Source organism: Vanessa atalanta, chromosome 11 (assembly GCF_905147765.1).
Source record: "Vanessa atalanta chromosome 11, ilVanAtal1.2, whole genome shotgun sequence".
NCBI classification, from domain to species: Eukaryota; Metazoa; Arthropoda; class Insecta; order Lepidoptera; family Nymphalidae; genus Vanessa; species Vanessa atalanta.
In genome coordinates this window covers 12,519,166-12,591,254 of record NC_061881.1, presented here as the reverse complement: position 1 = coordinate 12,591,254, position 72,089 = coordinate 12,519,166, and the positions used below count along the sequence as shown (strand labels likewise).

At 31.3% G+C, this 72,089-nt stretch overlaps 1 protein-coding gene across 1 annotated transcript; it reads left to right on the top strand.

The window, feature by feature from the left end:
* Positions 1 to 25,512: 25,512 nt before the first annotated feature.
* On the top strand, positions 25,513 to 69,854 carry LOC125067348 (cadherin-89D). Its single transcript, XM_047675896.1, has 22 exons — positions 25,513 to 25,646; positions 33,672 to 33,822; positions 49,655 to 49,754; positions 56,060 to 56,246; positions 60,749 to 60,857; positions 61,178 to 61,380; positions 61,656 to 61,784; positions 61,998 to 62,190; positions 62,392 to 62,550; positions 62,692 to 62,825; positions 62,942 to 63,545; positions 63,662 to 63,820; positions 63,895 to 64,075; positions 64,146 to 64,306; positions 64,390 to 66,539; positions 66,611 to 66,820; positions 66,909 to 67,078; positions 67,443 to 67,511; positions 67,599 to 67,802; positions 68,347 to 68,658; positions 68,945 to 69,061; positions 69,297 to 69,854. Exons 2-22 carry the CDS (start codon positions 33,765 to 33,767, stop codon positions 69,793 to 69,795), a joined length of 6,108 nt encoding a protein of 2,035 aa, XP_047531852.1. The 5' UTR covers positions 25,513 to 25,646; positions 33,672 to 33,764; the 3' UTR covers positions 69,796 to 69,854.
* The last annotated feature ends 2,235 nt before the right edge of the window (positions 69,855 to 72,089 follow it).

Genomic DNA, 72,089 nt, shown 5'->3' with positions numbered 1-72,089 from the left:
AATCGGTTCGAATTGGACACAGATCCTTCATAATATTAATTGTATCTACAGTAAAATAGACGGCTACATTTTTTTATTTATAAATCCTGGATACTGTAGTTTTATATTAAATCAATTTTATTGGTTCTATAATAATTTGACATGCTTAATTATTGCTTTGAATACATACCGAAAGTATATTTTTTCGCTGATGTTGATCCAGTGGTCAGAATACGTGATCTTGTCCGAAGATTTCAGATTCAAAGCAGGACAAACTCTACTTCTCGTTGGTGGTGTTGGCAAACAGCGTAAGTCAACCTGTGCCCAGCAGTGGGACATTTAATGACTGCTACTTTACAATTAGAATAAATAAATGTATATTTTACAAATAAACGAAAAGTCAAATGACTTTCCCAATAAATCCGCCATATTATCATATATAAAGCATATAAAAAGAGAACGTTGAAACGAAAAATAAATACGATGGAATTAATTTGGAATTTGAATTTTATGAACCATTTTATCCGCAGACGACTGCTGATCCGAAAGCTTCCGTCTCTAAATAATAAAGCCGGCTAACGATTGAAAAATACGATTCCACGGCTAATACGAATATTCGGAATAATAATAACTAGGTAAGAAATTTTAATTTAAATATTTTCCAATTATACTAACGATATATTATATGCTTATATAGATAATGTTTCAGCCATTACCTATGTATGTATAAAAAAATTACTTACTTAATAGAATTTTAAAATGACTGACAGGCTGACGTACAACGCAGAGTCTAGGCCGGTGATTCTAACCGGATGTAATTTTGCACAGTTTTGTATAGATTCTAGGAGAGCAAAGATAAGAAAGGTATTTTCTAATTAGGGTCCAATGAGATGAAAATTTATAAGAGCATGTATTAAATTGCGCCTGATTTAAAAATATAGCAATAACTGTCTAACAAATTTTTGCGTCTCTTTTTGTAGTAGGCATGAAACTTTTTTAGTTTAAAACGATAAACTTGAACGTTTAAAGTACACAATCCTTTACGAAAATACCTCAACTAGATAACTGACAAGTTCCGAGTACCGCACTAAGTGGGTGAACGGAATGCGGCGTTGCAAAAAGCACAAAAAGGCAGACATGGCAAACTGCATTTTTCGGTCTGCTACACACGTATCACACTGCATGCGTTGTACTGCAGCTGCATCTCTTCCACAAACTAACCGAAATTTTGCCTTTACCACTTAATAAGTCTAAAGATTAAATTCAAAAGTCATTCAGAGTATTCAATAAAAAATATAAGAGTATTCAGTCTGTTTCTAGTCGATTCTCTGCGATAGAACCAACATTCCGAACTAGTGGTTTCTTAAATTTAAACTTAAACACATAAATATATCAATACATAGCAATATACAACTTATTTCATACAATATCTAACTAGTGGGTGATGCGCATACATTTTATGGCAAAAATAAATGTCACGGCTACACAATACAATACAAGACAAATATTCTGTATTTATTTTAAATCTATAATTGCAATGTAGAACAAATACAACTCATCGGATTAATTTATTGGATCGTTATAGTCGTACTCAGTGAACTATTGCTACGGCGGAAATGAAAGAAAATCTTAAGTTTACACATCGACTGAACCAATAACTTCTGCGATATGCCATCGAGTGTTACGCTCCGAGCGATTTCATAAAGGAACAATCTAATATCGTTACATGGAGGATTTACTTAAAACCTCGGAATCTCATTATCCAGTTTGGAATTATCGTTTCCATACACAACTCATAATATCGAGTGGTTCTGAATTAGAAAGACAGAATGTGGTCTTTTAAAAAAAATATTAGAACAGAACAGTTTTTTGCTCAAACTTTTCATCAATAGGTATAATCTGAATGTACAAATCAGATCAACAGTCAGGATTTTTTTTACTGCTGGGCTAAGGCCTCGTCTCTTTTTAAAGAGAAATCTTATCACATCTACGATTATTTTTTTTAAATTGTCCGGACAGACATATGACTCCACTACACCTGATGGTAAGCGGAAGTGGAGGTCAAACGCGAAGACGACTAGTACTGCAGTCAGCTAGAATAAGCAAGCATTGTCCAATCCCGTCTGGGTAGATATCCCCCACTCATCAGATATTTTACCGCCAAGTATTACTGATACTCAGTATTGCTGTGTTCCGGTTTCAAGAGTGAGTAAGCCAGTGTAACTATACACTGGACATAACATCTTAGTTCCCAATGTTGGTGGCGCATTGAAGATGAAAGGAATGGTTTATATTTCTTACAACGCCCTTGTATTTAGGCGGTGGTGACTACCTGTATTATAATAAAAGTTATTGAGTTTACTGGAGTTTAATTTATGACGTAAAAAAAATCGTAAACAAAACGCTTACTCCTGTCGCTGGGTCCTTGGTACTTTTCGATCTTTTGTCTGAGGTTTATTGCGTTCGGTATTGTCTATAGACTCACTATTTAATGAAAACAGTATTTTTATTTATTAAGCCTCACTGATCAAGGATTTACTGAAAAGCACTTTAATTAAACTCAAAGCATATCGAGATCGTTTGGTTTTAAATTACATATAAACTGAGATAATCTAGGGCATTATAGAATAAGTAAATCTTATCTGAGAGGTGATAGCTTAACAATAGGGCAAGAACCATTTAATTTTTATGTGCCTGTAATTTATCTCTTTTAGCGAAGGTACCAAGTTCGAAAGGAAGCAATTGGGAGCAATAAGCTTATAAAAGTGGCGGTTAAAGTTTAGAAAATGGATTCTAAAGAATAAATATTATAAATGCAAAAGAGTGTTTTTTAATGATATAAGTAGGTAGGCGGACGAACAACTGGGTCACCTGATGGTAAGTAGTCACCACCGTATATAGACATTGACGCTTTAAGAAATAGAAACCCAAATATAAACGGAGCTACCTAACTAAGTTGGAGCTAAGATTTAGAGTTATGAAACTCCTCGACGTACCTGACGCTACATTGACTCACTCATGCTTCAATCCGGAACACAACAATACTAAGGATTACTTACTAGTAGAATATCTGATGAGTGGATGGTACCTACTCAGACGGACTTGCACAAAGCCCTACCACCAAGTAAATGTCTGTGATATTTTAATGCAAATAAAGGGTAAGCGATATGATAATAATATTTTTTATACAGGTAAGTTATGGACCAGACACTAAGCCCCCATAACATAGTATATATATTTTAACGCATGGAAACGAAGGTTTCGTCAAAAACTAATTTATAAACGCACTACTTTCATAAATAATTAAATCATAGCGAAATTGCGGTGTAAAGTTTTGTAACATAAATGCACAATAAATTTGCAAAATATAAGTGTTCTAAATTGTCTCAGGCCATTAAAAATGGTACAGTTTCACAAAATTTGGAATTATTCCAAAAAAGTTCCGGCAATTATAAGTTTATTTTGGCGACCATCGTTTTTGTTTATTTCATGTAGGTTACAAATTTATTTACACTACCAACTTTAGAAGTTGGAAAAATACAATAAAACTTCTTCAAAATACACTGTCTTTAATTTGTGATCATATAAACAGTATAAGATATTATTATTAGTAAAAAAGTTTTATGCTAATAAGAATTAAAATAGCATAACCAAAAATTAAAAAAAATATATATTTGAAAAAGAAAAAATCTTACTAAAATATACAGATCAAACCGTTCATAGTATGTAGTAAATGAACTAGCATACTTATTGTCGAAACAATATAAAGTTGTGCTTATTTAAAAAAATACAATACAAAAGAAATACCCTTATTTAAGTAAAAATATGTAAAACAAGCAGATGTCATTTAAACCGCAGCCCGTCTAGTTAACGGTTCGGAACCAACGAATGGTAAACAAAAGGATTTTTAAAAGTTTTATTTTTACGACAAACAGCGAGGAATACAATAGCTGCTTTTCACTGCGGGTCGTGAAACTGTCGCGTATAGCCTTAATTTAGTCTGGGTTCCAAGAGTACGTGCGTACTAAGCATTTATATGAATTTATTTGAATGTTGATTTCTTTTCATCTTTGCGTTTTAAGCCCTTGTGCAAATAATCTGCGTATTTGTTATGTATGCTTTCCTTAAAAGGTCATCATTCACTTGCCCTGAGATTATTTATCTGGGATCGATGTTGTGTGTTTTATACCACTCTTTGAAAAACGATTTCGGTCAAGTTTTCGAGCGGTTTTACGTCGGCCTTACGTCAACCCTCTTAAGAAATGCTTATTCCGTTGTGTTGTCAGCTCGCTATCATATTTTGAGGCACTGAACTCGCTGAAATGTGGTATATTTTCCTATTATCTCAGAAAGCTCACTCTAAAAATTTTGTTTAATTTAAAATATGGTCTATGCATTTATATAGCTTGAAGAGCTTTAAAGTCAATGTGATGAATCTGTATCTGAAAATATTTTATAAGACCCATAGGGATTATTATTATGAATATTGTTAGAAGCTAAATATCCATAAAGATTTTCGTAGCTTCTTTGAAATCCATACTGTCTTGGCAAATAATGTCCATAGTTAGAAAGAAAAACGGCCAGCAAAGGATCAATAGGGAGATGATTCGGGCTATTGTACTTAAACGGAATTTTTATAGGAACATGCATATATACGAACTCGTTATTTGAATTTCGACTGTTTTGTCTTAAAGATAAGGCATAATTTGGCAATTTATCATCGGTTCGAATATTGTAATTCGCAAGAATATTAAAAAGGTTAGATGTTAAATTTTTTTTATGTTTCGCTTCAAGCTTTGGTCTTTCATATCTGTATCCATTGCTAACGCTTGATTTGAAATTATTTTCGTTTGTTATTATATTATCTTGCTCTAGACTTTCATGGACGTCATATGTGCCGTTACGTAAAGACGAAATTTTCCTCTTCTTTGTTTTATTTCTTTCCTCAGCATTATGTTGGATCGGATTGCTTGATACATTTTCTGTTATTAAAATGACATCTGATTCTGCAATATTTTTAGCTTTTCGCGCTAATTTAGATTCTTCGTAATAAGTCTTCTGTGTCATGTTTGTGGTTGGTGATTTAGTTGAACCTAAATAAAAAATAAGGTTATGCACATTTAAAAAAAAAAATATTTTTTTTTTTCCTGAATATTTTTTGCATGGTGTCTTTTTTATTGAAAACTTGTTAACTTAATTTTTTATACATTTAGCGTATTTGACTATTTGTGGCAGTATATTGTGAATATATTATAAAATTATGCAACCCTTCGTATTGAAAGTACCTTCAAAAGCTCTCTCGTTCCTTTCAATTTCTTTTCGTAAAGAAAAAATGGCTTCTTGCTCTTTGATTGATTCCTTATTCAGATGAACAACACTTGGTTTTACTATTTTTATGGCGTTCCTTTGAAATACATTATCCACCGAATTTCCGGGTAAATTGCGTATTTGTATCGGAGTTTTAATGAAATTTCTTTGTAATGCAAATACTTTTTCATTTGACATGGGTCTCCAGCCATTGTCCGAATAAATGTTTTCATCTGAATCAGCCTTTACAAAGAAACAGGTCACCTAGAAGAATAGAAATTAATTATTATATAATGTGTTTAATTGTTCGTGTCTTGGGGACAATTTAATACATTGTATTGTTATTTTTGAATGTAAACTTTTAACAAAAATAATTATAGTAAAATACATTTTAAAACAATTATTCGCAGATATTTTTTGTCTCTTAGTAAATTACTGAGATGGCCCACTATAATATGTGTTCGATGTTGAAGCGAACCATCGTGAGGTATCCTACATGTCTGATGAAAATTGACTACCAACCCTTACTGGAGCAGCGTGGTAGAATAAACTCAAAGCCTAGCTGAAGGACATTCACATCATTGTTTGTAATTAACTTTACACAAAATACATGATTTGCAAAAAACTGATGAAGGTATTAAGTTTTAAGACTGAAATAAACGCAAAATAAACAAATCACATAATATGAAAATAGAAGCTCGTAGAGGCACTAATAACGAAAGACGACTTACAGTAAGTAAGATCAAAGCACTTGTGGGCATGTTGAAAGCACTTAGGTCTAGTGTCCACTGTGGAGTCGTACGATGAAATGAGGCGATGTAAGTGTCGCTATGGGTCACTGGACAGACCATTTAGTTGTAAGGCTTAGAATATATTGGACAAAATTCCTCCTTCCTGCTTTATTTACTTTCATTTAAACAAAATTAACCGTAGAGATTTAAAATCTCATAAAAAATAGTCCTTTACTTTTCAGAATAATAAAAAATGAGTTGTAAAATAATTAAACAACTTAGTAGAGCGTCACAACATATACATATATCTAACGTATATGTAGATTTACAACCTTTTTTTCTTAAGGTACCAATGACCTTAAATTTTCATCAATATTAGAATATTAAGTAATATCACACTGAGGGAACCTTCGGCTTATTATTGCAGAATTTCTTTTTATTATTTTTTAGCGATATTTTTGCGTGATCAATAAACGAAAATCGTGATGCGACCCCTCTATCTCCGAATAAGTTAGTTCAGAATGAACCTGTAATATTTTTCTTCGAATTAAAGGGCACAGACGCACGAGGCTACATTTATGAGCGGTACATTAGTGGTACACCTCTTTATAATCAATTATGGAAATAATTTCGATTTTTCAAATGTTCTTATTTATTTGTTCCTCTCTTTTAAAACAGCTAGTTTATTTTGATTGTATTGTCTTATTGTCTTTCTAATTAGGGATATTGAAACAAACTCAAATATTAATTACCATAGTGAGTTATTTAGTAGTAGCATAAGTTTTATTTTTTAATTCGAATCAAACAGCAGAAAGTGCTTTAAGAAAAGTAATGAAAGAATTTATATATTTTCTGCCAATATGGGCACCGCCGTCTGTATGTCTTAATTGCTTTTCTCTTCACACTCCGAGACACGGGATTGCTTTTAGTTACAACGACCGCTCTAAACTGACTCCGTTTTAAACCTAACACTTACATTTTTATTATTAAGATTTCATTTAAGTTTTAAATAGATAACATTGTGTAGAGTAAGAATGAGACTTTAAATTTCTGCAAATTTTAACATTTAGGAAAAGCGCGTGTCCTAAAGGAAATATACTTGACTATTCAGGAAAATATTACGTATATGTTGTTACTCCCTGTCCCTCCTCTTAGAAAGACCTCCGGTCCTTTTGGACAAGGATTGGATTTTATTCCGCAATGCAGCTTCAGTGCTAGTTTATGTAATATATGTACACACTGACAGGATTTCATCATCATGTTAAGATGTGTGTATTTTTGGATAAATAATTACAACGATGATAAAATACCTTGACATAATATTCGTTGATTTTGATGGATGATATACGTTTATTGTCAATTGTTAAATTATGTTCATTTTCAGGAGCAATTTAAGAGAATATTCTTCCATTTTTTGACTTTTATTTTCGTTACCATATATATTCCAAACGGGAGATCTAATACTGTAAAATTTTAACAAACTGCTTGTAAGAGCCTATTTGTATAAAGTTTAATCTGATATTAAGTCTTATGTGACTAAAACCTGTTTCAGGTGTTTAAACACGAATGCTTTCGCTTACGGATATTAAAATCGTTTAATTTAAATTTACAATTATTTATTGAAACAATGGTATCTGTCATCTTCAAACATTAATTCGTAGTTTTCTGAAAATAAGCAAGAAAGTTCAGTTGTTGTAACCTCTGTATTATGCTTAATAGACAGTTTTACAGTAAGCAAAACGAATTGTTTCGTGGAAACAGTAGTTGAATTGGTTTTTATTACATTTGGTAAGAGACCGAGCTTGATTCAAAAAAGTCTTATCAAATTGCGTCGACATTATATTCACAAATAATAAATGCTATTCTTCTTTGAACCTCTGTCTTGGTATAATTAAGAGTACATTAGAGTTAATAGTGACGTAGTTAACAGCAGGAAAATATGCGATATGGAATATGTTTTACAAGTGAATGTTGGAATTTCTAAATTAAACCAATTTTTCCTTGGTGTTAAGGCTTCTTCTGCCACTAAGCAGAAATTCTCAGGATGGTGGTGTTCCATTTTGATCGGGGAGTATCTTAGTGTCATTACTGGCACAAGGAAGAGTTTAGTTTTTAACTTTGTTGGGAAATGGTGATAAATATTGAGTGATTAATATTCCTTACAACGCCTATGGCTGGATCGTGACCAGTTACCATCAAGTGGCCCAAAATGCTAGTCCGACTAAATATGATATTATAAGTAAACAAAAGAAACATTTTATTTTTTTAATTGGAATCGTCACTTAAGTCTATAACTAATTGTTGTTTATCTTTGATTTTCTTTAGCGTTTGGAACGTTTTTCCTTCAACTGTATTTGTTTCAGAATTATTCGTTTCAACTTGTTCAATTTGTTTCTTAGCTTTTTTTTGGACATCATGTTCCCTTATTATGGCGATGCATTTTCTGTAAGAAAAATATAGGTAATGTGTATTCGAATGACGTATGTACCTACTTGATTAAAATATTGTTTATATATTATAATATCTGTTCTATGTAAAAATAATATTTCTACAAATACAACAACATAATGCAATAACATTAAATTATTTTTATGCAGTAATTTTTTTTTTTGTTCAATTATCTAAATATTTATTATTTATTTATCTATATATTTTACCTTCCGGAGTTTCTATCGATAAGAGTGCCTAAATCAGTTAAATGTTGCCTTGAAGACATGTAAATTTTATATCGTATGTAAGACTAAAACGAAATAAAATTATATTTTAGGGATATTGTATGTATGTGCTTCCTAATGCTTCGCTTAGTTCATGATAAAGTAATATGTTAGTATATCTAACGATAGCGCGATTTAAATTAAATTAGCGCCATCTGTTATCATATTCAATAACTAAAAGGTAAACTGTGAGAGAACGCCATCTAGTGAGTTAACCAACAATTAGGAAATGCGTTAATATAATAATCCTGTTGTCTAGAAAAGCCGCTAGATGGCATTTTCATTCAACAAGGTAAATGTCAACTGTAATAAAAACGAAAGGTAATTAATGTTTAACAAAGGTATAATTTATACAATTATAAAAAATAGGCAAATAAGGGTCTATAATCATTATACAAATTTTAGAATGAAAAAATTTAAATATTCTTTTTTCTTCGACTTGGAAAGTTGATTCGAACCTCCTCTTAAAGTAGGTACTCTGTTTATTAATAAACCGCATTAAAATCCGTTGCATAGTACAAAAGATGAAAGTGTACAGACGGCCGTTAGTGACTTTGTTTTATGCGATGTAGAGTTAAAGTGCTTTAATCAAAATTGGTTCACAGTTGGAATCAAGTCGATTCTTTAATTCTGCCGTACGCCGTAGATAATGGTTAGTAGACCCATCAGCTCTTTCCTTAAACGCCAATGCAAATCTTCGTCTGAAAAAGCTACTTCAGCTCTATAATGTAGACGAGTTACTTCTGGTACTTTAAACTAAAATATAGTTAGAGATACTTTAAACTGTTAGATAGTTCTGAGTATTTTTTAAAAGGGACTGCATGGAGTCCTGCCTTTATTCCGATTCAAAAATTTACGCTGAATAAAAAGTTTAATGAAATTGAAATTGCGCAAATAAACGAATTCATAAATGGCAATATTCGTTGCACTCAAAGCAATGAGTGAAAGTGAAAACCTCAACGCACTCTTGAATGGGAGACCGACTGACTTAATAACCGGTCCCATTAAACGATTAATTCCTTGTCGTTCTACATGTCTGAAGACTTATCTTTAGCACTTTTTGCAGTCTCAACATGCTTGTATTTGTTGACAGGTGAATCTGTAACATCAATTATAATATTAATGTAATAAAAGGTTATTATATCATTACTTTGTTTCAGCTTTAAAGTGATTTTATTTGCAAGGGACAACAACAGTTATGTATACGGTATAAAGAAGGGTATACAATACGAAAGGTATAAGTTGAGCGGTCAGAAATTAGTCACGAGTTGCGAATATACAGAAATTTAAAAACAAAAATATCGAATGTGATCTTCGTAACTTAGATGTCAGGGATGCGTTAATTCTATAAGCTTCTACCGCGATTATTATTACGTATAGAATGATTTTATTATATAAACAATACCTTTATCGCAAATTTGACCGCCATATTCTAATCTGGTCGAATTATTCAGAAATTAGTCAACATATTTTTAGTATAGAATTAGGTGTAGGAAAAATATATTTTTTGTAGTTATAAATTATATAAATTCTCAGTGTCAGTATAACACGTCCATGTGTCGTAACCAGTCGTCATGCGCTTGAATTGCGATTGACATGCGATTCAGCAAAAACCACGTTAGGATTAGAAACAGCTTCCATATCTGTTTTCATATCACGTTGGAGAGCCATCCTATCAGGCAGTGGCGGATCTAGGACTGTCGTGACGCTTGTCCCAGTTGAGGGTAGGTTCTACCAAAGTAAACACACAACACGCATCTTATTTTGCTTTAGATAGCTTGCTAACATTTTTGTTTAGAATAATAAATATCAAGGGTACTTTAAGATCTCTCAGAAGAACTCATATATTTTTAGGGAGGGGGTGACTTAAATCAAATACTATTATCGGGCTATGACGTTATTTATTATTCACTTGCGCATACAATATCTCCATTACTTATTTTAGAAACTCATCCTCTAATATTTAATTCAACAATAATGTTATGATTATAATATATCGAAGAACATTGAATTTGACTGACCCTAAAACTCGTGGCAAAGTACGCTGCCAACCGTGAAAACTTAGAAGCTGCGTCTAAAATTACCACCGGGTACTCAACCGTTGTAATGGTATCATATGGTTGAAGATTATGGAACCTTTCTCTTATAATTAAATAGCAAGAATGCAATAAATATGAATATATTTCAAAGGATTTATCATATTATGACATATTGTTTTCGATGTATGGAACACATTGAATTGGAAGTGACTTGGAATATCCGTTTTGTAGAGACATTATAACTAACAGGGGATTTATCGAAACTATCTTCATATGATTAATTATTGTTTCTTTTTTTAAATTTGGTATATTTTAATTAAGTATCTTCTTATTATGAAAGCGATAGTTGATAAAGAAAAATAACACAGAAATTTAAATTTTAAAGAATCCAGAGTTACCTTTAGATGGCCCATAAAAAAATTCAAAACATCGTTGATTTTTAAACGAACATTGCTTGTTGATTTATACTGTACATGAATATTATTCAATCAAATATTTTCCCATCGAGTTACATTTTCTAAATAAGTAAGCAAACGATTCCAACCATGACAAATTTCACACTAACTCATTATAAAATCCATGCCTAAAGGAAGTTACGGTCAAAGCATCGCCATGTTGTGAAACCAAAATGGCAGCCTTTCCGGGAAACGTTGATAACGCGAGTTGAAAGTTATGATTGAAATAAGATTAACCCTCGATATAAAATTTTAATTGAAGTTCATATCCTAGATATCTAATAAATAAGTGGTAAATTACAAACTTAACTAAAAGCGTTCAAAAATATTTGTTGAAGCGATTTATTTAAGGTGCGTTCGTACGAGTCGATTTTAATCGGTCAACTGCTAAATGAAAAGTAATTGAATCGCATGAATAGACTTTAACTTTATACAAAATATAGCATAAACTTTTTAATAAAAGTTTGAGATCTTTAAAATATTGTTGAATTTTTACAGAAGGTTTACACTATGTTTTATATCTGTGGTTACCTTAGGTCATTAATCTATCTAAAAGATTATTAAGAAAAAGTATTTATTGAATACAAAAAAACGTTAAGCAGTAATCGGGAACGCGATAGTGGAAATGATAAATGATGTAGGCACATAATATACTACCAAATGAAAAATTAGTTTTTTATACTATAGTGTAAAATAATGTTTATTGTGTTACATACAAGAGCTTAATCTATAATAATATGTAATATTTAATTTTAGATATTCTTAATAAATACATGTGTTTGTTAAACGCAACTGACGTGTGCATTTTTTCTTTTAATTAAAATAATGTATTTCGATATACATAAAAAATATTAGCTTTTTCCATTCCTACTCTACTTCAGCTATGCTAGATTTCAAACTCATCATCATTTTCGTAAAAAAGTTTACAAAGTTTTAGCTTCACGGGACAAAATAGATATTAAACACTTAGTAATAGTTTCCCCCTTAAACAAAACGTTATTATAAGAACATCGACTAAAACTTATTTTGACGTAACATTTTCGTCAAAAAATTGGATGTAAATTAAGCTGATGGTAGCGAGATTACTGTTGCCGCTTCATTACCACATGTATTAGGTGGTGTATTAAAAACGAAAGCCTCGCAAATCGATGTCGAACCTCATTTAGTGGGTGTCTATCACACTGACTCATATTGATTTAACGTTACTTATGTAACAGCGAAGTTTTGATTTTTCGATCGTTTGAAATTATACAATCTTCTAAATTACATAAAATAGTAATTTAAGCGATTCGTGGTGAGATTCTAATCTTGAGCAAATTATAAAAGACATAATATATAATTTGTCTTTTTTTTATTTGATATAGATCGGAAAATTGGCTAATGGTGCATTTTACATCGCCAATAAACCAATCTTGGGAATTACGACTACAACGTTAGGTCCCTTGTGCATGTAGCCACAATGCCTCATCCACCCTTCAAGCCGGTATATCACAAAATACTGCTGTTTGATGTTAGTATATGTGACGAGTGGGTGATACCTACCCAGTTGAGATTGCACAAAGCCTCATCTAAGAAGTCCGTAATTTCCTCCGAATTTTGTTCAAGATAAATTAATAAGATAATAAGATAAGATAATTAATAATGATAAACTCTATTCATAATCTGATTTGTCAGAAATATGTTACAACTGGTCGGAGATCAGGTGCCAAATAACATATAAAAATACATCTTATTATTAAACACTTAATTATATACATATATATTTTATATGAAAACTTATACTTTGTAGATTTATGAACTAGTTAATCTGGGTACCTCCGATTTATGAGCAATCGAAATCAAAATTGATTTACAGTGATCCAGTTTTAAAACAGACAATATACACTCGTGTTAAAGAACTCGACGTTTATCATACACCAGTGTGATAGCTCGAGTGTGACGTAAATCTTATATTGGATATAAACGCAGCGTGTCTTTGGAGACAAATCTTTGTTATATTAAACGCATTAGTGGGCTTATGTGATGCAAACACATGTACATCACTCGTTAGTGCACATGTTTCATAAATTTTAAACTAACGAGTATATAAGTTTAATGGTAGTATTTCGAGATTGCCTATTGATAGAAGTACTTTGCTGAAGGTCGCGGGTTCAAATTCAGTGCAATCTTTTTTCATGTTCTCTGTGTTTATAAAGCAGTGTGGGATATGAAGTGCCAAGGTTGGTGGCGCACTGGCAATTGTTAATGTTTATTTACATGAAAAATACGCTTGTCACGTCAATAGACTAAATTTAATGCAAGTCAAACTGCTGAGCGTAGCTTCTTATATAATATGTCGGCGGAAAATCACGTATTTAAGAAAATTATTGTTTTAATTATTTTTAATAATTAATAATAATAATTGAAAACTGTTTATTAACTGTTTATTAAGGTAATACCAATGTCTATGGCAACGAAGGGCTATCTAGTAAATGAGCTACTTGATCTATTTACCTACTGCATTGGATTAAAAAAATTGCAAAAAAGGACAGTTAGACTTTACCCTAAGGTTCATGAAGAAGCTTATACCTATAATGGCATATATATCTTTGTAGAAAGAAAACATATCATAAATTTCCTGGAGATAGAATTTTGAGCGAGTTGAATGAATGCGTAGGTATGCTTTATTCATTACATGCGGAGTTATCATATCCTAAAAGTTATAATAAAAAATTAAATTTCACAATCATTTGGTAGTAAGTAATTATTATAAGCATAAACTATAAATTCGTAAATCCAACTGAACAGGTATCTTATCTTTCCTTAAAGACACGTCCAAACAAGTACTATGTCTTGGTTAGTTCCGGTATAAACAATGAGTGAGCCAGTGTAAATACAAAACGATTTAGGTTTCTAGGTTGATAACGCACGACAATGGAATCCATAATCGTTTCATATTGAACGAGTAATATTTGTAAAAGTGTGTTTAATTTATAATTACAATAGATGTTTCTTAAATATAATCTTTAATTTAGTTTTATAACCACAGCTATACAATTTAATTCGAATGGAATGATTAATATCACTAAGTTACGGTTTACAGGTTGATTAACTATAATAACAGGCATAACATCTTAGTTCATATTGATTAATGTTTTTACCGTCAATCATGTGGCCATTCATCAACAGGATACCTATTTGACGAGCCCAGACAGCTTATTGGTGAGACCGCGTGCATCTTAACGGATGATCGTGGGCTTAAACCCAGTTGTGTTATATCGTGCTTGGCGTCAAAGGAAAATACCGCGAGGAAACCTGCAAGTGGCTAATTTCAATGCAATTCAACCAAAAGTTTATATGTTGATTAGTGGACGATTAACTCGCATTGGAGCAGGATACTCAAAGGAGGAGGAGGTCATAGCTCTGGGATAATTTACAGGCTAGCAAATTACCTTTTTTATATTCCAAATTTAATAAAATAAATTTCCTTAAGAATTTGCCTCTAGCTCAAGATCTCGCCGAGGAACCAGTACAGTTACGCATAGCTCAGTTAACAAGTTAGGTACTATATCATTGGCAACTAATGTTCAGTGTGACGGCACCACATAACGGTGACCACTGACCACACGCACACAAATAGCTCCTCTGCAAAGTTGCTTTTTAATATATTCAGAATTTAGGATGTTTAATAAATAGTTAATCGTAATAACTGTATGGCATACGGGGTTAACCTAACCTCCTTGGATTACGAAGTGATTTCTTTTAGACTCGCATAGTAAATTGGTATAATGTATTATTTATTGTTAATAAAGATAATTATTATTATTGGAATACCGGTACTTATGGGAATGGGCGACAATGTAATATTAAGCGTTCTATTTACTTGTCTTTAGGACGTATAAAAATAGTCATTTTGATTCGTAGAACTTGGTATCATCAACAGTTATAATAGTAGAGCTAATGATTCTCGATCGTGTACCCACCTACCGGGTCCAATGTAAACCATCCAGAGACTTCACTTAAATACACAGATTTTTTTAAATTAAAATCAGCCCAGTCGATGAGGTTCGATGACAAGCACGGGTTCAGAAGAATCCGCCACTAACCGTGGGAACTAAAATAAATAAGACAATGTACAAAATTATGTAGAAGATAAAAGAACTTCGAGTCAGTATTGGTGATTGATAGAACTACTGAGTTTCTTGGTGGCTTTTCTCTGAAGAATCTACTTTCCAAACCTGTGGTTGCTTTATATTTAATTTTAGACTGTAACATGATTTAAGACTGCTTTTATGAGCCTACTGGAATAAAGAAAATCTTTATGATGATGATTTTCATACAGAATAAATGTGTTTATCTAATTACACGTGTAGATTTGATGAAAAAGTACTGAGTTTCTTGACGGTTGTTCTCGCTAGAATCTACATTTGGAACTTATTTTTGCTCTACATTAAATTGCATCTCTGAAAATGATGATTCAAAATCATTTCAATGAGCCTACTTGAATAAGTATATTTTAAATTTGTATATTTTTTTTTTAACAAATAGTTTTCGTTTTCTATAAAAATGTTGTGTGCACCGCAGAGCGATGTTACATGATTGCATCGTAAACAGTATGTCACATGACAGTAAATCGCTCGCAGGTGCAGGAAGGAGCATCGCTACGGTCAGACAATTTCACGCAATGAAACTTACAATACTCTATATGTTCTGTCGTAACACACAATAGTTATATCCATAGAGCTGAGTGTTCTGGAAATGAAATTTGTTTATGAAATCATATCAAACACAAGCTACTTTTTCGATTGATATCGTAATTGATGACAACAAATTAATGAATGAAATAAAATGCCAAATAAAAATTATAGTCAAAAATTTATATTTTCTTCCAATTTCTTAATGTTAAACAAAAACAAATATTGTTTGGAATATGCAACGATGTACTCCTAAGCAATTTGGGACACGATAACCGTTTCCAAGAGAACGGCCAGGACATGTAAAGCTTTGAGCAAATTCGCCTGGGTAGGTATCATTCATCAGATATTCTACCGCCAAACAGCTCTACTTAGTATTGTGGTGTTCTGGTTTGAAAGATGTGTGAGCCAGTATAACAGGCACAAGATATGCACATGTTAAGAATGTTTATATTTATTAGAGCACCAATTTACATGGTTGATGTTAACTTGCCATCAGGTGCCTTGTTTTCCCGTTGCCAGCCTGTATTATAAAGCAATGTTTATTTTTTGTTCTTCCAGGATTTCAAGCCAGATCAATGGCTTAAATTCATGCGTTCTATTTACTGGACAATCTCAGCTTACAAGTATTATTTATTATATAATATAACAACTAGTATATCAACGCTTTATATTCGTAGAATCAGATACTCAATTAAAATTGAATGCTATAGTATGTCGTCATTTGTAACATATGTTTTAGTTCTATGTTTATTGTATTCCGTATTAAATTAACTTGTGTGATTTACTCAGAGGCGCTGTAGGTGTGACAGTGACCATTTTAGAGTGACAGTGATATCTTATCATACTTTCTTTTGAGAATGTACTTACGTATGGATTATAACTATATTATTACTTGCTAAATATCTCTGTATAAATAACAAACTATTTACTATAGGACGTTGACGTAAAATAATTAAAATTATTCTATTATACTAAATTTGGTAAAGTACCATCCTTTCATAACAAAGTCTATCGCCAAACATCAATAATCATTTTTGTTGTACTCCGATTACAAGAAGGATGATAGAACCAGTGTAACTACAGACACAAGACAACATCTCTTTTCCTAAGGTTGGTAGAGCGTTTATATTGTAAGGAATGGTAAATATTTCTTATGACGTGAATCAGATAGACAAATCGCCCGACCGCATAGCGTTTTTATATATAAAAAAAACCTCATAGGTAAGGCATTCACATGTATGCTGCGGTGGTAATAACTACTCGTAGTATATAAGTTAACAGATGTCCAGGGCGACTTTCATCCGATGCGATGATTACGTTGATGCGTCGATCTCAGACCAGTCCTTCCGGGAGTTATGGACAAACGATTTGAAATGTCTAACAATTTGGAAATCGAAATTTACACATTACCTCATTATGTACTATATTTACTAGTTAAATGATATCTCTCTCAACATTTCATGAGAACCGTATACGATAAGTGCGGATTCAACCGAGTAAAACTGAATTTTCATATAATTAATTTGTGTTTCTACATACTACATCACGTGCTCGGTGATGGAGGAACGTTAGCAAAGTTATCGAGTCATATATTTTTGTATTGTTTTCATTTATGGTCTCAACGAGTACTTGAAGACGAATTATGCTAAATAAATGAGTTGGGAATATAATTATGAAATAACTAAAATTAAACAAACGGGGTCTGCAGCAGAAAACCTCGCTGTTTTCCTGCAGCAAAAAACCTTAATGAAAGGGTTTTTCGAAATTATTTTTACTTGCCATAATCACTATAAACTGAATATCTCATTATATAATTATGAAAGGATGGAACAATCTACCATAATACAGATAGGCATTTTGAGTTTTCATCTTTTTTTTTATATACGTAGGCAGAGGAGCAAATAGGTTACCTGGTGGTAAACGGTCATCACTACTGTGAGGAATATTAACCATTCTTTGCTTCGCCAATATACCAGCAACCTTGGTATACAATGGCTCATTCACCCTGCAAACTGGACCACAACAATATTAAATATTGCTGTTTGGCGGTAGATTATCTGATGAGTGGGTGGTACGAGTACTTAACTAAACGAGCTTGCACAAAGCATTACCACCAAGCAGATCATCTCAAGTATTGTTTACAAAAAAATAAAATAGATTTATCATCATTTTATTATGAAATAGTTGATATTCAGCAAAGGCCAGGAAATAGTCTTATTAATAATGTAAAAGAGTGTTAACGAATAAATTATAATTATGTAAATTTTGTTTCTATTTATAGGAAACGTTGCAAGAAACCTTGGTGTTCCTTCGTTGATATTAAATAATACGTTAGGAAGATCGATCGGTTTTGTAGTAAAAAATCAATTATTTTTGATTAAAGCGCTGTGATGCAATAAATTATTATCCTTGCGTTTTTTGCGTATAACACTGACGCTTGACGGGTTGTGATAGTTGGGTTTCATATTAAACTATTAAGTTCGTCTGTGGAAAGTAAAAAAAAGAACGTACTTTTTCAGAGTCAGAGGCTTGTATCTAAAAAAATATATTTATTGTTCTACAAAAGATGATATATTGAACATCATAAAAAAATCTAAAAATTTTTAGACTGAAGCAAAAAAAAATCTCCTTAAAGCGTCTCTACATTATGCATTAAAAGTTTTTATTTTAGTTTAGATTGAGCTTTAGCAAATCAAAATTGACCGCTTCGTTGTTACGGATGACTCTACAGTACCATATTTATATCAACCGTCAAGCATTTGAGTGACGTGTTCGAACAAGTTATAAGTTCTTCAAGAGGATAGAAGGCTTTTGTCCCAAAGTTAAAAAAATTATAGGCTGTGTTACTTTGGTTTTTTTACCCAATTTCAAATATATATTGATAATATTATAAAACGTCAAATTTTACTTGGTGGTAGGGTTTTCTGCAAGCTCGTTTCAGCAGGTACCACCCCTTCATCGTATATTCTACCGCCAAGCAACAGTACGTCGTATGGCTATTTTTGTTTTTAAGTATATGTGAGTCAGTGTAACTATAGGAAAAAGGGACAGGGACATAGCATTTTAGTTAAAATCCTTGGTTGTGCGATATATGAAGTGGTGAACTCTTACATCAGGTGACACATTCAACCGGCCGCCAACCAACTGTATAAAAAAAATCCATAACTTGGATAAAGCCTAAGTTAATTTCTTGAAAATAATATTTAATTACGAAAATTTATCAAATTATTATAAAATTAATGTTTTTGCTTCTTGCTTGCTTCGTGCTGCTTGCTTCATCTTATTAACGTTAGTGTTGAACCAAATCAAGAGCCTATTAAAAGTAAAATTCGATTAATTTGCATAATCCAGCAGCATCGATGATTGCGCAGAACCGCAAATAAAAATAGAGCAAATTATTTGTAAGAATTATAATTCGTAATGAATGTTGCCAAATATTGAGATGAGGCAACGGATCGCACTTCTCTGTTGAAACGATCGATGTTTGCTTAGATAATCAATTGCAAATCTGTTTGACGTTTCAACCATGTATTTAAACATTCTCCAAATATACGAGTGATCTAAGTCGTAGAAGAATTATTAAGAACATTTGCTATATTTAAATTATATTATGGAAAAAGATTTCTACGAGAAAACTGTTTATTGTGGAAGTTTACGTGTGATGTAGGCATGAAATCCTTTCGAAATTTCTTCTCATTGAAAACATGACATTTAGGCAGATGTGAATCGTACAATTACGTAACGGTTAAGTTCGTTCATTTAGACGTTTACTGACTTGTATTTTAGTAAACCTATAATTATATTTTATCAACTAACTTGGCACCGAGCATGTATGTAATGCTACGAACTTTTTGACATAAATATTTCTATTTAATTTTATTTTTATATTACTTCATTGATTTACACAGTTTTTGACACTTATTTTTTTTTTTTTAATTGGCTTATGTTGATATTTTTATATTGTCCTTATTTGACAAAATATGTTCCTTGAAAAAAATTGGTAGAAAATATTCACAGTAGCTTTGGAATTCAAAACAAAAATGCAGCCCATCTTTTATTTCAGCATTTTATTCACGGTAGTTCTTTAAACGTGTTATAGAATATATAAATAAACACAAACAAAATAACATGAAGTATTTAATTTAATAATTAATTATTTTAAAGATGACAAAAAGTGTAGACTTAGTATTTGTTGATTTTTACAGAAGATTTGTAAATTTAATCGCATTAATTATTTAATTGGCAAAAAAAAAATCTGAGGCTCGAACCAATTTTGTTTGATTGATTGAATTCTTCATTTACATATTTTGAGTTCCATTACGGAAAATCCTTCAGCTCTTGAACAGTTTTCCGAAGACTTCAATCAAGTACTGACAGCTTACTCATTTAACCTGCAAGGGTTGTATAAGACTGATAATTATTAGCTGTTGTAAAAACTAGTGTCGTCTCTTTCTTTCTCTGAAGGAATCATTGAAAGTAAAATGTTGAAAGCGACAATAAAATATAATTACGTAATATATATTGTCGCACATTTGATAATCTTGATAAATTATCACAAAGATGAAAATAATAACAAAGCGCCCGCTGTTCTTGCGTAAGCTGACATAACCTGTGACCCGGCCTGCGAAAGTGAGAACGGAATCGCCAAAAACCGGAACTATGCAAATGCCGCTTAAAGATAACATCATTGTATAAAGACGTTCACATTAGTGTGTGAAATTGTATTGTGAATTAATGAAGCATCCATTACTGAGTCAGTTCGATGATTACTTTGAATAGAGATTAATATGAAGCAATGAATGTTATTGCAGTTGTTTTTTTTACAATGTTATTTTAATAACCGGTTATTTCCGGTGTTTCTTTAAGGAGGCGAATTTTTCTAGTAAAAATATGACGAGCTTCATTGAACTTAATCCATAATTATTATTATAATATGTAATGTATGTAAATATATAGATAGAAAATATAGACTATGTTTATAAAATAATATTTAGTTTTATATAATGTAAAGTAAATCTATTGAAAATGATATATAATATATTCACTTTTAAAAACCATTTAAGATATTTAAGCATAAATATTCAGAGTTATTTAACACAAAATGCTTAAATTTAACTAATTATAACATTCTTAGCATTTTCTCATTTGCTTAACGTTGTTTGAATCGTGTACGTTTTGCAGTGAGTATATTACGTCGCGTACTTACATAAATATCGGGGTTACGCTACACTTATTACAAACGCATGAATCACCAACATTGGTCAAAACTATGTAATAAACTGAAATGATGATTCGGTTTTTTCGTTATTTATAAACCTATCCGACATTTTTGGTAAAGAGTTAAGGTGATTTTGAGGTTATTTTCAAACTTACTATTGATTAGCTGTGCCCGCGACTTCTCAATGGCTCGTCAAAATCGGTCCAGCCGTTCCAGAGATTAGCCGAAACAAACAAACAGACAAAATTAAAAAAAAAATGCTATTTTGGTATATGTACAGTGTATAATAGACACTCCAATTTTGTTATATCTATAGATGTATAGATTGGAAAGACATATAAAACATACTATCATTTTATATTAGCAGGAATTCCCATGATGTTTTTCTCGATCGTATTTGAACCCGATACCTTCGCATATTCTATCCACTGAGCTACAACAGCACTATAATTTATTTTACGCTAACATTGCATGGACATCATTTAACTACCTACTAAATGTATTTAGCGATAAATATATCAAGCGATAATTTGATCGTTAATATGTTATTGCTTGTATAATTTATTCTTGCTCAACGTAAATAATAGGACAATTTGAAGTGTTTTGAAATGGACTGTTAGATCTATTCTGAAAGGACAAATAAAACTCGACGTAGAACTAGACTGTCAGAAAGTAATATTCGACATTTGCTGGTGGCCTTACTTTTAATCTCGTTATTTATTTTACACACATTAAAACCTCCTTGAACAAAGTAGGAGGTTCTCATTTGTCTGGATATATATTATATGACATACAAAATCTTCATCATCTTTGTAGTTTCACCTCAGAATTTGCGATACCCGGCTATAATCTCGTATAGACTTTTATTTTCACATTCTCTAACTCGTTAACCTACATATTATGGTAGAGTATCCGACTGCCCTTAACTAAGTTCAAGGGCCATTAAAATCCATCGATTACAAATATCTCGTTTCCTGTTTACGCTTGTATACATTAATAATATTGTAGAGGATAAAATTATCCACAACTTCCATAGTTCTCGATATAGATGACAGAGAGATGTATTATATAGAAGATTATTTAAGTTCAACCGATAGTCCTAATCAAAAACACGTCACATACAGATTAAAAATTACTAATAAATATATTATTATTTTTTTACATTTTACATTGTAATGAATTTTTTTTTTTTCATTGATAAATCTCTATCTATTCAATGATAACACTTATAACAAATTGATGTAATTAAGAAATGATTATTTTCGTTGTGCCCAATACGTCAAGTTAACAAAAGTAAATATACCTGTGTAGTTATGAAACATTTCACTTACAAGCGCAGAAGCTGACCAACATTTTAATATCTGTAAAATGGCAATGCATTCTTGCTACAATTTAAAAAAACAATTCAACACGATTATAATGTTTATGAACTTAAAATTATGATTTGTACAAATTTAATTAACTCGTTTGTCATAATTATGCATAAATACATTGTGATAATAATCAATTCAAAATAAGTTTTAAAAAATGTCCGTAATAGATTTTAATTGTTGTAAAATCTCTCTTTTAGCAGATTTTATTATTTACATAACCATTGTTATTTCTAGAACGAATCATTTTTTTTAATTAAGCTTTTTTTTACAAGTCACTCGTTAGTTGGTATTTTATAAAACGAAACCTTTGAATTGACGTTGGATTCAATATGTTATATAAGGTGAATATTTAATATACGAAGTACATGTTACATTTAATATACTTGGACTTGGCTGTGTGTGAAAGAGAATACGTATTTGGTTATATCAATGCCAATACCCAAAAACTTTATTTTTTTATCAACTTACAAAGTAAAAGTCATCTTTCAATAAAGGCATTTTACTTAATTTATGTGTAAGTAGCAAATAGTCGAGTCACCCAGTAGGTAGAAGACGTGAACCTTTTCAACTAACCGATGTTGGTACTGACCGATTAGTATACTTTGGATTCTTCATAGTGTTATGTCTTATGGAATTTCTCTTTGGGGTATGCTAAAGGTCTATCTTTTTTGCAGTATTGCAAAAAAGAACTGTCCGCTCTATAATCTTAGAGTTCGAGACTCCTTTCGGGGTGATTTTAATAAAGTTAGTACACGTACAGTTACTTCAAAATATGTTCACAACAATATTATGTATATTCACAATATAGATATTTCTGAAAGAACGGTTACAATCATTGTATATACACGAGAAGGAAGCTAATAGATAAAAAGGGACTCTCTTACCTAATTATGTTAGAGTCCCTTCAAAATGATGAGGAAGTATATTTATGGTTACAAACACAATGTGCTACTAATTTTTTTATAAGCGCATAAACACGTCATAATCAACACTTTTCCTATTATAAAATAGCTTAACTAATATCATTGACATTTGATTCAATACGATACTAGAAAACTGAAACCCGTTTGACGAGTTAAAAGTGAAACAGTAGGATCAGATGACCTTTTACTATGTTTATATTATTCAATACGATAGAAATTACATCATAATATTATGAAGATTTTAGTTAATTTATGCTTTACTATGTGGTGATAAATAATTTATTAGTATAATTGTTTTTTTTTTATATATAGTAGGAAGGAAGACGAGGAACTGTATTACGTGACAGAGAATTACTTCCGTCCAATGAAGTGGCGTCGCTAGAGTCATTAGTAATTCCGTCGACCGATATTTTATTAATAATAATTGGATTAAATTTCTAATTTATATAATGATGATAAAGTTTGTAGGTCAGTTTGTCAGCCCGTCTGACTTGGTATTCGATTCATCACATGTTCTGCCTCAAATCAGCAAAATTTCATTATTGTGTTCCGGTTTGAAATTTGAATGAACTAATGAAACTACAAGAATAAGGGAAGTAACGTCGAGAGTCCAAGCTTGGTGAAGAATTGACGATATAAGGGAATATTTTCTGCAGTGTCAGTGTCTATGGGTGGTAGTGCCTACTTACTACGAGTTGGCTCATATACCAGTCTGCCAACCAATATGAAATAATTGAAAAAATTATAACAAAAAAATTGTACGTAATATGTTTATGCGTGCTTCAACCAAAATCAAGGGTTATACATATATAAATTGTCACCTATTTTTTTTGTCAAAATGAACTTAACTAGGTCGTAAGTATAAATATTTGAAATGATGTTGGAAAAATCTAAATTCTAATTATTTAAGACTAAAGCGCTTTTGAATTTCCGTGAAATAAATATAAAGCTACCGTTGTTTCGGAATGTACATTTTACCGAGAGGAACCGGTGAACAAATCATTGGTAGTAAAATAATGTTGTATGTTTGTGTACATTAATATATACGTAGGTGAAAAATGTATATTATAACATTTTAGCGTAATTTCACATGCAAATAAATTTTTGGTGTAACTTTTTATTTTTCTTAATAAACTGAATGAAAAATTGCACAATGTTAAATTTCAATCGGCCTTTTTATAATGAAAACAAAGTCGACGTAGAATTCTAAATACAAATCAAGATTAGCATAACGAATGTTGAAGATTACTCAAATCGTTTCTATAGAAATTTTACCAAAACACATGTCGTGATGCGAACCAGAGCGTAAGCGGGTTGTGTCGGTCGTGACCACGAGTCAGAACTTTCACACGATCGCGAAAGGTTATTTGTAAAATTACAAAAAATAATAGCACATTCGGAAATACGTTTAGTGTTGAATATTGTAAATTCATTTAATGTGCCAAAAATTATTGTTTTAGTGCCTGTGAGCCATTTATTGTAGAAGATGAAGTATTAACCTTTCAGTCATTAATCGTATAATATTTTAATTGAAGTTGTTACCAGTAAGTGGTGATTGCACTTTTAGACAAAGAGAATGGAAAGCCTAATTCCAAACCTTCTAAAGAGGCAACTTTTACCTAACACTGATATATTCAAATTCTGTGTATTTTCTTTAATGTTAATATGTAATAAATATTCTAATTTATATTCATAAATAATTAATTATTAAATAATATTGGCCATAAACGGAAATATACAGCACCACGCTAGTCATTCAAGCAAGTTTAAAAGAGGTTTTTATTTTAATACTTTAATGTTTGTGATAAAGATTGTATTGTATTTATTTATTATTTGTGTTGTTTTGTTTTTTTCCCTAGTGCAATATACAATAGTTACAAATACACGTGATGTGTTTGGTACGGAAGATATCCCCAAAAATATATATGAATATAGTATATTTTAATTTTTAATAAACATATTTCCGCTTTCAAATAAAATAAAAATGAGTATTTATGTTATTTTGATTTTTTTGTTTTACAGAAGTTCGCAATAAGAAATTACCACCATATCTGATACGTAAGCAGATGCAACGGACACTGTCGGCGCACGCGCAGTCGCACCGGGACCCGCAGAGGTGCGCACGCCACGCGCTCTATGTATGTAGCGAATTTGACGCTTTCTTGGAAGAAACTTGATGTCAAATTTTGTGAAGCGTGCTCAGTGTTTGTGTGTGGATTTTTTTATATTTGGTAAGTTTTAAAATTATTAATTTTGATAAGTAGAGCTATGATTTAAGTAGTTTTATAATTTAGCAATATAACAAAAAAAAAAAAATACTGGGCTTCGATAGTTTCAAATTTTCTCCAATCTTCAAAATATTATTACTCAATGAATATTTTGCTTAATTTGGAGAAAAAAATCTGTGATCCACTGATAACTACAAAAGCAGGGCTTACCCTTGCTTATTGTTGTTAAAGTACGTTACAAATATTTGTATACCGTCATTATCAAGTATCAGTATTTAAATATGTTGTAAAATTTTTAAAGTCCAAAATGAAAATCTTGAATGACATTTTTTTTTAATTATACCTAAAATTATTGTTTTAATTATTTCCTTTCATCAATATTATACCGATTAATTAAATGATACTAGTGGTTTATTTTGTTCAACTACATATTTGGACACACAAATTGCGTCTCTACCTTATCTAATAGAGACAGATGACTGCGTGAATTTTTCCAAGTTTACAACAATTAGAAGATCTTCTAATCGAAGAAGAGGATCCGAATCAAGTCAACAGTCAGGCATTCAATATTTACCATCCAACCATTTTCCCATATTTATTTCTTGTCTTAACTGTAATTTTCTCACTATTCTTTTTTAATCTTAAAAATGATCATACAAATTCGAAATCTTAAGAAGTATTCTTAGTATTCTTAAGTAATTCTTGATCATGTAATATAATGACTGATATAATATTATAATAAGTTCAGTATCAAAATTTAAGAATACTTGAATTACCATTTATTTCTATTGACCATTAATTTTACATGATCAAGTATTTGTATTATTGTATGATCGTTTTTAGATCTTCAATATCTGGTATAGAAAGAATATCAAGATGAAAGAATTAGTATTGCAATGAGAACTTTTTTTTGTATCGTTGTCCTCTATTTTAAGGCGACAAGCCTACAAAGAGGCCTTACATAAAAAAAATGATTATGTTGAAACGAACGTTGTATGTTTTTCCTAATATTGCCTTAAGCCGGGTAGCTACTATATATTATATTTAAAACAGAATACTGTATAGTACAGTACATGTATATATAAACTATCAATATAATATGAAAGTTAAGCTTCGCTGTTAAACTTGATTGTCGTTAAATATTAATTTTCTATTCTATAATTTAAATATATTTTCAATATAATTTTATGAGACAATTAGAGCTGTATAAAGAATTACTTTTATTAACTTTCTTTTACAATTGTAAACGCGATATATTGTTTTAATAAAATATACTTTCATATAACACGACTAGCCATCCGTATACTTGAATAATACATTATAAAAACGATAAAAAATTCATATAAATATTTACTGCCTTTCTTATAAAAAAATGTATAGCGGATGTTTAGCACGTTTGTTTCTCTTTCTAACACGATTAATTTAATATGACAGAAGAAGACAGCGCTAACTAATTATTCCCTAGTTAAAGGTAAGGCCGTAAATTAATGTAAAATATGCAAAATATATAAATATTTAACATCGTTCTATACATTTTTTAACCTTCTGTACGTGTATATATACTTTAGTTAACTTCTCCTAAACGAATGGATCAATTTCAATGATTTTTTTGTGTGAATTTGAGTGAGTTCTTGTATGGCTTAGATTGGACCGGACGAAGTCACGCAGGGCAGTTAGTTTATCTATAAATGAGGAGTATTTTTTTCTGATGCTTAATGGAAATAACCAAACCAATATACTGTTAGATTCAGCGCGAATCGATTTAAATATATAAGATATGACAAACAACGTTTGTCGATGGCTTCGCTTGTTGTTTTTCTTATTTTCTTGTCTTTTAATTATTTTTATATCTAGACTGTTCTATTATCTATCTGTTGGCCACAATTTTTCGATGCGCAAAACTCTCAACTATGACAATGTGTCTAGTTATTTGTCTAGATATTCTAGGATATATTCGTATATTTAACGAAACAAACCGAGATACAAGGATAACTTTTAAGTGGTCGTACATACAATATTTACATATTAAAAAGATTTATATATAATCATTAACCTATATTAAATACGGTTCAAAACCAGTTACATATAATAAGGACTTAGCTCGCGTTAAAAATCTAGGTTTATCACTTTTTTTTAAATAGTAACGGTATTACATAGTATTAACGCATACATAAATATTATAATATTATACTTGTTTTTCGTTTATCGTTTGTATTTTATTTTTTAAATAAAATTAGAATATATGATGTTAAGTAAGCCGTGAGCAGGCGATGGGCCACCTGATGGTAAGTGATCACCACTGCTCATAGACATTAGTGCTTTAAGAAATATTAAACATTTCTTACATCAAATCAATGCGCCACCAACTCTGGGAGCTATGATGTTATGTCCCTTTTGCTTGCAGTTACACTAACTCGCTCACCTTTCAAACCGTAACACAAAAATTAGCGGTAGAATATCTGATGGGTGTGTGACACCTACCGGCACAAACCGAAGTCTCAAACAATCGATACAAAATCGCAATACATGCCTTTATATTTTTGTATTTTAACCTTCTACGCTGTTTGGAAATCGAATCAGGTTTTAGCATAGCATAGCATAAGCAGCCTGTAAATTTCCCACTGCAGGACTAAAGGCCTCCTCTCCCTGTGAGGAGAAGGTTTGGAGCATATTCCACCACGCTGCTCCAATGCTGGTTGGCGGAATACACATGTGGCATAATTTCGTTGAAATTAGACACATGCAGGTTTCCTCACGATGTTTTCCTTCACCACCGAGCATGAGATGAAATATAAACACAAATTAAGCACATGAAAATTCAGTGGTGCCTGCCTGGGTTTGAACCCGAAATCATCGGTTAAGATGCACGCGTTCTAACCACTGGGCCATCTCGGCCCATCGGTTAAGATGGCTCATTAATCAGAATTTAATACTTTTTAATTCTAGCATACCGTAACAAATTTTATTATTTTGAAAATGTGACGTAGTGTATTTTTAATATTATATACAATTGATAACAAAAATATGTACATATGTAAGTTTTTATATTTATTTTATTATTATGTGTTAAACTCGTAAATATATTTATATAATAATTGATTATTTATCAAGCTATATATTAACACGAGTCAACGACTAATGAATAATTAATGTAATTTTTAATTGTCTCTGTATAAATTATGTATAACAAAACTGTTATAAAATCTTGTCTAGACTACTAAAACATTTCTATTAATCATTGACATAATATCGATTCAGAAATAATGATTATAGTTGTAAAAACCGTTTAACTTGAATCTGAATATATGTAATATATTACCAAGTAAGTAGATTAATTTTAATAAAACATAAGCTTGTATCCTATAGAATATATTATTATAACATACAAAAGTAAATAATATTTACTTTCTTGACAAATGAAAGTCAATATCCAGGATATCATAAATATTTATTGAAACAAGGCAAATGTGGACAAGTAAAGAACAATTTCCAGCAGTTAAAGATTTAAGTAAAGTTTTTTTTTTCAAATAAGCCCATAAGTTAATGTTTTAAAAATAAATGTAGAGCATAAAATTGTGTCCAAGAAATGTTCTCTGTCTGGGTATTCTTTCATTACTAGGTAATATGTTAGAGAGATTTAAACCCGTAAAGTCCATCTGGGTGACCCACTAATCATATATTCTAAATCTTGTTCTGGTTTAAAGGGTGAGAGTGACACAACAACTTAGTTCTCAACATTGTTGACGCATTGGTGATATGAGGATTGATTAATATATCCAGTACCAAAGCTTATACTGATGACCACTTACTATCATATGGCCCATTTGTTAGTCCACCTTCTTACCTTTTTACTGTCTCTACATTTTGTTCTTGCGTAAAAAATAATCAATTTTATAAAACTCTATAATAAATTCGTACTAACTTTCAAAGCATATTAAATTGCAAATATAAAATAAAAATAACATCAGCACATTTTTTATATAAGCACACACTATAAATAGTCCGAGAATCAAATCGATCATTAATTATTATATCATTAATGAAAATGTAACCTGTTACCGTATTTTCTAGTATTTATTAACACAATACGTATACATATTTATAACAGTATATTTAGAAATATCGCAATGTAAGTCTGACTTGCAAATTGGACAATCTTTTCCGCTTCGAATTATTCAATAATTATAATCGTAACACACTTCGTAACAAGCGATACAATTAGTAAATAAATAAGAATTATTTCACTCTACATCGTATTATAAGGAAGACTGTGTACGAAAATATTACTACGAAGATGATATTATTATTATTAATTTTTCCAGTTTAACGTTTTGTCGTGTAATGCTCGATGTGTTCCGGATAGATTATCAAATAGTAAAGCTCTGTAATGATGTATTCTGGTATCAAGTGTAATTGAGTGAGTGCAGTTACAGAGAAACATAACATTTTAGTTCCCATGATCGGGGGCGCTTTGACGATGTCAGAAGTCTATATTACTTGAAGCGTCCCTGTATTTTCGATGAATTTAATAAATGTTATGAAATCTTAAAATTATTTTAGTATAAGGAAAAAATAATTTTAAATTCGTACTTATATATCCATTAGTATTAAAATGTAATCGAAACAAAAACCTTAACGCGAGTATCTTTAACGACTCAAAAAATTTTAAACTCATTCAGATGAAGAATGTGTGAACGAATAAAATATAAACAAAAATAATAAATACTTGTTTTAACGTGTTATGAAAAAAAACTATGAGAGAGATTTTCATGATGTGCCTACAGGTTCACTTGAAAACTACATTATGAGGTTGCTCGCTAAGCTGTCAATTAAGTTGCCGCTTAAAATAGACAACTTCATATCTTGTCTTATTTTACGCTCCTTTATTATATTACAAAAATTATGAATGTTTAAATTAGTGAGAGAGTATTAGAGCCGTGGTAAAGAAAGAAGATTATACATTAGTATATACAATAATAATTATTACAATAAATGTGATTATTGTTTTGCCTGTATTTAAAATATTTTTTTATTTAAATTTGTATATCTTATTAATTATTAAATCCAAGCTTTTGTATCACTATAGGGCTAATATCTTTTCTCTATTTGAGGAGAATATTTTTTCCACTACGTTCTAATTATGTTTGGCGACACATATATATAGAATTATAAACAAAAAAAAATGTGGGACTTCAACAGTTGACAGATGAGATTCACGCGTTCTAACTACTGGACTAATTCGGTCCATATAATGTATATAATCTTGTATAGAAATAGCCTTTTAATTTTTCAATACAAGTTCTAAGTTTACCAAGAAGCAACGTACGAATGATATCACATTTATTTATGTACGCATATTATGTTAACATATAATAGCGTGCGAATCTGCGGGAAGTTACTAGTTGTAACGCAGATCAATGAACCGTTCCGTTATCGATAATGTATTCGATATTAGAAAGCGCTTTGACTGCAAACTGCAACCGACGTATCTTCACATTACATATTATTCTAAAAAATAATATTATACATTTGTACTTATAAATATTGAGACGCATTTTATAATAAAACTAAACCAGACGACGCAACATTTTGTATAATCAAACTATTGTTTAACTGCGCCGCTTCTAATTTGAACTTTTGTCGTGACATTGAATTTCATATTTTTATCCAATAATATTTCGAATTTATCATAGCTGTAAATACACTTGCAAGTTTTGGCTTTGAACAGCTTAGTGAGGAACATATAACTTATTCCGATGACCAATATAGATAAATAGAAAAGTTACTCTGTATCTGTTCTGTTTTGCGTTGGGGAGAGACAGTGTATATACATAACTCGGATGTGCTTAGATCCCATGGTTGATGGTGCATTGACGTTGTAAGGAGTTATTTGTACTTCTCGCAGTATATACGTGAGAAGGTAGTCCATCCAACGGTTGCTTGTTAATTTTCTAGACTTCCTTTTGCAAATTTACAAAGTTAACAAATGTTTGTAGTAAGATCAATTTTATTCATTGGTAAAGAAGGCATATTATTCGATACAAGATTATATTGATGATAAAAAAGTGTAGAGTTAATGCTTGTTGACTTCCAGGCAGGAGACATAACATACATATATAATTGTATTTATCTAGCATGACTGTATTATTAGATATTGAAAAAGAGTAACTACTGAGTTTCTTGCCGGTTCTTCTCGGTAGAATCTACATTCCGAACCGGTGGTAGCTTTACTTTAAATAGTTTATTAAATGACGATTCAAAGGTGCTTCTGAAAGCCTACATGAATAAAGTATATATTTAGATTTTGATTTTTGATTCAAGTACATAATTTGAAATAAAGTTGTATTACGTTGACATTTTTTTCTCGAGACTTTTTCTTTCGATATAATCTATAATCCGACATTATACTTCATGGAGTAGTACTTCAGGAGTCTCCTTAAATAATGTATGATTTAATAAGCATTTCTAAAATAAAAACTTGCCTTAAATTTGATAATCGTACAACTATTGATTTTTTACGTACGTTATAACATAATTCGCTATTAAGACTGAAACGTTACATTAATCACAAATCATTAGCAATTTGTCATGTTGTCTAACTTTGATCATGTAAACATTAAATAATTACGTCCTTTCAAAATATGGTACATTCCATGAAAGAATTCGTTAATCGATAATTAACTTGTCCGTCGGTAAACGTTTTTGATCTCTTACTTAAGACTATCCTAGATAGGTAACCTGCCGTTAGATACTAGGTTAGTCTGCAGTCTATGTTCTTTAACTAGTGTACACGAGATAGTGTAAATATTACATTATTAAAAGAAATAAGCGCCACAATATTTCTGCTAATTTCTGTATATTACTTAACCGACTTATCAAATTAGACTAATAAAATTGGTTTACTTTGAAACAACATTTCTCTTCTTCGGCAAACAAATCTAGGAAGTAGAAAACTTCGCAACATAAAATCATTCTTATTCAGACTTTAAATGTGCTATAGAAAATTATAATACTCGCGCGCTACAAAGGATCATTACACGCAGTTGCCCGAGGGAGGCGGCGGCGTGTAACGGGTTTGATTCCCGTTACACGTTTATCTGCCACGGTTCATTGGGGTGCTTAATTATTTCGATCCGCTTACGTGGCTACGTTTTCATATTGAATACGAATAAAATATAAATATATTACATAATATTCTAAGTTGAAATGATAAACACCATTTCATTTTATTATGCAAGTAATTTATATAAAGATTTTTAACCAAATGTAAGTCATCTAGATTAACATAAATCGTAGAAATGGATTTAAAGAAATTATAGTAATAATTGTAAATAAACTTATTTCACAATTTGACACAATTCTGCAAAGCAATTTAATTAAAGATTTCTCCAAATGTTCTCTATCGTTTTCAATTAATCTTAGTATTTAATATTATTTAATGATAAACCGATCTAGATAATATATAGATCATGTAATGATCATTTAAGTTAATCGCCTTGAAATTAGTAATGATCACAATTCATATTTAATTTTATATGCTATGTTTGCAATAAGCTATGTATGTAGAGCTTTTTATATAAATGACTCTAGCATACAACATAATATTGTCTTATTAATATTATTATCATTGAGTGTACAAACGTCAAATCGCGGCTATAAAGGGTTGCATTATATTATAAATACATAATATACTTCATAGTCGAAATATTCAACTATAATAATGTATTTATCGAAAGACTAAAGTTGGAAAGACAATCAAATCTGAATCATCACCTTATCTTAAAGTCTTGTCTAGCGTTCCGCAATTAATATTGAATAATTAATGAATAACTGATCTATTATACTACGGTTTTAGTACTGACGTGCTCTTATGGTTAATTTAGGATCTATAAATATTGTAATGATTGTAGAGGGTCATATGATCAAATATACTCGTATAATTTATCCAATCATTAAATTTATATTATATGTACATTATAATGTAAAATTTAAACTGATAAATAATTTTTTTTTTCTCTTTTTTTGCAGATTACCAGTAGAACCATTTAATGAAGACTTCCCAATGGATTATAGTGTTGTGTTGTGTGAAGTGGATGCGAGCGCGTTGAAATCTAATGTACTATGACAATGTGCGCTAGAGTTGTTTTAGTGCTATTCGCACTTGTTGAGACGGCGATATGTGAGTATAATATAATATTATTCTTATATAATATCTAACACGAATTTAAATATTTTTATTAAATCAAATCATGACATTTTTTCATAGTATACATGTTGGCTCACGTAGATCCTTCCACGCAGTATGAGTGGAGTCGTAATAAGAAAACTATTGGAGCTACAAAAACTATATAGACTCTCTTTATCCCGATTTAACCTATCCACAAAAATGTTAAACCAAGCAACACAAAGTTTCACTTGTAATAATAATTAAGATAATTAGTTTAAAACTTACTTAATAGCATTCTTAAATAACTGCAGACCGAGTACAGACTGTCCTTAATGTTACAAGTCTATTAAAACAGTTAATTATGGTCAGGGGTTCACAAGATCAACTTTCCAACTTTCTCTGGCGGAACTTATTTGTGGAAAAATGAACGATTCGTTTCGAGATCATCTATCCTTTGTTTTGTTGATAAAGTTTTATTTTAATTATTACGTGTCACGGAATTCCGACATGATAATTGAATCAAAGCGAATACAATGTTCTTTTCTTTAATTTAATTAAAGTATTATTTACGCAATAATATATAAAGTCTTACTATGTAAAAAAATTAAATATCTTATCACTGGTAGTACTCATGATCGAACGATATAATATTTTAGATTTTGTTTTTTTATTAAAAAAATGAGTTGGGTCCTTTTTTGTTTTGATAAGAATATAAAGAAATATATCTTTAACATTATTTTACCGTCTCCATGGTTAATAACTAGCCGTAAATATCAGATCTTACTATTTGACTTTAAGGCTTTGGGTTAAATATTGGATCGATAAAAATTATTGTGTTGTTTAGGATTTATAAAATTAGCATTGAGACACTTCCATGCGTTATAAGGTATATGAAGCTTTTGTTCCGATCTCTCTTCGAGCGGATCAGGTTAAAGAGTGCATTTATATTAAGAAACAATTTACTGATAATATACCTGCAACCATTTCAATATCGAGATGCTGGCTCCTTTATCGTTAATTGCGTTCAATTTATAATTAATGTGTCTTTTACACGTATATATCTCTACAATATTTGAAAACAATAAAATCTTTAAAGGAATCTGGGCAAACGAATGTTTTGAATGGGAGAGCTTTTGTGAAATAGTGAATATAAAATATTTTGTATGTTTAGTTGTACTCTTAATCTCCTACTCTCCTACTCTACCTTAGCGAGATTAAAGATCTTGAACCTTAAATTGACCATTTCACATTTATTACAAAGCAAGAGAGTTTTTAATTTATTGAGGAATCTTATAGAATATAAAACAAAGTACTAAGCATTAAACAATCTTGTAATCTATATGAAACAATCGTGTATCTCTACATAATACAGTACAAAGTCACTTCCCACTTCTGTACGCTCAGGTATTTAAAACTAAGCAATGGGTTTTGATGTGATTTATATTAATAAACAGAATTATTGAAGAGGAAGGTTTGTATATGTAGAAAACCCGAGGATTTCAACTTCTCTTGTTGGAAAAAACAATAATTTTTATATAAATCGTATATATATACGTACTCATGTGCAACCGGTAAGGGTAGCGAGTATATTTATAATTTAAAGTTGATTCGGACAAAACCGCGAAAAACAGCTAGATAAAAAGTTCTATCATACTGAAGATGATGAGAAAACTCACAATAATCCCAAGCTCCCTTGTTACAAGCGAGTCATCTAGCGACACAGATCTGCATTATGTGGAGCGAAGAGATCCAATCTCGTAATGTCTGGGACGTGCGTCGTAAGCACTGTGAGCATAGTAGGTTAATTTGAACTAACTTTGTACACATGTTATAACTGGTTCTTGGAAAATTATATTAACTTAATGCTGGTAGTCACTTTGGCCAACGGTTCATCACCAGTTGGGACGTATAACGCAGTAACTGCTTTGAATGTGCATATTCAGGACAGTTACTTCGTTATACAAGTAAACCTAAACGCATAATATACTTTATGTAACATTTAAAAGTTTCCAATTATAAACGGTGTGATAAAATAATAAAACTAACGATATTATACATGTAAATATCTAGTTAGATTATTCATTATATATTAATCAAAAATTTAAATTGTGGTCAATTAATTTTAAACGTGAAAGTCTCCAAACACAAATATTACATAAAGTTTAACGGCAAAAATATTAAAATATACGGTAGAGAAAATTCGAAGGAAATGTATACGAACGTTAAATTTTTAAATCGATTTTAAAGGCGGCACCGCTCTCACTCTTTTGAAGATCATTTGCATCTGAATTATAACACAAACTGTAATTTCGTAGGCTTTCGTTTTAATTTTAATAACAATAAAAAAAAATATATATATATATAGGTGTGAAATTGTATTAGAACTAAAACGATTCAAGTGTTAATATGCTTTTTGAACAGCATTTTTCAAGTCAAAATTAATGTTAGACTAGTTTATTTAATTCTTCGTTTTCATGTGATTCTAGATTAATTTAATACTATCAGTCATTTAGTTCAGCGTCTGTCCGTGTAGTCTATCGTTATATAATCTTAATAACTTTATTATAATATCTCTTCATAATTAAGTATTCGGATGTAAAGCTGAGTCCACACGAGTTAAATAATTGATTGACAAAAATAATTAATAAATTGGCATTGATTTCACCGTCTCTATTGTAACCTTTTTCAATTCACATTTATATAAATTTACTGTAGATCCACTAATGTTGGATTTTACCATACTCGGTTTTGATTTTGTGATAATCCACCCTAGTTATTACTTTACAAAAAGTTCCATTATCAACAGTTTAAGCTTAAACCGAGGTCATCAGGATCCTCCGGATCGCTTGTTAAGAAAACACATAATAATGACCTCAATTTTTGTACTTTGCTTCATTCCCATTCAATAAAACAAATCCATAGCTCCCATGAATTTCTAAGCCAACCGAATTAATTAGTCCGAGAAGACTGGAGTATTATTGCTGAATTTTTAGCCGTTCGTTATGCAATTTAGCGCCTAATGTATACGTAATAAGATCTATAAAAGCTGAACGTATTTATTTGTATTATAATATAATATGACAAATGAAATTGAACTCTAATAGCTTATGCGAGGTGTTAAATTTGATTGCAATTGTTCTGATATCGGTCGTGGGACCCGCCTTACTTAGCGCCTATACAATATTAAGAAGTATTTTTCTCATTATCAGTTCGTTATGTGATTTCTTTGGTTGAGTATGTTTCGTATTGTTGGAAGTATGTCCGGGAAATGAACGGTTTAATAATGGTATTTACTTTGTCGTTGGTTTTTTTCCGACTTATTAAATACATAATTGTCGTGTATCTAGATTGTCTTTCGTAGTTCTGCTACATACTACAGAGGTATTTTTATATTTATGCATTTTGATGTTATTCTTCTAGTTTGTAAGACATTCAATGGAAATTTATTCAGCATTTGAACAATCATTAGACAAAGTTTATTTTGTTACTCAAAATAATACCTAGCTCTTTGATAAAGTATTTACTCTATTAATAGAGTAAATACTTTATCAAAGAGCTAGGTTTGAATAATTGCCGGATTTTGTGTAGAAAATAATGTACAAAGTGCGTTTTTTTTAAGTCATTTATTTTCTTTAAGAAAATACCACCCTCATAGTGCACAACATTCAACTTAATACATTGCTTAATTCTATTTTTAAGAAGACCAGCCACTAATTTGTGTAAAGCCTGCGCTGGGCCGAGATGGCCCAGTGGTTAGAACGCGTGCATCTTAACCGATGATTTCGGGTTCAAACCCAGGCAGGCACCACTGAAATTTCATGTGCTTAATTTGTGTTTATAATTCATCTCGTGCTCGGCGGTGAAGGAAAACATCGTGAGGAAACCTGCATGTGTCTAATTTCAACGAAATTCTGCCACATGTGTATTCCGCCAACCCGCATTGGAGCAGCGTGGTGGAATATGCTCCAAACCTTCTCCTCAAAAAGGGAGAGGAGGCCTTTATCCCAGCAGTGGGACATTTACGGGCTGCTAATGCTAATGCTAATGCTGCGCTGGTTTTGAAGGAGAGACAGCGAGGACACCATTACATGCCCCCACCTTCCCGCAATAAATACAAAGTATTTTTAAACAAAAAATGATTTTATATTATTACATCCGCGTAGAATGTAGTTGCAGATGATGGCTATTACTGAAACATTTTATATTTAAACTTCAATAAAAAGCTATTACGTTATAATTTCAAGAAATTATTATGAATTGTTATGAGTTTGGGAGTTGTCGTCACATTCGTGTGCATGACACATGTCGTCATATCAATGCTTTCCCTGAACATATCCCAATTGTATCGGATATCCCTCCCATTGGACTCTGACAGTGCGCTTGTACTTTCAAATATACTTGTGCTATAAAATATTTTTTGCATAGTTCAGTAGTCTAGACGAAATCGGCAATAAAATGAATGGTATTATCACTTTTTAGTCGGAAGAGTAAAAGAGGCGAAAGAAAGTTACAAAAATTCGATACTCGTCGTATACAAATGGATCGTTGTAGATAAATATAACATGAGTTTTCAATTACATATATGTTATCTATATTAATATCTTAGGAAGTGATTTATCTGCTTTCTATTTAGTGCACCAACGGACAGTTTCCTGTTCTTTGAGCGAATTTAATTTAATTACTCGATTGGTACTTCACGTTCTCCACAGATTCAATTAATCTTTATTGGGACTTTAATTTTAATATACTTGTTTAAATAGTTTATTATTTATTTTAATAGTTTCGATTCATATGTTAAATACTATTGTATATGTTTTAACTAATGCAAATGAATATTTGTATACCTCATCTGTTTATTCAAATTCAAGTTCTCTAACCAAAGTTGAAACATTTTTGTATATATAAGATATAACTAGGCAATATTTTATAACATCCTTGTTACAGTTCCTACGAAGTCAAAACATACTTCAAGGAAATGGTATTATAAAAAAATCTCGCAAAAACTTCACACTCGACACCAATTAGTAAGAAAAGTTTAATAATAAATTTAAATGCTTGCAGAAATCTACTTGAATAAAATGTATTTTGAATTTGTTTAAAATAAATTTGCAAGAAATTTCAACCTCTCAAAAGTTTCAAATTCCGTAGTAATAACTTAACTTAACGGTTGTATGTAAATATAACTGATTTTTAATTAAGTAAGGAAGAATTCAACCACCGTTACAAGCTGAGTGATGTTATAAATTCCCCCATAACAACCCTACTGCACGACACTCCTCATTCGTGACATGCGGCCACACAATAATATCTGTGGTAACACTGGATACTAGATTCAAATACTATACAATTATGGCTGAGTTACGCACTTTCTGTAATCACTTCGAATATTACACACATAACTGCCAAGTGATGTATATATATATACATGCGTTAGTGGCCCAGTGGTTAGAACGCCTGCATCTTAACCGATGGTTGCAGCTTCTAATTCCGACAAAAACCATTGAATATTCATGTTATATATTTAACATTTCAATTTGTTTATAATTCATCTCGTACTCGGTTTAGGTTAGCAACGAAAGAATTTTTAATTCATTAGGATAGTATTCCCGTGGGCTCGCATCGCTACCCGGTCGTTGACTCGCAGCAAAAACAAGGAAAATCGAAGGCGTAAGTTTGTGAGAACATTGCTGGTGATCGGATACGATGTTCCGCATTCCATCATAGTCAAGAGAAAACGTCTTTGAAAACGTTTTGTTTTGTCAAGAGTACGTCGTTTTTATAATAAATCATTTTGTAAGTAAAGCAGTACCTACTACTGAGCTTGGAACTTATTCTAGCAACCTGTTTTATGTGAATTGGTGGATTTTTAAATTGTTTGTTTGATGGGTGGATTAGTCCACCTGATGGTAAGTAGTCACCATCGCACATAGACATTGGAGCTGTAAAAAAATTTATCTTGGGAATTAAGACTTTATGTAATTGTGGTTGCATTGACTCCATAGAATATGTGATAATGGTAGTACCTACCCAGACGGGCTTGCAAAAATATAGTAAGGAACATCAATATTCAATGCAGGCCGCATTTGTTGGATGATATTTTCCTTCAGCGACGAACGCAAATCGAATTATAAACATACTTTCATCATAAAATGTATGACATTTCATGACTCGGCTCATTTTCATTTCGTATTAAACCTTTATTCCGGTTTCATAAGTTTCGCGCACACCAGTATGCCATATGTTAGTTTCTTTTCAATTTTCTCTTCCACTAAGCGGTAACTTCCACTAAATGTCTTGCGATGTATGGTATAATCACCATAATTTCGACTTAACTATAACATAAAACTAATATTAGTTTACTAGCTAGCCTAATGGTACCCATTACATAGCGCTATAGATATTGTTAGTTAATTTTTCCTCAATATTTATATATATTTATCCGACGGTTGCCTGATGGTTAGGAGTCACTACCGTCTATAGACAATAGCGCTGTAAGAAATATTAACTAATCTCTACATCCTCAATGCGCCACGTACTTTGGGAACTAAGATGTAATGTCTTGTGCCTGTAGTTACACTGACTCACCCTACCTTCTATCTCCAAACCGGAACACAACAATACTAAGTACTGCTATTCGGCGGTTGAATACCTGATGAGTGGGTAGTACCTACACAGATGGGTTTGCACAAAGCCCTATCAATTTAAGTCACGCTAAAAAGGACTTCTATCGTCTTAAGACTCTCTTGCTCATAATAAACCTTCTCAGTTGAAGTTCATCCCATGCTCAGGGCAAACATTTAAAGATCTTTCATCTGCCACATGGCGGTTTGCTTTAGATGTTTTTCATCGCCACCAATGCGATACGAATTGTAAATAATAAAACACTATAATACTTGCTTTATGTAATAAATAGTAAAAAGTATAATCCATTAGCAAAATCAAGTCCGTGACTTAGTAACAATAATTATACATATCACAATTCGCTGCTCACTGTACTTAGACAAAAGTGTAATTATGTAATATCTGTAACTATTATAATTTTGATTGAACGCCGGAAATGAGTACAGTAAGACGCACAGAACAAAAGCATTTTTTTCAAATGCAATTACATTTATTACGCAACCGACGCGAAGTGTATCCCTTCACTATCTTCAATCTTTTGATGTAAATTCGTCATTTTTTACTAGTTGCTTAACTCGGTTCCACTTGGATAAGAATCAGGAAAATTGTTTAATATATGTTCGTGTAACGCGTGCCATTTTTATTTGAACTTACGAATAATAATTAATACGAGTAATAGTAAGTAATGAGGTATTTTATTTATATAAAGTATATGGTTGGACTGGCTACGGGTTATATACATTGGCTACAAGATAAATGGTCACCACTGCCCATAGACATTGCCTCCACAAGAAAACATTAACCATTTCTTACATAGTAAATCCACCATCAATCTAGTGCTGTGAATCAACCAAGGTGTTGTGCCTTTAATTACACTGGCTCACTCACCCTTTAAAACCAGAACACAACTATACTAAGTATGAATGCTTAACGGTATGCGAAGATAGCGGGTTCGAACCTGAGCAAGAATTAGAGTTCGTATGTGGTTAATTTGAAAATAAAACTTCTTCAAGTGTGAAACCACCAACCCGCAGTAAAGTTAAGAGGGTAAGGAGTGATGTGAGGCAGTCAGAAATTTGCAGGCTGACTCTCTATGTAACGAGATCGTTTATGAGTCGTTTAACAAGATAATGTAAGTAATTATATTTTATTTATACTGTAGTGTCGACATAGTTGTGTGTTTATAACACGTATATGAAATGTTCGTGTGTCTAATTCTAAATAGTAGACGATAATTTTGAAGGATTTAAATATATTTTTACACGTTAACGTCAACACGTTTTATGATTAACGGAAATTGATGTCGATGTACTCTTGACCGATTTAAGTTACGGCGGTTATTCTCAATACTAAACTTATTTTGTAAGGCATAATAGTTCCCGCTTCTAACTTTTAACTAGCGACTACATTTTTCTTCACAGAAACTATTTATATATTTTATATGCACTGGGCTTGAATCAATTATCTCAGGACTAGCAGCCATATAAACTAACCACTAGATAAACGAGGGCGGTTAGAAGGTAAAATTATGCTATTTATTTTATATTATTATAATTCGATCGAAATCAGGATAAAATAATATCGATATTATTTCAGTACAACATTAATCGAGCACAAAAACTATCTTTTTAGAAAGTTTAAAGCTATGACCCAAAAAGGCAGAATTCCAGGGTAGCCACACACAGTCAAGAGCATGTTTTTATGTAGTGAAGACTGTTATGGACGTGTAATGCCTTCACATTGAATGCAAAACCCGTCTAACAACTTTCGTTTTTTAAAAGCAAACAAAATAAGACTTACTTTTAAACATAATATGTGTAATCGGTTACATAAATTAAAAGCGAAATTGAAACGCCCACTATGATTAAGCTTTGAGTCAGTTTATAATATCGTATAAAATATTTAGTGTAATTTATGTCAGTTAGTTTAATATTCAAAAAATTGTATAGATGGCATTACTAGTCTTTTTAATCGCGCTGACGTTTTGTACAAATGATTTACATATGTAAATATTTTATTCATGTCAATAAAAAGCGATTTTCAAGAGTATGGAAGTTTTATTAATCCAGTAAGGAGCGTGATCAGTACAATAGTGCAGTGTTGACAATATTATAAATTAATTTATGGCATGGTAAAATATGTAGGACTAAATTTTAGTTGAATGAAATAAATCAATGGTATTTTAGCAACTAGCCTACTAAGGCATGAGTAATCAGCGATGAGTTATTAATAAAGTATGTCGACGGAGAGATGAAGATGGTTGTAAGTTATATGACCAAGAAGTATTAGATGAATTATACATAATTAAATTTTAAGATACATGTAAATTTATATTACAGTTTATTATATAAATGCAGTTGATAAAAGCTTTAGTACTAATAAAATTGTATTGCAGTACAAGGAACATGATGGCTAATAATAAATTTATTTAAGACTGGTTGTCGCCCTCGGTTTCAAACACGTTTTAAGGGTTAGGCATAAAAAGTGGTCTTTCTGGGGCCTTAAGCTTGTTTCGTTCCAATTTTCATTAAATTTGGATTTGGTTAGGCTGTTAAAAAGCAGCAGATAGACAGACAGACAGACAAACAGACACACATACATACAGATATACTTTCGCATTTATAATATAAGTATATATTAAATTAAATCAAATCAAAATATACTTTATTCAAGTAGGCTTTTACAAGCACTTTTGTCATTTAACAAACTATTTAAAGTAAAGCCACCACTGGTTCGGAATGTAGATTCTCTTTTTCAACATTTAAAAATACAGTCGTGTTAGTTAAACACAATTATATATGTATCTAATATGCCTTCCTTAAAGTATAGATAATACAATCATAATTGCGATTTATACATTGAATCTTAAGTATATACTTGTTTCCATCCACGGCTGCGTCCACGTGTAAGGCGGGCAAATGTTAGACACTCTGTGTATATGTAATATTCTCTATTCTCTGTACACCTGATAACGTATACACCTACTTAATAATGATCAGTTGAGTAATTAAGACGTGAAGGCAACTCATATTTGCATGTATAATATAAGGATTACAATGAAAATTAAATCTAATTTTAACACTTTTTTGTAACGAAAAGTATCTGTAGAGATTTTATATATAACATCTGTTCATTTTAATTTTTTTTAACTAAATATATAGTTATTTAAATAAAATTTAAATAAAAATGTTCACAAATGAACTGCTGACAAGAATAATAAACTAAACCCAACAAGTATAACAGTAAATAATTTAAACGTAAAAATTAACATATACAATTACTAAAATCCAACAAACGACTGTACAACTTCAATTATCAGATCTTCATAATACAATTTACATAATTTAAGTATCTACAAGTCCAGCAAATAAATCCTATCTTCAGATGCAAACGTGATGTGATCTCGACCTTGCCTAACATTGGTCGTTCCATTTCGCTGCCCACGAGTCGCTTTTCACTGCACTTTCCCGCTTTCTTACCACAGTGGTATGAAGGTCTGACAACAGGAATGTCAGCAATTTTAAAACAACTACTACTGATATAGATACAAGTTAAATAGTATTTTTATTCGGATTAACCATCGTGATTATAAGTACCCAAGTATCAAAACATTGGTGTACTATAATATCTTCTATATTGAAAATGGTAGCTACTGTCCGTTAACAGTGACCGTCGTGTTTGAAATTGGATGCCATTGTCATACTAGGAACTCCCCTAACTTGGAGGCTCACAACGGTGAGCCAACCGTCGAAACGTAATGGTAGCATGCGCAAGCGATCTCATAATGCCCTCCTGAAAAAACGGATTGGGTATTCCAGTGCCCTAGGCGCCGGTGAGCCGAACATAAGCCACCCTCCCCCCCCTTCTCGTGAGGCCGTTTTTACAGCGTGAAAAAAAAGGAAGTCATTGTCATTATCATTAAGAGATTGGTCCCAACGTTCTTGGCGCCTTGGTGTTGTAAGGGATAATTAATATTTCTTACTGTGCCAATGGCTATGGGTGATGGGGACCCATGTCCATAATTTGGTCTATTTGCCGATTCGAAATTGAAACAATCATTATCAACATATTATCATTCTACATATCAATTCACCAATTGCGAGATGCTAACGTCTTTACTTATCTCTCACTTTCTCCTATTCAGATAATTGACACTCCCCAAGCTTCCTGGTCTGTCTTATATCGTTTTAATTACTTCCTAGAATGCGGGATTCTAATATTTCCACTTAACTGTATCGAGTGGTACTACTTCAATAATATGGTAATCATAGAACGGGTTTGCTGAGAACTGAGGAAAGTAATCATTATGTAAAGTTTTTAATGGCAGGTTTAACAGAAAGTTTCGTGAATTAGTTGTTGGAACTGATTATAGATAAGATTTCGAATATTTTAGTTGTGTTTTACTGTATAATACTTTATTAACCAAGAAACAACGGTTTATTGAAATTTAAATAATGTTATAAATTATTTGTGTATTCCTGTGTCCAAAATTTACTAATTGCTAACAAGACACTGTTAATCTGAATTTACAATTTAAACATCATATAATCACAAAAATTTAGCCGGAAGTTTTATTTTCTATCGATACTAAATTAGATTCAAAAGTTAGTTCGTAGAGGTCGATTACGTACGTCCTTCACTTTGAACACCGTTATGACTTGATTCATAAGATAAGACTTATCGTCCACAAATAAAAAATACTATCTACAGATACTAGAACCTGTGGCAAAATCACGTTTGCAGGAATTTTTTTTTTATTTAAATAGGTACCTTTGAGTCATATTACAGGGTCGAATGGAATATATAAATAAGACCGAGATACAAGTTGTTTTAAAAAATATTTTTAATGATAGTATTTTGGTATAAATAAAAACATGAAGTCTTATTTAAAAAAGAAGTGAGTTAATTATACTTGCCTTTTTCGTCTTATACTTACTTCTTGGGCAGATTCACGTGTCCTAACCTCTGATCAATTTCGAGTCATGCTACTAGATGCTATGTCCAAATAAATACTGGATAGTGAGCTTTACTAGTAGTTTAAGCGATGATAGTATTTGACGTTGCGATAAAATGTGAAACTGTGAAGGTATCTCGAAGCATCTTTATTATTGGTTATTATAGATTTAGAAATTGATGCCCTTTCAGTGATGTCTGAAGGCATCGTGAGCGAAGACTAGAATTATTTGACAGAAATGTTTGAATAGATATAGCTTTTGTTCTCTGATATTAGGTGCAATGAAAAAGACGTAGTGGTTAAGATAAAGTAGGTACAAAAGCTGGCAAATTTATTCACTCAAAAATTACCACTACCGCCCTAGAAATTTTTGTATTGTAGGTAATATTAAATTTCGCTGACGGTTTTTCCGTCGACCGAACCTTCAAGAAAAGAGCGTACTCCTTAAAAGCCGGCAACGCACCTGCAAGCCTATTGCAGATGTCCATGAGCGTTGGTAGTCACTTTCCATCAGGTGATCTTCCTGTTCGTTTACCACCTATCACATAAAAAAAATATAAAATAAACGTATTTTACATTCCTAGAGCGACATCAACATTGGGAGCTAAGTTGTTCCATGCTTCTGTAGTTACACTGGCTCACTCTCGGCTCAAACCAGAACACAATACTTAGTATTGCTGTTTGTCAAAAGATACGAAAGCTTAACTATTATAAAAAGTCCTGCCTGTCCTGCGAGTGCCATCAGTGAAGGACCACACTAATGTAGCAATGAGCGGTCAACATTCGTTTCTCACCTTATAACTATGTACGCTATCAAAACTATGAAATTATACCCTTAATTTTCACACGGTGGGGTATTATCTTGCTTATATTCTCGTGAAATTACAGTGAAAAATCATGATTCTATCTCGTCGCATTCAATAATAAAGGATTTTTTTATAAACATAAACTCACAACTTTGTTATTATACACTGTTTATAATACAAAGCTACCCTTAAGTAATAAAATTTTAATATTCTTGGGATAATCGAATAATAATATTGCGATCAGTAATATACATACTTACTTTGAAAGATATACCCAACACAAATAAGAAGTCTTCAATGAGTCTCGCAATTACGAAGATAAATTTTTTTACCAATCATAAAAAAACATAATAAAGCTATCACCCAATCAACTTCAAATAAGATAAGCGATAAACGTTTCAAATGCTTGTGTTTTAGGCATCTTAATTTATGGGAAAAGATACATCGTTCCGATTGAAAGGTACCGATGGGGAATCTTTATTATGTAACAACAGTCATTGTTGTTGAGATCAGATAAATATTGCGTATTGTTTGAGGAAATTTGCATGAAGGTCAATGTGATATCTCCTCTCCTATCTGATGACTGATTCTTACTTCAAAGGTACCTACGCGAATGTTTGTTGATGTATGTCCACAACAACAATATTTATATCAACGATGATGTCCTAGTGATTATTAAAAACGACAACAAATTTAATCAATAATAACAATAACAATGTACGCCATTGCAAGCGAGACAATAGAGTCATAGAAAAACAAATAAAATAAAATAGTAGATATTACAAGAGTTGTTTTGCTGTTCTCATACAAAAAGAGACAAGTATTTCAAGCTATCTTAAAAGAGAGTGAGGTATACGTTTTCAAGTGGTAAGAGATACCAAGATAGATCTAATATGATAAATAAGTAGGTACATATATGTATGCAAAGCTTAGTCCAAAGAATTTTGTAAAGAAAAATATAAGTTTCGTCCATGATTTAGAACTAATTGGTATTTATATTAACTTGCTCTAAACCACTCTTGCGTATAAAACCAGAAGCTAAAATTCGGAAGACAGAGTGAACGACCAGCCGTATTAATTCAGCCTAAGATATTTTTTGTATAAAAATTACAAAGGTGCCTTATTGCCGTGACGAACAGCGTTGGTCCGTTAACTTGCTTGCATATTTATTGAGTTAAAAAAGTAAAAAAGTTACATCAATTCGCTGCGGAATGTTAAATAATTTTTGTCCAGCGAATCAGTGATCATCAGAGCCTAAAGTTCCTTATTGAGTTCACAATTTTCAAATTACGAACAGCCGTAACTAATGGTCTTGCAAGATGTTCGAAGTTTCCCATAGATTTGTATTACTCAATACGAAATTCAAAACAACTTAGCCTCTTGTCATCGTAATAGTATGGTATTGTGATATGTGTAATCTGCTTGGACTTTCGCTGGGAATATTACTTCTAATATTTCGAAATATCCTGTTCTAAATTCAAATTCTTAATTCGGTACCAAGTTACTTAGCTAAAATTTAAATAGTACCGAAAATCTGTCCAGTAAAAATCAAATTTTGACTGACAAAAATCTCTAAAAATACTTTTGATACAAGAACATCTGTTTATCTAAATACAACAATCAACACGGTCATGATATAGAAATAAAACTAACCTAACGTGTATAATGATATAAACTGACCAATAGGTTATAGAATAATTTCTTATACAGCTGTCGATTGTTCTTTAAACTGCATACCGGCTAAAATTATGTAATAAAGATTAAGTTATAAAAAATATTTATATTTAATAAATGCTGTTCCACTACTGCCCATGCCCACTAAACATGTGCAGTGCGTCACCGATCTTGGGAATTAATCTAAGAGTGCCTGTAGTTACACTGGCTTACTCATATTTGGAACCACAACACAACAATACTAGGTACTGTTGTTTGACAGTAGAATGTATAATTAATATGTGGTCCCTATATAGTCGGGCTTGCCCAAAGCTCTACCACCAAGCTAATTTATAAATTTCTCATTTTATTTTTATTATTTATTACTGACAAATAAACTTAATTCTACAACAATGCTACAATTGTTAACAAAAAACACACTATTACATTTTACGGTGAATCTTCAAGATATCTCTGCGGTTAAAAATTTCACGGTCCATCAGCGTCAACAAATATTTGATTGAAAGTAAAAAGCTGATCAGTGGAGCGAGTCGTGAACCGTAATTCACCAATGAGATGATTATTATGAAACCATTTTTTTTCCTATAATTTGTTAAGCAATTGTATTTTAAGAAATATAGTTTGTATGAACATTAACAATGATCTTTAACCTCGATGGACAATCTCAAAGGTACTAATGTACTAAATGTATAAAATAATTAATTTTCAAAAACAAAAACTATAAAATTTCTAAAAACAATCGGTCACCTCCAAGTCATTTCAAACACAAATGTACATTTGCAGATAGAAAAGGAAAAATCTTGATGAGCTTCTTCTCAGGTATGAGGTACTTCTTTCCGAATCGGTTATAGATTTATGAGGATCGATATGAGAGTGTAATGCTTCTATATTATATAGTGATTTTCAAATTTACTTTGACGATTCAACGTAAGCCGTATGTTAGTAAGCCTAAAAAAAATTAAGGGAGGAAGAGAGATCGAGGGCAAGACATATTAAGTGTATCTGAAGATGCATTGCCAACCTAAACCTAACTTTAGGCTGCTGCTGAATTTTTCTCTATTATTTTTTATTCAACCCAGGGTGTGAACCCGAAATCTCTTGATCATTGAAGCAATTAAGCTGCTGTTAATAACTTAAAAAACCTGAACCATAAATAAATACGTTTGACACAATAAAAATGGTCGCTAAATCACTCGCAGAACACAACTTTAAGACGAACTTTCTCAATCCAAGTACCAGAGATTTCCCAACAGAATGTATGTTATCAATGAACGGTATACTTTCAATTCGTTTCCCATGCATGGATTGCGGCAATTTATCAGACATTTTTTATAAGTACAGAATTATATTGATTCAAACAAGTTGTAGGACAATTAGATTCATGCAACCATTGTAACTGTATGGAGTAAGAATCTGTGGAAATGTGGTACAGTTCTGAGACAGAAACTTTTAGTAACGTTTATAGTCTGATTCTTTATTCTAGTTATAATTATTTTGAATTGTCATGCTAGAGAATTAAATGAAATGTAATACTAGAATCTTTTCTAGCGAAAAGAACCGGCCTGAAACTCATTAGCAAGAAACTCTTTTTGCAAGAAGTAAACTTGTGCATTGTACTGCGCCCTTGAGTTAGTGATATTTTTTTTTTTTTTGCATAAGTTTGCACATGAACATCATTATAAAATGCATCTTACTAAATATATATACTATGGTTTCATTGATTTAAGTTTTGTTTATGTTTTTTTTTAATATACTTATTTTTAACTTATTTTTTTTTTTATTATCACAGGTTGTAATTTTTACCCAGCGGGCGAGTATCTCAAGTTCGTGAGAATACCAGAAAACCTCAGCGTGGGAGAAGAAGTCTTACAAGTTGAAGTACATCCGAGGTAAGAATATTTTACAAAAGACTTATATGATCGCCATGTTAAAAAATGGATACTTCTGAATATTATAATACCACTCGATAATATTGCCTTTCCATTATAAAATTATTGCTTGAATGGCACATAATTATTATATAATACGTGGTTTATACGGTCCTCTATGTATGCTTAAAAATAATATTTTAAATCTTTGTGAAAGAGTAACATTTAAGAAAAAGAATGATTTACTTGAAAAATATGTTCTCAATTTCATCATGCCTCAATAAGGCCCATGCCATTTGAATTATTCAGATATATGGATTTCCTGTGTCACAGTATCATAAACTCTAAATATGGATCTACTGTATATATCAAGGAAAATTTTATTATGAAACATGTATAAAATTTTATGTAGATAAAAACTAATTTGACATCATATTTATTGCTATCTCTTTTTCTTTTGATAGGTTAAAAAGGTCTAGCAAAAGTACGAGTCCTGAAAAAATTAAAAGCAGTGTAAAAAATATTATATAATAACTACGATACGTAGGTTCAATTACTGTTTCAAAATTCTAGTCTTACCTAGTGTGCTCGGCAGCACACGTACACTTACAAATACACACACACATAAATACGCTGGCTTACTCGTCCTCATCGTGCCTTTAATGACTTTACGTTAATTTTTTCAAAACAAAAATATTTCGTCAGACCTTATCTAGGATCAAGTCGTTACCTCGTGTGGCCTAAAAGAAAACCACGATCATGTGAACGAGGACACAGTTCGTCTATCACGAAGTTCGTTTATTCCAAGACTATTTTGAAAATATCATGTTCAGGTAGAAACTATACATTCTTAGGATACATACATATATATCGATATTAAGTTATAAAAAATAGATACTTATGCAAGAGTACTTAAATAAATATTACGACGTTATTAAACTTATAAGAAGTTAAAAAATTAAAAAAATTAAATTTGTAACTAGGTACTCGTCTCAGCGGATCTACATAAAACTTTATATCGTCTATTAGATTTTTGAGAGTCAATAAGTAAGGCTAACAGCAGTACTCAAAATTGTTGTGTTCCGGCTCGAAGGGTGAGTGAGCCAGTGTAACTACAAGCACAAGAGACATAATTGATCTTAAATCCCAATTTAATTATGCAATGGCGATGTAAAGAATGATTAATATTTGTCACAGTTCCATTGTATATGAGGGGGGTGACCACTTACAATCAGGTAAACGAACCAGAGTTGATGACGGTGGCAGACTATTTACTAGGTCTAGATTTAAATCTTTACATAATTATGGTCAGGTTTCCTGACTGAGTAATGTACCTCAGTATTTACTAAACAAACAGTCGTTTACACACTTATTAAGTAAAATAAACACGAGCATTGAACCGGTTATAGTTTGATAACATATCTCGATAACGCGTTACGCGTTGGACGAGTAACGCAAATGTTGCGCGATGTTCTCGCCCTAGTTCACATGTTAATTCGTCTTACACAATCGTGTCAACATGATTGATTCCCTAGACATTCTGGTTCTAGGGTTGGAACCCTACTTTAAATCAATTTTATTATTTTCAATCGATTGATTTCCGGGGATCGGGGACAGAATGTGTGAACTGACTAACAAATATTTTCTCCTTATCAATCGCTTTTGATAGCCAACTGAAGAAACCAACTGCACAGAATATATTATACAGCACAAGAATAGTATAAACACAAGCTCATTTAATTCACTCTTATAGTTTGACACACAATCACACACGACCAGTGATATAATAAAGAGTATCGTTTAATAGTCTAGACCTGCGTTTTCACTGAGTGGTAGAGTTGAATTATTGACGATTTACGACGATGTAAAGTTTATTTGAATGAAATAAATTTGATTTGATTTGCTTTGATTTTATTGGACTGTATTATGGTTGAGTGCGTGTACCAAAATAGTCGACACTGTTATTATAAATGCGAAAGTAACTCGGTCTGTCTATCTGTCTGTTACTCTATCACGACCAAACTACTGAACCGAATTTGATGAATTTTGCTATGTAGCAAGCTTGAAGTCCATTGAAAGACATATGCTATTCTTTTTATACCTAACAGTGGACGACTAACTCCTAAATGCGAATGAAGCCGCGATTTACTTGTATCAAAGAAAAACGTATTATCAGCCAAATATTCTATTGCTTGTGTGTAAGCTCTAAGCCAAGGTGGTATTTGACTACTGAGTATCACCACATAACTTATACCGGATCGGACCGGTAATATAGAGTTAAATTAATTTAATATTAGTTATATTGAGTGCTATCCTGGACCAACTTATCTATAAATATATCTAGAATAATCAAAATGTTTGAAAGAAATTGACAGTTTTCTTTATCATAAAATATCACGTAAATCAAAATAGCTGTGCGTGTTCTTATGAATTAAAATTTACCCGTAATGCCGTGAGTAATAACGTGCTTTGATGTAATGCTTGGTGCAGTACCACGATTCTATCAAGATTAATCTATCAGGGTAATTTTATTCAATTTTTACCAACTTCCAAACCTTATAATGGTTTAGAGATTTGCATATGTAAACAGATACATTTTTTTTTATTGAATAAATTTTAATTACTACTATTATTTTGTAAAAAAATATATACAAATAATTATTTATATGTAGTAAATATATTTTGTTTTATGTGTTTGTTCGTTTCGAATCGTCATTTTTGTCAATGGCAACTTTAAATTATTACGAAGCGAAAGGAATAGACCACAATACGTTTAAAAAAGAAAAAGTATATTTGTTACTCAGAACACTCCTACATTTTGTTAAAATACTTTTTTATAGAACACCAAACAAAACGATAGCCGTCTAATTTTCCTCTTACAGACATAATGACATACTTATTGCTCAATACGGTGAGAGTAAAAGTGTGTAGTTATATTCGTATATTACATAGTTTGGGTCAGCGTAGTTCGGCGTTTTTTTAACCGCCAATTAAAATAATCGTGTAATAAACGCTGTTATTGATCGAACTATAAATTATAATGTGACTTATGACTATATTATCAAAACATGATTTCTTAATTACACTTATTATTAATTTATTCCTGTCCCTTTAATGCTTCGTAACAAATACAAGTCTACATATAATCAACTTTGACTGCTATAATTAGAAATGATTATTACGTTTGAGCAGTTTTTTCATTTAAATTAAACATAAAACAAAACATGAATATAATTTTCGTAACGGTATTTATTATTTTAATCATATGAAATACGTTTAAATTAAGTTTAACTTAATTGATAGCCGTAACCTGAACTGCACTTTAGAGCACATTTATATAAAATAGCAACTGAATCTCCCACAAAGACTCAGGCCTTTTTTATAATAATATCCAAACATACAAAACTATTTTTAATTTACTGTCAAAATTAAAATCGTAGCACACGTATAATAAAATATTAATAAACGCCGCGTCAAAAACGTCCGTATGAAAACAAAAGTAACGTCTGACATTTATACAAGTGCTATATAGAATATGACTTGACATTTCAAACATTAAATAATTGCGACAATTGACAACAGCTCGCAAAAAGCTCTTTAAAAACCCACTTGAGTCTAACATTGCATCGTAATTTATCTATTACAATAAATTATATATAAACAAATCAAATATTACAACTATGTTATTAAGTATATAAGACTGCTTAATGTTGTTGACAAAGTATATATTTAGGAATATGAATAGAGCGGTTACCGTCATTAGAACAGAGAATAAAATAGCACCAGTGATCCACAGTTTCAGTGTCGGTAGTTATCAACGCGAAGTTGAGACGTCAACTAGTTTTCAACATTTTTAATTACTCTCTTTCAGTAATATTATGGCCACATAAATCTTATATACTCATAGCGTAAGATGTTTGTCCCAGTGATTATGGGGCGATACTTGCATATAAAAATCCGTTATGGTCTCATTTTGTAGAGCTCCTCATCTTTGATTCTTGATGGCATTTTACTAAATTGTTACGAATTAAAAATTGTTTTGAAAAAAGTTACTGTCGGGTTAGAGAGCGGTGCTATGGATGTATATGAAAAAATAAAAAACGTAAACAAAATTAAAGGTAAGCTCTTTTAGACAAATTCCAATTCTAACTTATGTATGCTATTGGAAACCTGTTTCGAAATTCCTAAAAATCTTTTGAATAAACGCAAAGTTTCGAGACCCACTAGTGATTAAAGAAAGAGCGTAAGTGTCGTATTACAAAAGAACTAAAACGGACGAGCCAACATTATTATCTTGGTGTGCGTGACGCTCGACAAACGCCATATTATAGTCCAGTCATTATCTATATTTGGAATGGTTCATTTGCATTTCTCGCTTTTTTTTCTCTATAATGACTGGACTAATACTACTTTACTAGTATGCGTGTACTCCGAGTCAGTTGTTGGCCAATATATTTTGACGCCTTCTTAGTTTTGACTATCTATACATAAAACTAAAGATTAGTTTGTCAAACTATATCAATAAATAGCTTTGTTTTGGAGTAACGACAAATTAACTTCGACATTGTATTGACGTGATATAATTGGTCAAGTCCTACGTTATATATTATATTCATTATGAAATCATAAACAATAATGCTTTTTGATAGTCAACAAAATTATGATCGATACTTGCAAGAACCAAAGTAGTTACGTCGAGTGCATTATAAAATATATAAATATGAATCAAGAACGGTTTGTAGTGCATAATATAGAAAAACGACGTTACGTTATCAACTTATCATACGTTCCTAGTTTTGTATTCTAATTTGGAACGAATCGTAACCGGATCGTTGTGTTAGGAGAATAAAAAACGGCTACACGGTAACTTTTACGTTTCTATTCGATTTCTATTCGACAATTGACAATTTGTTAGAAGAATTGTCCCCCTGTTCTGATATACATTGATAATAAAAAAAATTAAGCACACTACCATGCGTTTAACCCACATAGAAAATAATATGTATACTATATTTTTAATGTAAAAAAATATTGTTTACGTTCATACAATGACAATGTCAAGTTTAAAAGCAATGACGTTTCTTTTGACATTTATGGTAATAATGACAATATATCATCCAACTGAGCCTCATCTTTCCTATCTTGCGAATCAATGTCACTTATATTTTTATTTACGGATGAATTTCGACCAATGAGCGAAGACTAGTAAATATAAACGGGTACGTAATTGCTCTAACAGTTGCGAATGGACGTATCATGTCACAGTTTTACTTTACTGTTATTGATTGAGATTATTAAATGCCGAGATGATTCATAGAAAGTGGGTTTATGGACTTTATGGGAATGTTAGAACTAGGGTTGTCAACCACGAGAAAAATGATAATGCTAATTTGATAGAAAATTTTATAAATAATAAATTCTTCAACTATTAGTTATTAGTCAGTACTTTGTAAGATAATTAAATAAGCTATATCGAATAAAAAAGAGATATCACTTAATTTTTTAACATACCTAGGTATGTATAGGTAGATATACACTCTATGGTCGCGTATAGAGATTTCATTAAATTTGAATTGTAATACATTTGATATATTAAAGTTATTTCAAGGACATTTCAAATTTAAAAAAAGGATAAAGTCTATAGTACATTTTATTGAAGTAGACTCTCTTCTTGTTTACATTTAATTTAAGTGCCACAGTTAAGAAAATCACGAATTACCTACAATAAAATACAAGTTATAAATGTCAATGTTTAAATATACCCCAAGTTGGGGTGCAAGCAAAGTAAAAGAAATTGAACAGATTAATATTAAATAATTTAACAAATCATTATAAGATAAGAGTCTGACAAGAATGAAAAAAAACTGTATATTAGAATATACTGTATTATTAAAGACTTAGGAATTTGGCGAGTACATAAAAATCCGAGGCGGATCGGTTGTTTCAAATAAAATGGAATGCTTAAAAAATTTTGTTATTTTTGAAATTGTTGTAACGTCAAAAAAATCTATAACATTTAATTAAAGTTGACTTGTACCGCCATCTAGTTGAGTTATTCGAAACTTAACAGAAGCCACCTAACATAACCAAGAACACAAAATAACGTTCAAACAAAGTTCATGTAAATGACAATAGATGTCAGTGAAGAATATTGGTAGAAAAGGAATATTATTGTATTATTATTAGTTTATACATATATATAATTTTAGGCGTGATAATAGTAAGATAGGTAATCAGTAATGTATAGTAAATCAGATGTATGAGAGATAGGTAATCAACAATTAGAAGATATAACCTGCTATTAATTACGTCTTAAATAATTTCAGAAAGAACCTGGTACTACAGCCCGTGGACAGAGAAGATGACGCCAACCTGTTCACCTACAGAGACATTAACAGAACCCATGTCTCAGTTGTGCTGGCCCAGAGTGTGGACTCATTAGTGGACAATGATTCTCCTCAGAATGTCGTCAAGTTCAGGCTTGGTTGCGACTTCGATACTGGAGATGATCTGGTATGTTATATAATAAAATTTATAATTTCATTAAGAATATTTTTTGATTGATTCATTAATCCAATATATACCAATAATTTATTGTTGTTTCGAACGATGAGACCTTAATAGACCTTAATAAACTATGCCAGGCATCATATAAAATACCTTCACGTAAGTACTAACAACTACAAAAAAGCTAAGGAGCTGTTTAACTCGCTGGCTATACTTGCATTACGAGTTACGGCTATATTATTCCTAGCCTGTAGCTGAAAACTAAGAACTACTTGATAGAAAAATATAAAAGATATATGAATTTTCTACCTGATTTAATGCCGGAACTTTATCATCTACAGCCTTTATACTACAGAAATACATGAAACTCTACTTAATCAATCAAATCCAAATCTATCGAACCTGTGATGATTTCGTTTTAAGATTTATATTATTGACAGAATTTGGCAGGTTCAAGAATTTCAATTCCATAACAGATGACGTATATTCTCGTGTTCAGCGGAAAAATGATGATCTTGAATGTGATATAAATTCCGCCTACATTAAACAGTAGCGCGGTGAATAAACTCTGATTATTTTTATCCTTGAACTATAAGCTTAAAATAAATTCTATTGAATGTACGGGATTATCTCGATTATCTAATAGATACGAAAATTAAAATTACAAAGCTTGTGTAATCATTTATTGGAATTAAATACCAACTTAATTTAACATAATAATATCATACGAATCTTAAAATTTATTTTCATCATCATCATAAGCTCGTGTCAGAAAGGCTAACTCCAGTAATGGTGCTGGAGTTAACCTTTCTAATGGAACGCCACTGAGTTTTTTTTTTTTTTTTATATTGGACAACATCTCATACATTACTCTGATCCCATTGTAAGTAGCTAAAGCACTTGTGTTATGGATAATCAGACGTAACGACGGTACCACGAACACCCAGACCCGAGACAACATAGGAAACTAATGAACTTTTTCTACATCGACTCGGCCGGGAATCGAACCCGGGACCTCGGAGTGGCGTACCCGTGAAAACCGGTGTACACACCACTCGACCACGGAGGTCGTCAAAGACTGAGTTCGTCACTGAGTTCGATCTTCAGCTCTCCTTCTACAATTCCTACCCGCTGTATTACTTATATTTTATGTTATAATCAGACAGTTAAGTAATTATAGAAATATTTTTCTTAAGGATGTTCAAATTTTTTCATATACTCGTACACTGTTTTAATTTAATTGATTAATGTTTTCCGAGAATGTTTTGTACATGTAAACAGCGATATAATTTATGCAAAAAACGTTTTTATTTACAAAATACATAATCGTAAAAATAACATGTAGGAAACAATGCATATCTATAAATATTATGAACCCAATAAGGTTTACGTTTACTTTTACAACTTGAGGCGTAAAAAGTATAAAAACGCCTTTTAGATGAAGTTCATTGAACCTTAGGACAGGAACCCCGCGGATAGCGTGCGAGGAATTAAATGTTATGGATTAGTCACACAGCGTGCGTCGAGCGTACTATTGGATTGTGACGTCACGTACCTGTACTACTAATGGTATTTTTTATTAGAAAGTAGTAGTAAAAGTAATAGTCCGTAATGAGCAAGTGTTGGTTAGAGATCTCCACTTCTGAGAAGATAACAATATCCTGCATGTGTATTTTATATTCCAAATTAAGCAGGATTCCACGCCTGAGTGCCAACACAGCCTATACTATTTTTTTATATTTGTTATATATTGTTATTTATTAGATACCATACTTGTGCAATTTATATCAAATTAAATGGGACTTCATTTAAAAATTTTAATAACTTTATCAGTGGCCAATAGAGTAAACATAATTTATCAAAATATAATTCATTTAATATTGTATTCTGCATTTAATATATTTTCATGACTCATCCAGTACAAAATTATAGCTGTCAACAGACTCACTCGGCGTATGTTTACGTAAATACTTTGCCTATTTGCATAATTGCTCTTTAAAACAGCCGTTATCACTTAGGAAACAATGTGTCGAAGTAACTAATTCAATTATGATTGAGTGACAGGTTAGTTTGAATAAGTTAAGTTTTAAAAATTCACTAAAATATAATAATTTTAAAAAAGTACGATAAAAGTGATTTAAAAGTTTTTTTTAAGAGATTGATTAAATATTTAAAGTTAGATAGCATTTAACGCAGGTTGTTCGCGCTAATATAATATTAGCGATAAAGATATTTGTGAGTAAAACTTATGATATTTTGAATATTTTGTGTGGCAGCCCACGTATGTTTGTCCTACTAACATCTCGTCTCTTTGGATGAAGGTTTTTACGCTTATTTATGTTTTTTGAGATTATTTCACCACATCGCTCAAACGTGAGTTGGAGGCGTTACAATATGGCAGGATTCGTCGGATACATTCCTCACGATGTTTTGCCTTACCACCAAACACGAGAGTAATTATTATTAATCTGAGCTCCTAAAAACTCTGTGACTTGTCTGGATTTTAAGATTGCAATCTTCGACTAAGTTTTAATTCTAACTCGACTCAACTTTTGGTATATTTAATTAAAAGTTTAGTAAGTGGTTTTGAAATAATGTCATGTTAAACGGAAAATATTTTAAGCGTTTTACTAAATATTTAAATACACAAAGTAGTATATAAAAGTTTAGAGGAAAAAAGTTTGAACTAAATTTTAAATAAATATTTTTCGAACGGTTTTCTTAAATGAAAAAATTCTGAGTGAAAAATAGATTTCATTGAATAAGCAGATGTCACACTATTGTATGAAAAACAAGTAGAAAATCTTATTCAAATCTAAACTGCTGATAAAACAGACATTATATCCGGTGGAAGAAACTCTAGGAAAATGGAAAATGTCCTTTTAACCACAAACTCAAATGATAAATCACTGAGTTATTTTTAGAAGGGACGGAACAGTTTATTTCACCAAGAACTGACACCAAGATTTATTGAAGGAACTAAACTGTATCAGATTTCAAAAATAAAACATAATTTTACCAAAAATTTATTTCATATATGATATATTTATTTAAATTATAATAATAATGATCCTGTTAGTTAATAAGAATATTTATTTTTAAAGGAATTTTGCATTAACATATTCTATTGAAAACGATTTTTAAACGTCAAAACTTTAATTATTATTAATGCTTACTACGTGAGTTATTTAATATGAACTCTCAGGAGCGTTTTATATAGTTTTATATCAAGATTTTTTTTCTTCAATTTTAATATCAAATTCAGGTATCGCCTCTCGAATTTATTTAATAAATTTTGGGTCGGCTTTAGTTATCCAGACGTTCTATGAAATCTTTTTTTGGATCTGCCTTTTGAGAAATTATATTTGACAGATGTCCTTAAAATCTCATTCAGCTACATACATGCTGTACTAGCCAAGGTACATGTAGTTGTTAATTGCAACTAATTTAATCGCATTACTTATATAATTTATAAAACTCATACCATTAAAAGACCTTCAATTAGATACCTAAAAGGTTCAAGTTTAAATCTGGCTCTCTTTCTAAATATCAGTGACCACAATCGTCCGTCCAAACCGTCATTAAGGACGATAAAAATATAAACAACATACAACACAAAAAGGGCTCAGTGAAATTATATTTCAATGCCTTGTGGCATTGGAAAGTCACAAGGGATATTGAAAACCTTCACCCAGTTTAAGAAATTCTCATAATTTTGTCCCGCTATCAAGAATTTCAATCTTAAGCATGAACTTCTGACCGCAAATTCATAACAATACTGGAGGCAACATTGAACTGCTAAGAGTTTTTGCGCTCGTTCGACGAAGAAAACTTTCTTAAGATATTTTAATATCGGCCATTTCCTCTTTTTAATTTGTACAGCTGACTTTTAAATTGTTATACTTTTTACTTAGTGTTTAGTCCACGAAGCGTAAATAAACGGGTAGCGGACTTCCTAACGATATATAAATCGTAGGTTTAAATCTGATCTTCCGGATTATTATTAAAAAAAATTATAAGCTTTGCGGACGAGCATATAGGCTACCTGATGGTTGGTGGTCAACACAGATATTGGCGCTGTCAGAAGTATTAAATATTTCTTACATCCCCAATGCCGCCACCAACCTTGGGAGCTAAGCTCTAAGTCCCTTTTGTCTGTAGTTATACAGGCTCACGCAGCCTTCAAACCGGAATACATCAACACTGAGTACTGCTGTTTAGCAATACAATATCAGATGAGTGGGTCGTACCTATCTAAACGAGCTTGAAGCCCTATCACCAAAAAATTGTCGTCCCTAATCTTAGGGCAAAATTTCTTTAGTTTTAAGAAAAAAAATAGTAATTCCTCGAAATAATATTATGGAACCTAACGCATACACACCAGAAAAGTCTTCGGAACTTAATGATGTTGTATGAATTTCCAATGTTATTAATACTTATAATATCGATGTTTTAATTAATCAACATCATAATTAAAATATTTTAAACCAAAATGTACTTTTTTTCAGATATCCGCATATTTGTCAGTGACAGTATACATAGAGGATATAAATGACAACGTACCTATGTTCCTGGATACGCCATACCGAATCACGGTAGATGAACTTACTCCACCAGGTAAGTTAAGATTAAAGCCATTACTTCATATACAATCTATAAAAATAATGATTGCTATCAGCAATTAATCATTAACTTCTCTGAGTTCTTATTATCTTATTTTTAATTACATTTTCTTGATCTTCAAAAGTGTAAACAACATTGACCATCAAAAATAAAAACCACTTGTCTACATAAAAATTACAAAACAAATTTATTTCATAGTAAAATATAACAATTAAACTAATAATAAATGCTAATTTACTCCTTATTTAAAACATTAGGTATAATCTAAGTAAGGTCTAAACAGAAATGACGATAAATTATATTCTCTTTCGCAGGTTTAACGATCTTCAAAGGTATCCGTGCCTTTGACCGTGATAAACCTAACACGCCCAACTCTGACGTCCAATACACCATTACATCTGGCGATGATAATGGACGATTTGTACTTGAAAGTTCTCACAAACCATACCTCATATTAAACAAACCATTGGATTTCGATACCGGAGATAAAGAGTTCGTTCTTGCTATAACCGCATCGGTAATTATTTATTATTGTGTTTTCTATTATGAAGTTAGCATACCGCTGATAATTGGCGGTCAAAAACATCAACAAAAAGATAGGAATTGCTTTTTAAAGCAGTATTTTGTTTCGTTCGTTAATCATTAATTAATAATCTATTCGATCTATTAAATTGATGTTTTTTTAAAAAAAAAAAATCATAAAGGTTCTCCTGTTTTTTGTTTATTTGTCCTATTAAAAAATCTGTAGTAATTATTATTCTTTAAAGTCGTCCAACTTAAAATGTTTTCCAGGATCGTGGTTCACCGCCTCGCAGCTCCAACGCCACTGTTCACATCGTGGTACAAGATAATGATGATCTTCCTCCAAAATTTACTTTTGATGTCTACAGGACTAAAATTCCTGAATTTTATCCAATACTCGTAAGTAACGATAATAATATAAAAGAGTACTTTAGTCTATCTAAATGTGAAAAAAAAGAGCACGTCCTACTAACTCAATAATGTTTGGGACCTCATTTCTCGGAATTAAACTTATTGTTTTTATGAATATATTTTTTGTAAAAGCAAGTCAAATTTGAAATTTTAATAGGTCTTTTATTTTTTAATTACAACCTCATTTGTAAATGTTACCAGGGCAAAAGGATTCATAAGGAACTCGTGTTCACTCACCCAATCCGCGCATTCGACCAGGACGCTGGTGTCGCAGCGCCTGTTCGATATGAGCTAGTCTCTGGGAACGATCGCCGATTGTTTTTACTCAGCGCACTCAATGGTAGCTTATTTTTGGAGAAAGAGGTGGACTTAGATGCCGAGACAGCTCTACCTGGTAAAACTATATCATGAATGTAAACTATTTAATATTAATTTATTTACTGATTCGTTAACGTATAAGCTAAGTTTAAAAATTAAATAGTAATAAAAAAAGGATAATGAGAAGAAACATTTATTAACGTCAAAATAAAAAACAACTAAATTTTTAGCCTTTTTATTGTTATTACCTACTTTGATTTAATATTTTTTTTTAAAGGTAACACCTTCGTATTACAAATTCAAGCATCTCAAGTGGACAATCCTCTCAAAGTGGCGCAAGCTAGAGTTGAAGTTGAGATAATGGATTTGAATGACAATCTTCCAGATTTTGAGGTGGATTTCTACAATATCAGTATTGTGGAGAATTTGCCAAACGGTAATATTTCAAGTGTTTTTGTTCCAATATCTTCCATCAAAACCTATTTTTTACACTTATTCTATATATTTTCTTAAAAGATCGCATAAAGCCATACTTATATGTAAAAATATTTTAAATATTATTTTGTTATTTAACTAGGTTTCAGTGTTTTGCAAGTTATGGCAACTGACAAAGATCAAGGGGATAACGGCGAATTTACATATCAATTAAATGATCCAAAGGGCGCATTTTCAATAGACCCACGGACTGGCTGGCTTACTGTTAGGAATCAAGTTAGTAAAGTTATTGTATTATAACATAAAAATGTTTTATGCGTATATAAGTATATACAGCTTGTATAATATAATTATTATCCCTTAATGACATATTTATGATACTTTTATTCCAGACTGAATTGGATCGTGAACAACATGCCTCATTAAGAATGAAAGTATACGCAAATGAAAAAAATCCTAGCGTGGTTGGAACTTTTTTAGATAAGCAAAGACTACCGAAATGGCACCGATCACCTTCCACCTCTAGAACACCTTCAAAAGATAAAACAACCTACGTTTTTCCAGACAAAATTGGCTCCAGTAGTGAAAACGTAGAGTATTTTGAAGAGTCACGTCAACTGATGTCGTTTGTTACCGTTGAAGTAACATTACTAGATGCAAATGATAATAATCCTGTATTTATACCAAGCAATTTGTATGAGTTCACAGTCAAATATGATGCATTTGTTGGTACTGAAATTGGTAAAGTTAAAGCAGTGGATCCAGACTTAGGAAGAAACGGAATGGTTCTTTATGATTTACAGAGAACGAGCAACTTAACTATTACGTCTCCTTTTCAAGTGGATGCTGAAACTGGAATGATAGTTTTGGTAGAATCACCAATATTAGAAGGAAGACACGCTTTGTTTATAGAAGCATCTGACCGTCCAGCTAATCCTAGTGAACGAAGATATTCATTGGCTGTAGTCACGATCGATGTAATCGGAGATAATAAAGGTAACATTTTAGTTAAACAAAAATAATGCACATTTATTTCTAAGTTTAAGTGTTTGTTTGTTTGAAATTAAATAAATTATTATTATAAATATTTTAATGAAAAATATATCATATAGGTTCAAAAGCAGACAAACCAGATTTTATAGGATCTCCGTATGAATTTTGGGTTGGGTCTAATGTTGGTATTGGAACCAGTGTTGGACAAATCAAAGTAAATGATGCTATGAAAAAGAGTGATGTTACATACGATTTGTTGCATGGATATGAAGAAGGAGGTTAGTTAAAATATTTTGTATTTTTAAAGTATTTACTCTAACTGAAATATAAAATAACGTCTGTTTTTTTATAGTGCCATTTGCAGTTGAAGAGAGATCGGGGGTAATTACTGTTATAAATGAGCTTTCTAAGTTTGATAGACCCTTGTTCGATTTCGAAGCTGTGGCAATACAAGAAAAGCTCAACATCACAATATCAACAAATGCCACAGTTCATGTTGTTGATGTTAATGACGAGAGAGGTGTCTTTTTGAAGTAAATATATTATATTTTAGATGACTAAGTTAACCTTTAGATTCTCAATAACAATGTTTTATATTTTCAGGGGAACGCATTCACCGTTTGTATTTCATGTCAAAGAAAATGTAGCTGGGGCTATAATTGGTCATATTTTCCCTGTAAATTCAAGTTCTTTTTCAAACAATAGTGGAAATATCAATTTCATTATTGCAAATCAACTAGATGTCGCAGATGAAATTGCAATTGGTAAAAATACAGTACATATGCATAAATTACATAAATATGTATAAGTTTTTTAAGTTTATTCAATTAAATTGTAAATTTTTTAGGTCAAGATGGAACTATTTATGCACAAAAGTCCTTGGATAGAGAAAAAAGAGATGTTTATAGAATGACAGTCATTGCTGAATTCAATAAAGGCGTAATATCCGGTGCCGGATTGTATCAAATTATAATACACGTTGACGATGAAAATGATAACCCACCTATCTTTGATATGTTAGTATATGAAGGTTTTATCACAGAAAATGCCAAAACTGGGACAGAAGTAAAAATGAGTAATAGAATACAAGCTAAAGATTCTGACATAGGTCAAAACGCAGTCTTTATGTACACTTTATTTGGTGATGGACATGATTTATTCAATGTCAATGATGAAACAGGAGTTGTAACATACGTTGGAAGTAAATTGGATCGAGAAGAAAAAAGTGTTTACTTATTAAAATTGGTTGCTAGAGATAAGGGCAGTTTGAAGTCAGAAGCAAAGTTAACTATTAATATTTTAGATGAAAATGACAATAAGCCTAAATATAACAAAATTATAATTCCATTCGGCGAGCCAGTAGACTTATTAGAAGTTGATGAACAAACATCGCTAAAAATATATAAAGAAAAAATTAATAATATTACTGGGAATGTATTAAAATTGGAAGCCAAACCGAAAAATAAATTTCCTGTAACTGAAAATGCTCCATTATTTTTAGTACCTGAAAATATTGCGGTAGGGACAACTATATTAAGGTTAAATGCTATTGATATGGATAGCGGGGTAAATGGACAACTACGCTATGAATTTGTCTCTGAAGTATTTATGCCTCCTTACCCTCTGCCTGCTAATGCATTGCAAGTGAAAAGATATTTCGTCATCAATGAAAGACATGGTCATATTGTTGTAGCGAGAGCTTTGCCACCAGAATCAGAGTTTCGTTTAAATATTTCGGCATTAGATGGTGGAGACTTAAGCGATCATATAACAATTAGATTGTTTGTAAAAGATGTCAACGATCATTTTCCAATGTTCAAAAAAGCATGGTATAACTTTAATGTAGAAGAAGCTCAGTATAGCCGAAGAGTTTTAGGAAAGGTTGATGCAACAGATGCTGATTTTGGTCAAAATTCAAACTTAACATATTTTCTTCAACCATCAAGTAAAGATATTCCGTTTGAAATATCTTCGTTGAATGGTGTATTAAGTGTCAATGGTGTTCTTGATAGAGAAAAAGAAGATAAATATACTTTAACTGTTGTTGCACGAGACAATGGACAAGATAAAAAATTATCTTCCTCCGTGAGTGTGGAAATTCAGGTACTTGATGTTAATGATAATGCTCCTAAATTTTTTGCTTATGATGACTTATTAGAATGGAAACACCCAGAAGCAGATGAACTTTCAAATCACAATTTTGAATCAGTCATGATGATGCCAGTTTACAAGGCAACATTGGAAGAAAATGCTCCTATTGGTACAACTGTGACAAGAGTTTACGCAAACGATTCAGATTTTGTTGGAAATGGAAATGGATTAATTCTTTATAGTTTACCTCAAAGAAAAAATCAAATGAATATGTTTACTATCGACTCCAAAGAAGGTATACTAACCACAACAACACGATTAGATTATGAAAGTCAAAAGGTACATAATGTCACAGTAGTAGCCTCAGACTTAGGATCGCCAAGCTTAAGTTCCACTGCTATAGTTATGTTAAGTGTCAAAGACATCCCTGATGAAGTAGAAGTCTCTGATAAGCCAGTATTTATTTCACGCTATTATGAATTAGAAATTGAAGAAAACGTTCACACGCCTGTTGAACTAGTCACTCTCAATTTGACAGAACACTATGAAAATTTCAAAATGAAATATTTTGTCTTAAATGATAATGATACAGATATCAAGAAATCATTCGTAATCGATCCTCGGAATGGAACACTATATTTAATAAGAAGTCCTGATCGAGAGATAAGAGACACGTATGAAATAATTGTTCGAGTAGAAAGACAAAAAATAAGTAGAGAACTTCCGCATATGATTTATCCCGTTGCAGACGATGTTCTTGAAGGAATGTCAAAATACGATGTTAAGGTAGTAGTCAGGATCAAGGACGTTAATGACAACCCTCCTAAATTCATGAATGGTGGGCGGCCAATGGTAACAGCTATACCTACCACTGCACCATTTGGGTATGAAGTTATTCAGTTACAGGTAAGTGCATTTTTTTATACTTATAACTCCTTTTTTTCATATAAGACACTAATTTACTTTTTTAATTGTAGGCATCAGATGCTGATATTGGTATAAACGCAGATATTCGTTACCAAGTGATTAACTCTGAAGGAGCACGGTTTAGCGTAGACTCGATCAGTGGAAGAGTCAGAGTTGCCGGCAGTTTTCTAAGGGACGCTGGACGAGTTATTGGATTTGATGTTAAAGCTACTGATCGACGTGGTGCCGATGATGGTCGTTCGGCTATTGTCAATGTATTTGTAAGTTGATTTTTGACTACAACAAACAAAACTTAATAAAAATTTTGATTTTATAATATTTTTCAAAATGATATTGATATCGTTATAGGTATATGTCCTAAATGAGAACAAGCAATTAGTTATGGTATTGGGAGGTAAACCAGTAGAGGTGGAAAAAGAAATGGATAATATTACGAAACATCTTTCAAACATGACAGGTTTTGATATTCGTGTGCGACGCATTGAGACCAGCGCTAAGGGAGCTATGGATGGTTACGCGTAAGTTGAAATTTAAAAATCGAACGTAAGCTAAATATATTAAACATAAGAAGGAAACTCCATAAAACTTTGATTTAAACCCAATATCATCTACTTAACGAACAAAATGAATATTTTGTGAAAGGTGATATTAAGGAAATTAAACGGAAATTCCAATTACTACGTAACCTCGATCGAAATCAATCAAATTTTGATCAAGATTATTTTATAAATATTGTAGATTTATTTTTATTGTATACATATCAAGGGTCTAACAAAATTAATATTGTAATTAATACTATAATTTTTATGGGTGGAAGAAGAAAGGAACAATTTATAGAATGTGTAAAATTGTTTTTATTATTTGAAGTGTTTTTTGTTCCAGGACAAATATGTACATTTATGCCGTTGATCCCATATCTAATGCGATTATTGATATGGAAGTACTACAAAAGTGAGTACTTTTTTAAATTTATATAAATATTTTTTCGATCGATTATCTTATACAAATAGTAAATATATAATTGGACTCTTATTACAGATCTTTAACAAAAAGAGAAGTTTTTCTACGTCACAATCTAGCTGGCTTTAAGGTTTTGGAAGTCGGAGACACTGCTATGGTTCAAGCTAGAAGCGGTCAGATGTTGAGCACTATGGAAATAAGTGTGGTGGCTTTAGGATGTATTGTATTTATTGGAGCCTGTACTACTGCCATCTGCATATTATGTGTTAAGAAAACGAGAAGGTAAATAATAGGACATAATAATTTTAGGTATTAAAATATTAATTAGATATAGTTGGCTTTTATTACAACAATTAAAAGTCATGAATTTCAAGAAAGTTATAAAGCTTAAATGAATAGATGTAAACTGTCAATTGATAATTATAAGAGTAGTAACCGTAAAACAATATTAGTTGATATTAATTACACTTAGGCGCTTATAAATAATTAAGACCCTCTATAGAAATCTCCAAAAGGTAAGCGATTTTATTTCTTACACATTTCAGACATCATCACCACCACAAAAGAAAGCATGCACATCATTATTTCAACTAGATACTAGAATTTTACGCAATAATTTATTACTAATCTTAAAAACTTTGTCATTTCATTGAAATAAAAATATTATAAAATTGATTAATGATTTTATTATTGTGTAAATATAAATGTTTCCTCAATTTTCTATTTCTCAATGCTTATTTCTTTCCATATCTTCAGATCACTCATGAATTGTTTAATAACCCTTTGCTTCTATTGACTGAATTCTTTTCTATCTTTGCCCTAACAGAAACCGCCACAAACCATTTTCCCAACAACGTCTAAATGCTTTCTCAACTGAGCACCTTACTAAATACGGAGGTCTGTTTCCATCTGGAAACAATCAGTGTCAAGAACTCAACCAATCGTTTAGCGAAGCCGATTCGTACGTCGATGTTATAAATCAAAGTACGCTGAAGAAAACGTGTCCTCATGGAAACGCCGTGGAAGAATTTGGGAAGGCCCATCAGAAATGTGTAAAAGGGCAGTTTACAGATATTAATGGAAAAGAAAAGCATGAGCGAATGTGTATTAAGTTTAATCAACGTTCTATGCAGAAAAGGTAAGGACATACGATGTAAAAACCAAATAAGTTTGCAAACGATACTACTATTATTATTTGTAGTGACATCTAAATGGTACATGTTTCCTATCACTTTACTATTCTATTAAATTAAAAATTATACAATATCACATTATTCTGATAAAAATCATTAATCAATAAATATTAACAAAATTTACTTCGACCAAATCAATAAATCAAGTTTGAACAAACATCCATCATGTTCATAACCCAAATACAATTATCTCACAAGAACTACAATTTAACACACGTACATCAAACATAGGAAAGGTCAAGACACATCGATAACGTCAGTGAATTCCAGTGGCCAGGACTCGGGAATCGCTGAAGCGAGGTGTCCTTGTGGGCAGTCCACCACTCATACCTCGGAGGAGAGCAGCGGGTATGAATGATATTATCTTATAAAATATTAAACTTATATAATAAGTTTGAATAAATAGTTAAAAGATAATAAATCAAATTTCAATAAAAGTTAGATACTTTAGTAAATAACCTAATTTTATTGGACTAAACTAAACTAAATTTATTAAAACGGACAGTTTAAATATAAATAATTCCAGTCTTTTCTTTTATTTGTGTTTTGTAGAAAACTTTTAAATTGTTTTGTGAAATTACAGATGTAGCTACGAAGACTCATTAAAATCCAATAATAATCAGGAAAGAAAATCCTTCCATGCTGATCAAGATAACAGATTTATTCGCCGAGCATCATTCAATCACCAGCCCTTGGACACTAGAAGATATAACCATCGGCGACAATCTTTTTCAGAAAATTTACAAAGACATTTCCCATCCTTTGAAAGAATCGGATCAGGTGGTAGAATATCTAGACAGATTTCTACACCAAATGTGAGTACACAGCCGTCATACTTCTTAAATGGTAAGAAAAACTATAGAAAAAAGGAAGTGATCAATGAACCGATGGTCGATTATGATCACAGTGAAGTTGATGACGTTTTTGATACAAGACTAGATAGAAGATTGAGTGGTAAAAATAATAGAAAAGGAAGCTTCATGGATTTGGGCCAGACGGCAGTTTTCGTTGCGGCTCCGGCCACTGCTGAAATAATGAGAAGACAAGGAAGTGAACGGATTATGTTCGCAAGACCTTTATAGCACTGAAAACAAATTGAGTTTATTAATGATTTAATTTTTTAATCTTGATACATACCTACCGATGTAAATACATATTTAGTTCAATATGGTGTTATTAAAAATGTAAATAATTTGTGATATAATAGTTAGTTATGATAAATGTATTTATGTAAATAATTATAAATTAATTCGATGTATATACTCATGAGGCTTTAGAAAGTTATATAATAATAAGTATTGATTGTCTACATTTTGGTAATATTTCGCCCGATGATATTTATTATATTTTGCAGTTGTGCCATTCGGAAATGCTTTTTTATCATCGAGACATTACCATCTTCGTAGTTTAAATTATTCAATAAAGCCTTTTATTATTTCTTAAATTTAAATTAACTGTAAGTGTAAAAATAAACAATGTTATAACAATTAAAAATCGTTTTTCGATCTTATCTTATTCACAATTAATAATTTATTTGCTTCAATGTCAAGGTCAAATAAAAGAAAAAGTACGATTTGGATCCCTTTTGTTTTAACACCAATCCAACGTAGAAAAAATTATATGTACATATCTGGATTATCCTTACATCAAATGTTAAAGATGAAATACAAGATTTTGACAAATTTATGAAAACACAGTGTAGAAATCTGGTGAATAGGGATGTCCAAATTTTTCAATAAAATAATCAATTCAATAAATATATTTTATGCGTGTCCTGCACCATATTCGGACGCGTGCAATTTATTAATAAAGAAACTTAAGTGACACAATTTATACCGTATAACACTCTAATAACTATAATGTAGCCTTCTGTGAATAAACATTTATAATTATATTATTAGTTCCGGGTTCCTTTCGATCCCCTTACATACAAACAAATTATTTTACGCCTTCATAATATTAGAATAGAATGAAGTAATCCCTAAAAACATTATTAATTATTATTTTGTAAGAGTAATTCAATTTGAAACGACCGACCGTTAAAATGTAATTAATAAAAAGAAAAATTAAAAAAATAAATATTTATTTCGTCAATTATATTATACAATTAAGCGATATTATTAAAAAAAAAATTATGATGATGATATGAAACAAAACGTTAAAATGATTTAAAAAAGGCAACAGAAAGAGCCCAATTAGAAATAAATCATTTAACACAAAGATTTTCCAGTCGATTTCTCCAATGTCGATAACCAAATAGAAACGAAAGCAAACATTTGCGAATAAATAGAGCAATTGAGGAGATGTGACTGAGTTATTGTGTAACATAAATAACAGTTATAGGACACTGTTCCATGTGTTTGTTCAACGCTAACAATATGAGTCGCGTATGATTGTGGTGACCATTATTCTAGAAATTTCAACGGATTTTCCCAAAATAAATTTAATCAATTTAGGTGTGCGAACAGTGCAGAGATTATTCAGCCAATGTGAAGAAAGATAAAGAATACACGTGGTGGTTGACAGCTGCGATAAAGGTCGCACAAATATATATTTTCCCACCCACGATTTACATTTGACACAACGTTTAGTAAATTAACGCTTAAAATAAAAATATTATTTTCTGTATACTGTATACTATGAGCATAAAACATAACAGAAATGACTTTTATTTATAGAATCTAGTCACAGTAATTCACAAAAAAAAAGATTATAATATATTTTTTTTATAAGCACCGATAATTTAAGGTGGAGTACCAATTTAACCACACGAAATCCAGCTATAGTTTATTAAAAATTACCTAAATTAGAAAAAGTAATGAAAACCTTATATACCATAATATATAATCATAAAGTATCTATTTATTTACGTATGTAAATGCGACCCAATTCTCGAGAAGGAAGTAACTCGAATAATCATCATCATCGATCGATCATAACATGTTATAACCGGTTTCAGGATTTTCTGAATGGTGGTATCCCTACGCCATTGATGCGGGCTACAACGTAGAAGAGTCAACGAACCTTTTAACTACGTCACTACTGAAATTACAATTTCTGGATACCCACTCCTTGTTTAATTTATTTGCCTCTTTGTTTATCCGTTTTACGGAGGCTTAATAATCCAATAAAAAAATATTTTCTATTTTTAAATCACTAAACAGAATTTGGCAACCGGTGAAAGGGCCCGTACGTAGCAAAATTACATACATCTAATGATAAAATATAGCTTAGTTAAGGGTATATTATGTTTCGGATTAAGCTTATTGCGCGTAGCATAGTTTTTCCAAGGTCCTCTTAAAGTCTAAACTTTAACCACCCCTAATATTATTATTGGTATTATTTAAAAAAAAAATAACCATCTATCTACACTTTG

What these genes read in the sequence shown, in the direction of transcription:
- LOC125067348 (XM_047675896.1), top strand. Translation starts at nt 33,765, where the DNA reads ATGACAATGTGCGCTAGAGTTGTTTTAGTGCTATTCGCACTTGTTGAG. An exon ending in CGCAGATGAAATTGCAATTG is followed by an intron (nt 64,307 to 64,389) that starts GTAAAAATACAG and finishes TAAATTTTTTAG; the next exon opens with GTCAAGATGGAACTATTTAT. An exon ending in CGGCTATTGTCAATGTATTT is followed by an intron (nt 66,821 to 66,908) that starts GTAAGTTGATTT and finishes ATATCGTTATAG; the next exon opens with GTATATGTCCTAAATGAGAA.